The sequence below is a fragment of the Mesocricetus auratus genome, unplaced genomic scaffold (assembly GCF_017639785.1).
Source record: "Mesocricetus auratus isolate SY011 unplaced genomic scaffold, BCM_Maur_2.0 Super-Scaffold_100015, whole genome shotgun sequence".
NCBI classification, from domain to species: Eukaryota; Metazoa; Chordata; class Mammalia; order Rodentia; family Cricetidae; genus Mesocricetus; species Mesocricetus auratus.
The window spans coordinates 24,837,684-24,909,772 of NW_024429198.1; the positions used below are offsets into that span (position 1 = coordinate 24,837,684).

A 72,089-nucleotide genomic window follows, 5' to 3' on the forward strand; every position below is an offset into this window, starting at 1 on the left:
AATTAAGTTTTTTAAAAGATAATTGAATTGTGCTTTGGAATGCCTTTGTTAAATCTTTGTATTTGAGAAGTTTTATACCTGCAGTTTTGCATTTAGGTGTGTGGTCCACTTTGGTTTAATTTTTGTTTATAGAGTGAGGTGTGGATTAAAATGTCTTTGCTGCTGACTTCTTTCTCAACTGAGTTACTATAATCCTACCTGAGTTGAAACCAACTGACCAGGCTGGGTGTGCTGGTGCATGGTACCTTTGGGAGGGCAGAGGCCGGAGGATTGCCACAAGTCTTAGGTTAACCGAAATTGTTTTCTTCAGTGTTTTATGGTTTCAGCAGACTAATCTTGCACGTATCAGGTTCATTTTTGGACGTCTCAGGAATTTCTTTAGTCACAGGGGAAAGCTTCCCATTGCCAACAATAAATGCAGTCTTATCTGTAGGCCTTATACAGTTTTTATCCAGGTAAGGAAGCTCTCCTCTTGTCCTCGTTTGTTGAATGTTGCTTTCATAAAATAGTGTCAGATACTATCAAATACTCTGTGTGTGTGTGTGTGTGTGTGACTGTGCTGTAGTACTTTGGTAGATTTTCATGTATTGGATCAGTCTTGTGCTCCTAGGATCGGTCCCACTCAGTTATGGTGAGTCATTTTTACATGTTCCTGTATCCTAGTATTTAGCTGAGGCTTTGTGACTGCAGTCATTAAGGATGTTGCTATGGTGTTGTTTTTTCTCATGATGATGTGGTCTGCTTTTGATATTAGGGTAAGGACAGACTCAAGTGTGCTTGGAAAGGCTTCCTCCTTCTTGATATACTTTTGTTTGATGAACCAGGGTTTCATTCTACAACCCGTATGTCCCTGGAACTCAGTATGTAGTCAGGCAGGCCTTGACTTTTCAGTAGTTCTGTTGCCTTCCGTCTCCAAAGGATTGTAGGCCACCCCACTGAACTTTTGATGTTGATTTTGTAGAATTTTTAAGGTATTCAACTTAATTACCCTTTATACATTTTGTGAAATTTACTAGTGAAGCCATTCACATGTACTTTCAATGATGTTTAAGTATGCATCATGCTAATAATCATGTTTTAATTTGCTTCTCCCTTTAATACTTTGCTTACTTACATATTTAAAGAAACAACTCGAATCCTGAAAGATGAACTTTGTTAATGATTGACTACCTGCAAAACTTTTAGCTTTGTCAGGTCAAGGAGTTATTTTTGATGGGCTCAGTTCTTTTGATCTGATTAAATCCATTAATTGAAGAGACCCACTCATTTAGTAGACAGTTATTGTGCATCTATTATGGGTTAGATTTAGGAGGGAGATTTTGACATAAGGTAATATTCTCATTTGTTGCTGCTGTAAAGATGTTAACTGAAGTATCTTTGTATTATCCATCTATCTGTATGCCTATCTATCATCTATCTATCTATCTGTCCATCTAGTTATATGATGGTAAAATAAAAGTTCTAGTCAAATGTTGATTTGCTCAATGATGATTTATTTTGTAGATGTGATTTTAATTTGTTCAACTCTTTTTCTTGTAATCTGGTGTTGAATTATTTGTTCTTTTTGGAAAATTTGACTATTTCTACTTAATAGTCTTATTATTTGATAATATCCAAGAAATTGTGTGTTCTTTTAGAGCTTGTTACAGCCGACATTTATTCTTTCAATATTAATTAATATTAATTAAATTGTGAGGATTTGACCTCAGTATTCTAATTAGTAGGTATTTATTCTTGGGATAATTATTATCACCATGGAGCAAGGAAAATTAGCAGAAAATAAGAAGCAAAGAACCTTTGGTTACTGATAACATGGAAATTTCCTTCCATACATAGAATTAACCAAATCCAGTGACAAAAAGATTATTCTTAGGTCAGTAAATGAAGCCCTTTCCTATGTTAAAAACAATTTAGCTGATGCCTGAACAGTTAATCGCACTGTTCCTCACTTCAGAGAACTCTGAAGTACTTAGTCTGAGTGAAGAGAGAAGGGACATTCTGCCACTGCAAAGCAAATGAAAGTCTTCAAGTGAGAAATCTGCAGCAGGACGAATCGTTAATCACTCTTCAAGGTCCAATTCTTCTCATTGAATTTCTTTCTTTTGGCCAGGTGACACATTCAGCGAAGGATCGTGATTCTATACAATTAATTCCACAACTGTAAGTACCGAGAGAAGAGAGGTTATAAAAACCCAGGAGACTCCTGTGTTCCAGTAAAACCATTAAGAAGGAACTAATGTGATAATAAAGTGAAAAGCAATTCAAAACTTATCAGCCTAATAAAGAGTATAACCAAATATCTTATAGCAATAAAAAACCTTTGGAAATGAAACCAAGGGAAAAAGATCTTTCTACTCAGACTAACAATATTAGCATGGGTTTGGCCTTCATTAAACCAGCACTGTCTTGAAGAGGATATTAATTATCAGGTGATTTGTAACCATACACAATGGAGAGTTATGGGGACAGTATTTGATGTCCCTTCTCCACATGCAAAGTCCAGCCACAGCACTGTCACCTGCCTTTTCTGTGATTCAGTCAGAAGCAATTCGTCCCACAGCGTGGGAGTGAGTTATACGTGCGCATTGAAATAACACCATGCTGCCAAGAAGCACAAAATATTTCATCTATATGAAGGGAGTCGGTGTCAAGAAATGCTTTGTGGCAGATGGCAATAGGCATAGGCCTCTCATCTTCCATTTTTACAGTCCTGAGGGGAAGAGAAGAGTAGGTGTTCAGCACCAGGCATCTAACTGGTTCCTACAGACAGCCGCCTTTCCTTGAAGTGGCTGGTGCCCATTCTGTCTCCAGCCTGTGCAGGAGGTACAGAGCATGCAGAACTTCCAAGTCACAGCCACCAGAAGCCATTAAGGAACCGTCACTCTTGATCAGAGTCACAGAGATGCCAGGCTAGCTCCTGCTGTGGGCTTCCTCCCCTTAAACACCCGTAGCTTCTTTTGGGCATCTTTGAATTTCTTATATTTCTCTTCTTCCTCTTTCTCCTTGTCTTCATTTACTTCCTCCCCCTCCTCCTTTTACTTTTCTTTTGTGAGACAGTGTAAACACAGTTTCTGTTTTGCCTGGTCCTATGGCCATTTAGCCCCAAATAAACACACAGAGACTTTTATTAAATATAAACTGTTTAGCCAATGGCTTAGGCTTCTTACTGGCTAGCTCTCTCTTAATTATTAAACCATTTCTATTAAACTATGTATTGCCACGAGACTACGGCTTACCCATAATCTGACATGTTACTCCTTTGGCAGCATGGCATCTTCCCTGGCGACTTCTCTCTGCCCCTTCTCCCCAGACTTCTCTTGATCTGGTAGCTCCACCTATATTTCCTGCCTGGCTACTTGTATTCAGCAACCAATAAGAGAGACATATATACAGAAGGACATCCCGCATCAAGACAGGGTCTTACTATGCAGCCCTGGCTGATCTAGAACTTTTTAAGTAGACTAGCCTGGCTTCAAATTCATAGAGATCTGTCTGGCTCTGTCTCCAGAGTGCTGGGATTAGTGGCTCTATTCTAGCTTTTGTTCCTTTCCTCCTTCTCTCCTTTGTCAGGTCTTTTGTCCTCTTATGACTAACCTTTGGTTTCTTCTGGATCCCAGCATATTATGACATTGGGGCCCCTCTCCCACAAAAACAATACTGATAAGAGGTGGGTTTTTCCATATGGATCGCCAACAATTATAGATTAGAATAAGTTTTAAGAAAATTTGATCCAATTTCTCCATGTTAAATAACCAGACAACTGAAAAAAAGTGTTCAAGGTCATAGAAACTTGTTGTGTTGGCTCAAGAAAGTCTGTGGTCCCAGTGTTTGCTTCATATCTGCCTGGCTGGTTACAGCCAATGCCAGTGCATGGTCAAGCCTCCAAATTGCTTGGTGGAGGCCTATAAAGCCAGAGAATGAAAGTCATGGTCCATTTACCTAGAGCCTCAACTGGAACGGCTTTGGGGCAGAGAGGACATGTGGCAGCTAGTTAGTTGTAGCCTCTCAGCTCCTTTCCTACCCTCTGCTCAGGCTAATGCAGCCTACTCTGAGACCACAAGCACATTGATCCTTTGCTAGATGTTTCCCCATTGATCCTGCCAAGATGTGTGTTGGACAGGGGCTGCAAGTCTCAAGGTGTGTGCTGGGTAGGAGCTGCAAGCCTGGTGTGGGAAGGAGGATCCACCTTCTCATTTCCTCTTGCTGATCCTGGATTCCATTGACTCCACTGACTCCTGGAGTCCTGTTTTGGAAACAATGCTTACTTTCATGTTGCAGTTTCTCCAATTATGTAGAACTATGTTGGCTACTGACCTCCCAGTAACACCAGCAGAGACCTCTGTAACAGCTCTTTTCTCGGTTTTGGGTATTTCATAAGTCTAAATTCTTTGGCTGCCCAAGGCTGATGTCTTAGTTACTATCTGCATTACAAAGGCAATCAATATTTGACTGTCATCTTCTCATATTAAATTCTTGGTTAAACAATGGGCACACTTGGTTTCTGATCTGGGTAGCAGGTGTCCCCAGTGATAGAAACACCAGTCAGCATTCCCCATCTTAATTAGGATAACCCTAATTATCTGCTGAGCATGCATAAAATTTATTACAAATGAAAAAGAGCAAGAATGGAAAGGAGCTGCAGACATCTTGGTAGAGCTTCCCACTTCCCTGTGGGCATTGCCAGCAGCTGCTGTTAGGGGCACTGCAGTGGGAAGGCTTGAGAGAACAGGCTCCAAGGCTTGTTCCTGGAGGCTTTGAGGCAAGGCTGGAAACTGTCTGGGCCTTTGTTTAAGGAGATGGAGAGGTTACTTTGGCTGGGAGGATAATTTTTTAGTTAAAAATTTATTACATCTTATTTGGTGTGTGTGTGTGTGTGTGTGTGTGTGTGTGTGTGTGTGTGTGTGTGCTTGCATACACACAAGTGCCCCTGAGTACCACAGTATGCATGTGGATGCCAGGGAACTTGTGGGAGTTGATTTTCTCCTGCCACCATGTGGGTCCCAGGAATTGAGCTGAGGTTATTCAGGTTGTTGGCCAGTGCTTCTACCCACTGAGCCATCTCACCAGTCAGGGAGGACTATTTAAAAATTGTTTTCTTTATTCTTGAGAATTTTATCCATGCATGCAATGGAGTATAATCATATCTACCTCCATTTCCCCACTACAACTCCTCCCATATTCCCTTCAACATTCCTTTTCCAAACTTAAAGAAATATTTACTTATGCATTTTATGTATGAGTGTTCTATCTGCATGTATGTCTGCATGCCAGAAGAGGGCATCAGACCCCATTATAGATGGTTGCGAGCTGCTATGTGGTTGCTGGGAATTGCTCAGGACTTTGGAAGAGCAGGCAGTGCTCTCAGCTGCCAAGCCATCTGTCTAGCACTGATTCTCAACTATTATTTAATGTTACTTTTTTATTACCCACTAAGTCCAGTTAGTGCTGTCCATACGTGCATGGGTGTGAGACCATCTACTGGGACATAAGAAGCCAACCAGTGGCCACATTCTCAAAAATAAATAAGCCATTCTTCCTTCCCCAGCAACTATCAGTTGCCCATGTCTCTTCAGGAAAGGGTGAGTCACGCCTGGAGATTATCTACCCCACCCATGCTGGGATCTTTGGCTGGCTTGATCTTGTGTGGGTCTTGGGCAGGCAACTCTGCTTTTGTGAGTTCATGATGGTGACAGCCGTGTTATGTCCAGGAGACAGCACTCCTCCCATCTTCCTGCTCTCACTCTTTCTGCTGCCTCTTCTGAGATGTTACCCCGCCTTTGGTGTGTGTGAGGGTTAACCCAGAGCACTGAGCCCTTTGACCAGCCTTGCGCTTCTGTCTCTATTGACTGCTGCCCATTGCAAGATGTTTCTGTGAAAAAAGTTGTGAGTAGCACAGGTCTATGGTATAAGCACAAATGTTTGGAAGGTACTGTTACAGCACGATCATTTAGCAAAATAACAATATTAGGTTCTATCCTAAGGCCTGTGACTAGAAGGGTAATTTTTAGCAGCTCTAACTTCCACTATGAATAAGTCAGATTGTGTTTTGGAAGATTAAACAAATATGTGACTTTAAACAGCTGATAACTAATCATTAGAATATTGCTATGGGTTGGTAGCAGAAATCTGTCTTCTTGGACTTGATAAAATTTGAACAGAGAGCCCCTGACCAAGCTGAGTTGCCTACCCCATATGGCCTGAGTGGTTCATGCATGAATCAGAGCTTTAACCAGCCCTTGGAGATGGCAGAAGTCACAAACTGTGACTCGAGCCAGAACTAAACTAGCAGCTGCGGTTCATTCTGTTCACTGAGCAGTGCAGCTTCTGTCTCACACTGGAATACCCATATGCGTGTGCTCGGCAGGCTGGCTGAGTCTTGTTTGCAACTCCCAGAGAAGACATAACCATGGAGCATGATCCTTCTTGAGTGTGTGCCCAATGTTTTTGAGTAAGGCAAGAGTAAATAGGGCAAGAGCACAGAGAGGAAAGTTGTTCTTGATAATACAACAAGCATTCAGTTTTCACAATGCACTTAGCAACAGAGTTGAGACTGTCTCATACTTCTTATGTCCTGAATGCCATATTAACTCAGGTACAAGTGTGTATAGGGCTTCCTGCACTCCACAGGGAAAACCAGGACACAGCATATATACCAACAAGGGCTCCATTAACAGTATCTGGAAATATAACACTTATCAAGATAGGCTCCATTGGTTGAGTTTGGGCCCCACCCTGGGTGATAAGGAATATAGGTGTTATGTTCTGTTGTTAAATGAGTAAAATCACCTCCATGCAGACTACAAAGGTGATATTTGGGAGAAACGATTTCATGAAAACTCTTAGCATTGTGCAGAAGAGAAAAAGAGCAACTGCACATCACTGACTGACATGAGTCAAATGGAGAGCGAAGAGAGCCATGGTGGGATAGTTATCTACATGAAAACATCAGGCATTTTTGTACCACCTGAAAACTGCCTCCCTTCATAAAAGAAACACAGAACCGATTCTTTGGTATGCCGAAGCAGAGCAGACCTCTCCAGATACTGATAACTCTGTAGACTCTATAGTCTATATCTTACAAAATAACCAAGTTAAGAATGATTTCTTGAGAGATAAAAGCTAACACAATCCAAAACGAATAAACTTACCAAAGCACAGTTTTAAAAATGAAAGCCATGTTCCCCACACAGTATGTTTCATACTATATGGCTAGCCACAAAAGATGCTTCACTACAGAGTGTAGAGAACAATTCTGCCTCAAAGCCATCTTTGTCAATATAGTCACAACACACATTTGTTTCTACACATGGCATCTCTTAAAATCCAGTGGGACTTGCTTGTTGAGATCATGCTGGTAAATGGCCTGAGGTATTCTCACACATGTAGAAGCATGGATGAAGATAGGTGTGCTTTATAAATTCTAGGCTTGTGGCAAGTTTGTTTGGAGCTTATCCCAAAGCACCCTGTCTAACACAAATCACCAGAAAGAATGCCAGACACATGGGCTGTTTATTACTATCCTGATACTATAATTTCAAGGGAAAAGGTAAGGTTGGAATTTCCTATCACAAATTAGACATAGTCATGTGACTTGAGTTGGCCAATAAAGTGTCATCAGAAGCCTGAAAGATCTAATGCACCAATTACAGTCTCATTTTCTGGCCATAACCATTCCGATGGCTGGGATCTTGTCAGATGGTACCCCTAAGTGAAGATGACCAGGAGCCATATGCTCCCCCCCTCCAGCTAATTCATAATGAGGATGTCAGTTGAGAAAGAAATCATTATTTTTCCCAGAATTTACTTTTATTCTGACCAGTTCCTAAATTGCTAGCAGGAGCAGGCCAGCGACGTAACTAGAGAAACATGATTTGTCTTTGGTTTGAAGGATAAGTTACAGGCTGTGGAGGGAGCATTGCAAAGTCTTGGAGGATGACAAGTGACCTAGCAGCCTTGGTTAAACTGCTGCCCCCAGTGACTCAGCAGGCAGATTATATATGAATTGATAGCTATAGGGAAAGAGGCGGGGAATGCAATAGTAGTAATGTGTTTTGGTTTCTATTGGTTGACTTTGGCAAGGTGTTTGCAAGAAACAAGGTCACAAAAGAGTTATCTGGGTTCCAAGCAGAAATTAATGGAAAGTGTGAAGCTACACAGTGTCAGAAAGTCTGACTGATTTCAGGTGCCAAACAGTAGGGGATAAAATTGGGAGAGCCTCCTGGCAATAAAAATATATTAAAGCCAAGCCTTGCAGCAAAGGGCATGACCTGTACATCTACCTTCAAAAGCCACTCACCTGATTATATTTCATTTGCCATCACATCATTATCAAAGCCCATGAAGGGAGTAAAGTGTACCAGAGTAAAGGCCAAGGAAGTCTTTGAAGAAAATTGTATATGTGGTTGTTAGCACACAAACTGTCACCAGGCAGATACAAAGCAAATGAAGCCATTGCAAGAGGTGTGCTACAAAGGAACCACCAGACAGAATGAAGAAAAAAATAAGAGACTTAAAATGACCTAAGGACCAGAAACAATTTAGAGGAGGAAGTGAAATGAGAAAGCCAGGCAGCCTTCAAGCTAAGGGTGTTCTCAGATGCCTAATTTACAGTGCCATGAAGTGTAACAGGAAAACAAGCCAGAGACAGCAGAGTACAGGAGATGAAGCTTACTTCACCGAGCACAATTAAGGGCCGATGGCCTTCCCTAGGTGGACCTCACACTGTTTGATCAGGGACTTTCAGAGATCCTTACAGCCAGTGTTGCTGTCCACCCCCCCTTCCCTCTTCTTAGATAGAAATGCTTCTTGGGGGCTTATGTTTCCTATTTCACCTTTGTGAATAGGGTGTATAGACTTAGGTAACTTGCTGTTTTAGTTCATGGTCTCCAGAACAATAGGTCCAGGCCCAGTTCAGTTACCCTATTACCTCTTGCTATGGACTACAATGCATCCTTCAGAATTTATGTTGAAGCCTTAGCCCCCAATGGGATTAGATTTAGAAACAGTGACCTCAAAAGGATAGTTAGGGTTATATGAGGTCATAAGAGTTGGTCTTAGTCCAATAAAATGGGTGGCTTTATGAGAAGATAAAAGTAACAGAGGAAAGGCTACATGTCACGTGAGAACACTACTGTGGAATAATCTTTTTTGTACACTGTGTCAAGATTGGTTTTATAAAGAGCTAACTGACCAATAGCCAGGCAGGAGAGAATAGGTGGGACTTCTGGGGATATAAAGGAACTCAGAGGGTTAGAATTTAGGCATGCAGGAGATGCCAGCAAGACTGAAGGACGTGCAGTAACTGAGCCAAATGGAAGAATGTAGATTAATAGAGACAGGTTAATTAAGTTATAAGAGCTGATTGGGAAAAGCCTAAGCTAAAGGCCAGGCTTTCATAATTAATAAGTCTCCATGTTTTTATTTGTGAGCTGGTGGCCCAAAGAAAAGTTTGACTATATTTGGCACCCAACATGGGGTACTATCACACAGAAGAAGTCACACAAGTTAGTGCTACCACAGTCGCCGCCTGACCTGTAGTCAGCTTTTTTTTTTTTTTTGGCTCTCTGGTGGTCCTGCCACCCAGCTCCCAAATAAATCACATGGGGCCCAGCCTTAGCTTGACTTATTTCTAGCCAGCTTTTCTTAATGTAAATATCCAGTGTAGGAGTGAGCTATCTGCCCAACAGGGCGTGGTCAAGGTAGAGATAAAAGGAAGTGAAAGGAACAATTAGCACTCACCTCAGGATGCCGATATCAGGTGGTTTCCAAGGCATGGGCTGTAATTCCAAGTCACTTCTGACACCAAATATAGAGGCTATATAGGGAAAACAATATATTTATTTATCAGAGAGAGAGAGAGAGTCGCACTGACCAGGAGTCAGAAGCGTGGCTGGCTTCCAGGAGAAAAAAGGGAAGGCCCTTTTCCTTTCGCTTCCTTTTATCTCTACCTTGACCACGCCCTGTTGGGCGGATAGCTCACTCCTACAATCCAGACTATCTTTTGCTTCTGTGAGTTTATCTTTCTCTATTTCTGTATATCTTTTCTTTCTTTCTTATTCCATGTCCAGCTGTGTGGGTGGGTGGCTGGATCCCAGCATCCTCCTCTCCTTTTTTTTTGCTCCTCGATTCTCTCTTCCCAGATTTCTTCTCATATTTATTCTCTCTGCCTGCCAGCCCCACCTATCTTTTCTTCTGCCTTGCTACTGGCCATTCAGCTCTTTATTAGATGAATCAGGTGTTTTTGACAGGCAAAGTAACACAGCTTCACAGAGTTAAACAAATACAGCATAAAATAATGCAACACATCTTTGCATCATTAAACAAATATCCCACAGCATAAACAAATGCTATACACATTAAAACAATATTCCACAACACTGGGCCTCTCTGAAAGCACTCACAACAGTTGGCTACTACTGTTGAGAACTCTGGAAAGTGTGCTCAACAACTTCCCAGAGCTGGGATGGTTAGGAGGAGCTGGGATGGTTAGGAGGAGCTGGGATGGTTAGGAGGAGCTGGGATGGTTAGGAGGAGCTGGGATGGTTAGGAGGAGCTGGGATGGTTAGGAGGAGCTGGGATGGTTACATGCAGCTACTACCTATGCCTGCAGCCCTGAAGGGGGCAGAACCAACTGCTAGCACCATGTGCTAAGGAGAGCCATGCAGCAGGTAGCCTTGCTGCCACCTACCAGTTTAAGGTTTGTCTCCCATGGACAGAGAATGCTGCAAATGTGTGACTGCAGGCATGCAAAAAGTCATGTCCAGACTGAAAAAAGCCTCTAAACATATGCAATATGTTTAGAAATGTGCTTTGGTGCTAAAGAAAAGAAAATGAGTACAGAGAGTCATAAAAGTAGTTTAAAAGCAATAAAATAAAGTCTACTCAATTGGCAGAACATGGGACTATTAATCCCAGAATTGTGGGTTCAAGACCCACATTGGGAGTCATTTGTAGTAGTACTTTTTATCAAGACCACCAGCCTGCAAATAACATGGAGACTTACTATTAATTATGAAACTTTAGTCTTTAGCTTAGGCTTTTCCCCAACTAATCTCGTAACTTAAATTAACCTGTCTCTATTAATCTACGCTCTGTCATGTGGCTTTTACCTTTTTTTCATTCTGTATGTCTGACTTGTTCTGCATCTTGCTGGCATCTCTGTCTCTCTTCCTCCCAGAGTCCTCTCTCTTCCTGGAAGTCCTGCCTATTCTCTCATGGCTAGCTAGTGTCCATTCACCTCTTTATTAAACCAATCATAAGGCACCTTAGACAGAGACACATCTTTACAGTGTACAAAAAGATTACCCCACAACAGAGCTCAGTGAGAAGATGGCCATGTGCAAGCTAAGGAGACAGGTCACACGAGAAATGAAACCCAAGAGGCCTTGATCCTGGACTTATAGTTTCCTGCATTGTGTGACACTTTTCTCCCTTTTAAGCCACCCCGTCTGTGGTATTTTGTTACAGAGGCTGTAGCAAACAATGAACAATGGAGATATGAAGGGCATCACCCAGAGGTTCTGAACCTATGACTTGGTGGGGATTTTGAAGTCCTTTTCTTGGGGATAGAATAAGTGAAAACAGCTTATACAGCTGGGTGACCAGATGGTAGGTTGCAGTCATTGTTAGGGCTTTGTGTTGGTATTCCATCATGGCAGGTTTTTTTTTTCCAGACCCTCTTGGTATGCTCACATGGCTTTGGCCATGTGAGCAGAGGTGATGGATGTTTCTGTTGCATAGAATCTCTTTGTTTCATTTTGTTTTGAGATGGGTCTCATGCATACCAGGCTAGACATGAGCTCTTGATCTTCCTCTGTCTCTGTCTCCCAAGTGCTGGGATTACAGGTATCTACCGCTCGCAGGTGTACTGCCTTATCTTCTGAAGCTCCATTTGCTGATTTTCATTCCCCTCATAACTGCAATCTGTGATATCCAGATGGCAAAGTGTCTGTTAGGCTGTGTTTCCAGCTAATCCACAGTAGTCACGGATATAGGTAAGATGCAATATTTAAAGCCACTCTACTTGTGGGGACGGTTTATGACAGTGACACAAACAAATCTGTCTTGGCTGATCAAATCAATAAAGAAGGTAGAGGAAATTTCTTAGATTCTCATAGAAAATGACTGTATATGATCAAGTTAATTCAATATATTAGTGTTTTGTTCTTCATTAATTACTTCTGTTGAACTAAATCTGGAGGATGCCCGTCAACCACTGTGCTATGCTTTTGCATTCGGATAATGCTATTGAATCCTGGTTGGAGGAACATGTTTTAAGTTAGGTTGTTAGTAGTGATGATGGATTGATTCTCTTAAAACCGCTCACAGTCCTCTGCTCACTGGCTTCTATATAGCCAGGCAAGGGCTGCATGTAATCACCAATCCAAGCTAAGCCTGGGCCTCGTTCCCATAGCATTAGTTTCACTTGCTTTGGGCTGCAGTGACACTAGAGGAATTGACTCCGAGCTCCCAAAATTCTCTGGACTGTGTCAAGGTTAAACATGAACCACAAGCCAGGAACAGGGTCAGATTATACAGACTCTCAACAGCTGTCAAAGGAGAGCATGGTGACCCCACTAAGTACTGTATATTTTTATGAATGATGAGGTCTATAAGGAATTTAACACATACTCTGTGATGTTGTTAGAATATGGATTAAGACTAGCTTGAAACATGCTATAGACTAGAACATGTGGTCCAGAAAACAGACTCTCAAGGAAAGAAATGAGGGTTAGGGATGGAAACAGGCTTGTGAGGACTCCTGGGGAAGACTGCATGTGAGGGAGAGGGTAAAATTGAACTTCAAATCAAAGCATTGCCCTTTCTGGAAGCTTCCAGATGTCTTCTTCCACATCTACTTGAGAAGTCATTTTGTACAACATTCCCTGTCTTCCCTTCCTACAACTGATTGGCCCACTGGGGATTTTAATTCACATGTGGGTGCTTTCCCAGGAGTTTGGACTTAAGGTCTGGTGAATTGAAATACAACCCCCCTCTAGTGGCAGAGATTGTAATTGCCCAAGCCAGAAGTTGTTGACAGAGCTGTCTTGCTCCTTTGGAAGGCCTATTGAGGGGAATGGAAGAATAAAACAGGTGCGTACAGGAGTGGAATCTCAAGGAAAAGAAGGGCCTGCTAAGTAAACCTCTTCGTCAAATGCCAGTCATAGGCATTTTGTTACAGCAACAGGAAGCCAAGAATCTTCTTTAGTTAATTCTTTTTCAATTAGCAGGAGGATGTAAGAGCAGCCAAATCAATCTTGAGAATTTATCAACCAAGTCAGTAGGCACTTTAGCTCTGTAACATAAAACATACGGATCTGAAGCTTGAGTAATCCTGTATGAGAAGACAAAGAAGCGCCTGGAGCCCGGTGCAGTTCCTGCCTTATCCTTTGAGGCATCGGCTTTAAGCATTAATGTGTGTGGGAAGTGAATCTACAAAGGGGCCAACAGACATTATCCCCAAATAATTTTGCAAGAATGTCTTCCTACTTCTAGCTCATCTTAAATTTCGCAAGGACATAAAAACAGAAGGAGAAAAGAGAGCACATATTTTCTCTCTTGGCATTGCCCTTACTGATATTTCATAGTGATGTGTAATCCCACTAGCTTACTAGCGGTTTCTTTTACATTTATTTTGAAACAGAATTATGCACAGTTATGGGCTAGCATATTAAGTTTTAGTACTTGTACATAGCATGTAATGTTAAAGATAAGCCAACATGCTCTGTAAAGAGTGATCCTTAGTTAAAAAAATCATTGCTTCTAGCTTTTTTGAAATATGTTATTTATTATTATCTGTCACCATGCTACTGTACAAAAGACCAGAATTTATTTTTCTTAACCAACAAGAACTTGGTACCCACAGTCCAACCCTCCCCTCGTCCTCTCCATCTTCCCAGTCTCTGGGACTCACCATTTTGTCCTCAACTTCTATGGCAGATACTTTGCACATACAAGTGAAACCACTGAATGCTTGTCATTTTACACCTGCGTCATTTCCCTTGACATAATGACCTCTGATTTCAAGGGATTTTATTCTTTTCATGGCTGAATGATATTCTATGGTGTAAGTACAGTTTTTAAAAAACATATTCACGTGATAGCATGCTCAAGAGCCAAAAAGCCTCAGTACTTTATCCTTCATTACTTCACCCTGGTTCTGTTTACTGGTTTTCTAATTTTCCTTCCAAGGCATGCTCTAATGATATGATCAGCCTAGGGTTGGCCAGGAAACAGTAGCCTCTCTACATAGTTCTGATGTTAACCATTTCAGTAAAGGCTTACATGACTGTGGGGTCATCTGGGGGACTGAGGTCAGAGGATGTGACACTGGGACCTCAGCCAGAACACGGGAGTAGGTGGTTTGCATGACTCGTGGGAACTGCCGTAGTTCTCAAGAGTCCCCAGGCAGCTTGCTCCTTGTATCTCGTGGTGTAGTGCAGGGCGGGTGGTTCTCCAGAGTTTGCTCGGAGCTCCCACCTCACATTTGCTGGCACCTGACTCCAGTTGCTGCTAGAAGGCAATGCAAGCTCCCTTTGGATATGGAGGTTTCTGTCCCGCCTCATCCCACAGCCGTTTCGCCCCAAATAAGCACACAGAGACTTACATTAATTTTTAAACTGTTGGCCAATAGTTAGTGCTTCTTATTGGCTAGTTCTGTCTTAATTATTAACCCATTTCTATTAATCTATATATTGCCACATGGCTGTGGCTTACCTGTAATCCAGCATGTTAGCCCTTTGGCAGCATGGCATCTTCTCGTGGCCTCCCTCTGCCTTCCTCTCCTAAGCCTTCTCTTCGTCTGGTGTCCCTGCCTATGCTTCCTACCTGGCTATTGACCAATCAGTGTTTTATTCATCAACCAGTAAGAGAAACATATATACAGAAGGACAGTCCCCATCATCCTTTCTTCTGCCTCTCATTTCCTATAGGGCCTCTTGGCAGAGGACTCAACTCAGAACCATGCTGGGGCGAGGGTGCTGAGGATTGAAGCTCCCTCCTCCTCTGCTGGATGAAGGGTGTTAGAAGGAGGTGGTGGTGCCAAGGTGTTAGTTACAGCCGATCATTTGGAGGAAATGGATAGAGTGGTGAGCTTTCTGTTGTGCTTTGAAAGGCTTCCTCTTTTAAGAAGAGAACTTGCCCATGTTTTCTAAGCTGGGGGTGCACTCGATTTATTTCCACCACCCAGCATTTCCCTAGCTCTGAGTAGTCTCTGGTCATCTCCCTGCCCAGTCTGACCTGGTAGCACAGATATTGAAACTGAGTCTAGAGTCTTAAACTTTTAGAAAGCATTAGAAATAACAAAATTAATGTATTTCCACAGCACTCATCATTCCAGAATATATTATCAGTAGGTTAAAGGCAGAATGTTTTTAAAATTAATTAATATTTTAGTTGTACATATTTACTGGGCAAAAATTTGATACATGTGTACAATATAATAATAAAGTAAAGGCAATTAGCCTTTCCTGACCCTTAGACACTTTTAAATACTTTTGTATTAATACATAATAACTACATATTTACAAGGTACAGAGTGATATTGAATACATGCACACAGTATATACTGATCAAATTCAATTAGATAATGTTTCCTTGACATTACCTTATGCTTGGAGTTCTTTGTGGGAAAACTAAGCCTCAGTGGGCCTGACAGCTGGCCTAGACTGATAGTAAGAGTATGTGCAGTAGATATTTCCTGACAGCCAGCCTGAGTCTGCCAAACGGCCTTGACGACAGTGGCTGAGAGATGATGTGGACCTATGAACATTGACCATGTCACCCAAGCCGATACCAGCTCAGTGGATCTCCTTGCCTGGGACACGATTGAGGGGCATATAAGGCTTACCACTTCCTGGAGTAAACTGAGCTTGTGGTTTCAACTTGTTCCTGATGCCTGAGTCACTGGTGCCTACTTTCCCCCACCCCCAAGGGACACCTGTCGGGTCCTGCAATAGTTCTTCTCAGTTATTTTTAAATATGTAATAGGTTATTATGAACTGCATTATAGAACACTTTGCTTCTTGTCGATGTCCAACCTCCCTTTATCCTGCCCCACCCGTCCCCCTTACCAGGTAAGCACCATGTGGACCTTCTGGAAAACCTGGGTAGCCTGACTGCATCTGTCAGCTCCAGAGAGGAGTCTTAATAGTTTCCTCTCCTTAGTGATGAGGTAAAGGACTAACTTTCTGTGTTCATGTGTGAACTGTTGTGTTACAGCAAAAGATGTGCCAAGAAGATGGGATTTCCCAACTGTGATTCTGAGCTGTTGATACATCTGGTTTAAGCAGTTAACTACATAGACACCAGGATTTTTGGAAGTTTCTTGGGACAAGCCTTCGCTGCCTCCCAGGTAGCTGTTTCTGCACTTCACAGACACTTGGCGGTTCCTTTCCGAGACTAAATGCTTTTGTTTGAGATGCGGCTGAACACACTGGGGCTGCTGTTCTGTCACATTGCCCCACACATTCTCAGCTGGGCCGCTGCTGGGAAGATTTGATGATTGTTTTCTGGAAACTCTCACAGGAGAAAAGGTGACTCCCCTTCGTATTCAACAGGAAAAAGGCAAATTGCAGGATCGCCCATGCTTCTGTGAAAGGACGTCTCCATGGCTGGACTCAACTTGGTGGTTAAGTGCACATGCTGCTCTTGCAGAGGACTTGAGCTTGCTTCCCTGCACCCATGTTGAGTGATAGAACCACCTTGAACTCTAGCCCTGGGGGCTCTGATGCTCTCTTCTGGCCTTCACAGCTACTGGCACTCATGTGTGCGTGCATGCAGACAAACAGATACATGTACATATGCACAATTAAAAAAAACAGAATTGAAAACGAGTTGTTAAGAAAAATGTCTTGGGGCTGGAGAGATGACTCAGCAGTTAAGAGCACTGACTGCTCTTCCAGAGGTCCTGAGTTCAATTCCCAGCAACCACATGGTGGGATCTTGTGCCCTCTTCTGGCATGCAGGTATACATAAAGAATACTTATACATAAAACTAAAAAAGAAAAGAAAAATGTCTTAGGGTTACTATCACTATGATCAAACACCATGACCAAGAGCGACTTGGGGTTGCTTACGATTCCATACTGTAGTCTGTCACTGAAGGAAGTCAGGACAGGAACTCAGACAGGGCAGGAACCTGGAGGCAGGAGCTGATGCAGGGGCCATGGATGGGTGCTGACTGCTCCTCCTAGCTTGCTAAGCTTGCTTTCTTATAGAAGTCAGGCCACCAGCCCAGGAGTGTCTCCCACAATGGGCTTGGGCCTTCCTCCATCAATCACCAATTAGCAGCAGAGACAGCTGATTCGAACAGGGGAGAGCTCTTGGACCCCAGACCGACAGCTGGGAGGCCAGCATGGGACCGATCCAGACCCCCTGAATGTGAGAGTCAATGAGGAGGCCTGGGCTACCTATGGGGTCCTGAGCAGTGGATCAGTGTTTATCCCTCGAATACTAGCAGACATCGTGTGTCCATAACACAAAGAGGGTTGCTCTCTCTGCCTGGACTCTTAGGGAAGTGCCGGGACCCTACCCTGAATGAAATGATAGACTCTAGATATCTCCTATGTGGAAGGTATTGGCAATAGGGTGGGAAGATGGGGGGATGGTGGGGGGGTGCGGGAGGAGGGGAGGGAGAGGGAACTGGGATTGACATGTAAAACAAACTATTTAAAATAAAAAATAAATTAATTAATTAAAAAAAAAAGAAAAAAATGTCCTACAGGTTTGCCTACAGCCCCATCTTATGGAGGCATTTTCTCAATTGGAATTCCCTCCTCCCAGATGACAAAACTAGCCAGCCCCCAAAAGTCAGGTGAATCCCTAAAGCACATATGTACATATAAATGTATAAATGAATATAGCACACATACATGCATATGTACACATACAAATGCACATACAAGTGTATAGAATGCAAACTCATACTAATGCAAATACCACTCACATTCATACATAAGTACAAATGCATATCCCCTGCCCCAACACATACAAAATCATATAACACACACATACACATAAACACGCATTAACTAAGAGTGAGTCTCTGAGACTTTTCTACCACACCAACACTCACCCTCCACTATATCGTGCTTCCTTCTCGTCACCTGGAAATCAGGCTGGCTCTGCAGGCATGCCACCTGCCTCAGGGAACACCCTGTGCTTGATTTAATGCTCGACTATTGTTGCCTATAATTCTTAGGTTTTGAACAAGGGACCATGCATTTCATTTCGCACTGGGTTCTTGCAAACGAACATTGCCTGAAGCAATGTGGAGAGAGGTTCAGGGAGACTCGGAATGTTACTCCACGGGCCTCTGGCTGTGTCCCTTCATCCTCAGCTCAGGTGATGAAATGTCTGAAGTCCTGGTCCAAGGAGCCAGTTTAGATAAATTCTTCATAGGTTGTCAGACCCCATCTTTCTGCAAAGCCTCCTCTAACCTTTGTGCATCCCACATCATAACGACCCACAGATCACAATTAAAGCAACAGAGCCATTACCGAGAGGAATGGGAGAACCAGGGGCATGGCAGGACATTTGTTCCAAATTAGTGCTTGCTTATTTCCTGACAGTCTGTAAGCCTGTGCCCTTGGGGCGCTTGGTGTCTTGTCATATCAAATGCCTGTCCTTTAACATAGGAGGGGTCCTCAGATGGCCTCTGTTCTCGTCCCTTTCTCCCCATGTCTCTGTATGACATCTTACTCTGTCTTTTCTTTTATACACTTCTGCAGTGCAATATATTCTTTTGTAATAAGTTCTTAAAATGAATCTGTATTTTATGTGGGTGACTGTTTGCCTCAGTGTGTGTGTGCACACCTTGTGTGTGCCTGGTGCCTTTGAGGTCAGAAGAAGGCACTGGATCTCCTGAAACTAGAGTTAGAAATAGTTGTGAACCTTCGTGTGGGCGCTGGGAACTGGGCCTGGGTCCTCTGTAAGAGCAGCCAGTGTTCTTAACCAGTGAGCTATTTCTCCACCCAAACTGTGGTTTGTTGTACAGCCATTTCCTCAGAAGTGAAATGTTGCTGGAGTTTCTTTCCAGCCTGGTCCCACAGCCACTTCAGCCCCAAATAAACACATAGAATCATATCAATTATAAAAATTTTGGCCGATGCTAGGGCTAGAGTAGCTCTCTCTTAATTACTAACCCATAACTACTACTCTATGTATTTCTACATGGCCTTATCTTACCAGAGAACGCCTGGTGCATCCTATCTTCCCCGTCTCTACTTGGCGTCTCTTTGCCACTGCCTCTTTCTCCTCTCTACCCAGCATTCTCCTCACCTCCTAGCCCTGCCTATCTTCCTGCCTCTATTGGCCAATCAGTGTTTTATTTATCAACCAATAAGAGAAACATATATACAGAAGGACATTCCCCCATCAGTGAAATATCCCTTCTTGAAAGATGAGAGAGGCACAAGTGACACAGGAATCTCAGAAGGCGGCAGCACTCAGAGCCACTAATGTTTATATAACCTGTGACCTGTTGCTTCAGGGAGACTCTTCTGTGCAACTGCCTACAAATTGCTGGCAGGGAAGCTCTGGGGTCAGTTTTCCCAGACCATCATCACTTAGGTAGGTGCCGGGTGGGCTTCTTAGTGATGGAGAGGACTGAGATTCACTTGCGTTCCTGTAAGTAGCCCTTCACCCACTCTCCTGCCAGTAAACCTGATCAAGTAATTTGTTTGCCCAGCTAGACTTGGGTGAAAGAGTGCCTATCTGGTGCGGGCAGATATTTGTTTATGTCTCTTTAGGAAAATAAAATGTACCATTTCCACTATTTTTTAAGTGTACAATGGGTGTCATCAGTTACATTGTATTGTTGCGAGTCATCATCAACCCTCATCTCCAGGACCAGTTTCCTCCTGTAAAGCTGAAACTCTGTGCCATTAAAAGATAATGCTCACCCATCTGCCCACAACTCCTGGCAGCCACCAACCCCCCAGGGATGCGATGACTTAAACACCTCCTTTACACGGTGCTTCCCATATTTCCTTCCCATCCTTTTCCGTTCTTTACTTGGTTTCGAAGGACCTACAGCATTACAGTTGCAGGCAAGCTCTCTAGCTTTGCCCCAGTCCAAACTCCATTTTGTACTTTGTCTTCTTGGCTTGAGAGACTGTTTCCTTCCCACACGTGTTAATACTTTCACAGACTGTTGAAAGGCCTGTAAATAATACATGGCACTGCTGAAATACTCATCACATTTAAAAATTCAAACGAATGACATCATACAGCTTCACCTCCAACTCGCTTTCCTGACTCAACGCCACATTTGAGATTTATATGTTGGCACTTAAATGACAGGTTCATTTCTTTTATCTATCTTGAAGAATTTTATTATAGGTAAACTGAATTTAAGAAAATCTAGTCTCCTGTGGATGAAAAATTTATGTTGCTCTCCCCCTTCTCTGTTTCTGACAAAGTTGCCAAGAACACTCTTGTTTGTAATTCTGGTCCACACAGACAAGTGTTTTCTAGGTGTGTCTTAGGGGAGGAGCTGCCAGACCTCGGAGTATAACCTGCAGTTTCTTTAACACCTACTTGGAAATTGCTCTCCCAATGAGATGAGTCTGTCTGTACTGATGGATGTGTGTTCAGTTTTGTCAGTCTGTTGAATACAAAATGGCATTCCATTGTGATTTAAATTTTTTATTGTTTAACAGTTTTATACATTTAATTAGGTTTAGCTGTTTTGGATTCCTAGTTCCCTCTTTCCTTCCTCTCCTTCTCATATACAAATTCAACAATCAGCAAGTATGACCTCGTGGATTTAAAAAGCTTATGTTCTGAAAAGGAAACTATGAACTGTGTGGAAATGCAGCCTGCAGAATGGGAGAAAATCTTGTCCAGTTATATACCTGACAGAGGATTAGGGTCTAGAATATGCAAAGAGCATAAAAAAACTACATACTAAGAAAACAAACAATTGGATTCAAAGTGGTCTACAGGTGTGAACAGTAAACTCCCAAATGAAGGGACACAAATGGTTAATAAGTACCTAAAAGAATGCTCAATACTCTTAGCCCTGGCTGTCCTGGAACTCACTAAATAGACCAGGCTGGCTTGTACCTCCCAGAGTTCCACCTGCCTTTGCCTCTGAGTGCTGGGATTAAAAGGTGTGTGCCACCACACTTGGCTCTCTGTTCAACACTCTTTCCTAGCATTTTTTCTAGTAGGTAAGTTAAACCATTTGAAATATGAGGGTCATGCTGCTGTCCTTGACATCTCGACTTCAGAGAAAAGTCTTGCTGCTACTGACTGGATACCATGAAATGTTAGGATTTAGTTTGTTGTATGTGATGGCTGTTCTAGGTTGTCATCTTAACTACATGTGGGATTAACTAAAACCGAAATGGCTGGGCACACCTGTGAGGGAATTTTTTTCTTAGTTAATTCTTTTGCAGGGTAAAGACCCACTTCTGATCCGGATCTTGGAGGTGGGAAAGTGCAATTTTGGTCCAGATATTTTGATGTGGGATGGTCCATCTTTAATCTGGAGCACACCTTCTGCTGGCAGCCTGTGTAAAGGACATGGAAGAAGGAAACTTGCTTTCTCTCTCTTTGCCTGCTTGCTCTTGCTAGCAAGTCCATTCCCTCACCGGCATAAGAGCCTACTTCTTTAGGATTCTGGTGTCTTCTGAAGACCAGCTGAGACAGCCTCAGAGACTGGACAACTACTGGATGCTTGGACCTTCCACTGGTGGACAGTGTTGTTGGAGTAGCTGGACCACAGCCTGTAAGCACCCTATTCTCTCTCTCTCTAGATCCATCCTATAAGCTCTGTTCCTCTAAAGAGTCCTGACCAACACATCATATGACCATACGGTTCCCATATGGAAGCCTTGCCCTTGTCACAGCTTTAAAAGGCATCTCATATACTTCTAAAGTCAGGAAAGGTGCCTCTCTCAGCTCACTGTGTGGTTTCATCTCAGTAAACTCTAAGTGAGTTTAAAATACTGTTACATCAACATGTTTGCTCTCTCTCACCCACTGCTCATTACGGCTGAGTCACAGCATGGGCCCTAGAATGTGGTTGCTTCCTGTCATGATGGTGTGCAGCTGGCTAATGATCCCACCACAAGAGACCGTCACACTGGATATTGCTAGTGCAGGAAAGGATCCAAAAAAATCCGAAGCAAAGTTGCTACTGTTTTTGCACTATCTCTCACCTTCTTGGAGTAAGTAGCCCAGGCAGGCCTGGAACTTGTAATCCTCCTGCCTCAGACATTGCAGCTATGTACTACAATGTCTTGTCTTTACTACTTCTTTCTTTTACTTTATCTTTCCTTATTTTTGTTCAGCACTGAGGATTGCACCTCGGGTGTCATGCAGGCAAGAACTGAACGGGGTCCTTTCGGTGCTTTTTACTTTGAAACAGGGTCTCACTAAATGGCTCAGGCTTAAACCAAGTAGGACTTGAACTTGAAATCTTCCAGCTTCAGCTTCTTGGTTGGATTACCAGCCAACCCTCCTCGACTCAGTTCATCATCTGTTTTTGGTACGTGCATATAATTTTTTGCACTATCATAAACCTAAAAAAACATTAATTCCAAACATTGCAAATCACAGACTGTCCACTCTGGGTTTCCGGGGATAAAAGGATATTTCAGGTGCATTTGTGAATCAGATGTGGACTGTACACTTAAGAGAGTCCTGTGGGATGTTTTAGATACTGGCTAAGAGGTCAAGTTGAGGGAAAATTGTCTCTAAGAAGAGAGAAGATGAACACCTTACTTCAACCCTGGAGACAAAGCAGGGGGTGAGTGACCCACATTTACCTAGTGGTCCACAGGGATCAGTCACATGGGGACAGCTGTGGTTGAACCAAGAGCACTGGAGTTGCCCACCTCCCGCAGGCCCTTCAGTAAGGCTTCCCTCCCTTTCCTGTGGGCCTGGAGGGATTGGAAGCCTTGCTTTAGAGAGGAAGAGAAACAACACAGGGCTAGTGAGAAAAGCGGCCTAGGCATCTCCTCCCACCTGCCGGGACTCCTGCTTGCAACAGCCTGATTAGAGCAGGAAATAAAGACTTGAGTTAACAGCTTACAATTTGATGCTCACTGCACGTTTTAAAGTGTGAAATTATTTTGGGATTTATGTATTTACATTTGAAAAATTGACAGTCGCCAGAAAATTCACCATGCTGGGTTTTTATCCAGCGGTAAGAGTGGTCTGTCTGCTTTAAAGGGGGAATTGTGAGTCTCTCAGGGGCGCATGCTCAGTAAGGGCTCGCTGTACCATTCCAGCATCAGAGCTTCAGGTTAAGCCGTTTCATGGTGAAAGTCCTTCCTTCATAGGCGCATGGCAGCTTGAGCTAAAACAGAATTGCTGTAACTTACAAAATCAAACACTCGAGTGCTTGCATTGTCTGGTTGTCTACAAAAACTTTGGCAGGCCCGATATTCCCAGAAGGCGTAAACATCTGCAGCAGGGCTTGAGCTTCAGAGTCCTGGGGACAGGCGGCAGATGAGCAGGTCAGCTCCCTCTGGACCCTGCCTATGGCTTCTAGCATCATCAGCACTCTGCAGTGTCAACAAGCTGCAGAGTGGAGAGTGCTGTGGAGGCATGTTTCTGGGCACCACAAGATGCCCGGGCATAGGCCGCCTGCCACGGTGCTCTTGGCATTGCTGGAAAGGCCATCATTGTCCGAGCAACCATTAAACAGTGTTGAAGCCAGCTGATGTCTGTAAGACTCTGAGCTGCTGGAGCTCGGCGGAGACTGAGCTGGTGAGTGCGTGGAAAGGACTGTTGGATACAGTGAGAGCACTGGGACCATTGGGAGCTGAGTCAGCTGCAGAAGGCAGTATAGCCAAGTTCTGCAACTGCATTGCTTTTTACCTTCTCAATGACCGGTGGCTACTCGGGGTTACGGGGCTCCTAGGGGAGGCGGTATGCTGGGGTGATAAATGATGGAGTCCAAGGATATTCAGACCGACAGTGCTTCCCCACCATGCCACGCTGATTTGTCTCATCTGCTGCTGGAGCTGCTGGGACGTTCTCATCTGTTCTAATCCCTCTGTGAACCATCACAATTTACTACTACAGGGATAAGTAACCCTCCGTGGCTTAGTGCTTAGCCTTGAAAGCTGTCTATAGCACCGCTTGGTGTGACGGTCATAAATGCATATCCTTGGAGCAGGCTGTCAGGTTCCGGTGACACCCAGGATTCTTCAGTGTGTCCAAGCAAAGCGAGCATGGTTCGGCTGTCATTTTCAGCGCATTCTTGGACTCACTGGTTATACCATTCATGACTGATTATACCATTGATTGTATCATTCATTATACCAGTAACCAGCTTCTTTGTGTGTCCTCCCCATTCCAGCCACAGGCAGCAGGTTTCTTTTGTATAGCATGATGCATCCCTGGGAGGACCTCCCTGGTATGAAGAGATGCTGTTCCCGGTGTAAAAATGTAACAGAATCTCACCTTTCACTCTGGAGGTGCTGTTCCGGTTTCATTTCTGTGGTTTTAATAAAGTACCCTGGCAAAAAGCAACTTGGGGAAGGAAGGGTTTATTTGGCTTACACTTCTAGGTTATACTTCATCATTGAGGGAAGTTCAACATCTGGTCACATCACATCTACAGTCAAGAGCAGAGAGAAAATAAATGCATCATTGCTAGCCTGTGCTTGCTAGGCTGCAGGGCCCAGCCCATGTAATGATGCCACCCAGTTCAGGTCGGATCTCCCCACCTCCATTAACAATCAAGACAACTCCCTGTAGACATACACAAGTCAACCTTATGCAGATAATTTCCTCAGTTGAGATTCTAGGTTGTGGCAAGCTGACGGGGGTGGAGGAGTTGACTCCCTTTCTTTAAGGTTCTGCTTTCATAGACAGCATCATATAGTTCAAAGACATATCATTCTTTTTTATTTTTAATTTTTCAAGATATGGTTTCTCAGTGTAGCCTTATCTGTCCTGGAATTCGCTCTGTAGACCAGGCTGTCCTCAGACTCACAGAGATCCACCTGCCTCTGCCTTCCACGTGCTAGGATTAAAGGCATGCACCATCACTGCCTGGCTGATTTAAATCATTCTGGTTTTTTTTTGAAGATTTATTTATTATGTCTAGTATGCCTGCAGGCCAGAAGAGGGCACCAGATCTCATTACAGATGGTTGTGAGTCATCATGTGGCTGCTGGAAATTGAACTCAGGACCTCTGGAAAACTACCTAGTATTCTAACTACTGAGCTATCTCTCCAGCCCCAGGACTTAAATCATTCTTAAACGAGATCTTGGAATGTGGACCACAAACATTGATAGCACCATCATTTAGATGGTCTGGTGGCCCAAGATGCTGTTCCTGTTCTCTGAGCAGTAGTTGCTCCTGTGCCTGCTGCTATAGCTGCTGTCATGTGCCTCTGAAGGAGCTGCCACCATCATGTCCTGGGGGAGTCTCTGCATCCATCACTGATGCTGCTTCAGCAACTATAACTGCAGGGCAGAACCTTGGTCCTGATGCCCAGGGCATGGGATTCTAGGCCACTGTCCATCACTTGAATGCTATTGATCCATTATCTTAATGACATCTATTGATCTTGAAGAGAAACCGTGTCTCTGTCATGACCATTTCTATTCATGAACATCTTACAGAAGGGACAGGGCAGCTGTCCTTGGCTTAGGGATGTCATTTCAGGATGTCTGTATAGCAAGCAACCTTGGAACATAAGGACCTTATCTCCCCCAGAATAGGTGGGGGTTTGTTTAGAACCTCAGAAGTTAGAGGTGGTGTTTCCCATGTATCTGGAGAATTTTGAGCCCACCTTTGTATTCCGCTTTGTTTCGTGCTTTTGTCCTGTAGCAGGAAGACTATTCTCTGTGTCAGAAGCTTAAAACATTTAAATAATCAGTTTAATGAACTTTGCCCCTGCCACACAACTTCTAAGTGGGGTTGTAAGCAGTTCTGAAGATGCGGTTCTTGTCAGGGCAGTTTCTATCAGTAATTCTTGCTTACCAAAGATTGTTTTTTCTTTCTTTTTCTTTTCTTTTCCTTTTTTTTTGTGGTGTGGTACTAGGATCAAACTCAGGTCCCTGTCCATGGGAGACAAACTCTCTCATGGGTTACACTCTTTGCCACCAGTGCCAAGGCTGTGCGTGTGTAGCTGGGAACCACACTCATGCTACACTGAGGCTAATTTTAATTTTAGCAAACATTTTGTTTTTCTCCTTGGTGCTTACTTCAGAGTCCCCATCTTATTTCTTGTTTTTCTAAATTTAACTCGCTCAGTTCTTCCTCTTGCAACTCTCTATTCAGCGGCTAAGCCATGGCTATAGCGATGCCAGTGCTGTTTTGTGCTCCACACCCTCCCCTCCTCCCTGTTCTTGCTCGATGTGTTACAGCTTCTATTTTATGACTTTTCACTTCTTCAAACTGCCCTTTATTGCTGAGAGTTCCACACTGTAATTTGAAAAGTAGGACACTAAAACATCCATTTTGAGTGATCTGCTAACTATTGGGCTGTAATTGTATCCAAGATTGATATTTAGCTAAAACTTTTTAACTATTTTATTCAACTTGAGAGGTGTTTTTGTACCTAATTATTTCCACTTATGACTTTGCTTTGAGCTTTTATTTTACAGTTTTATGTATATATTTTCTATACGGCATTAGATGTTTTCCCATCTATTTTCAGGAATCTAGATAAAAATGTTAATAAAGACATAAAAGTCATACGTTAAACCAGGACCATCATCTTGCTTTTATTCCCCCTGAGATTTATCACTGTGGATAAGATTCCACCCAAGAATAATGTCTCCCACAATTCTCAGACACCTAATATTATGAAACTAAAGCCTCCTTTATATGTTTACTGGGAGCAGCAGGGAAATGATGTTCAGGTGAATCACCTGTGACAGGAAGAGGAATGCCAGCCATACAGTGAACTGTCTTGCTGTGTGCCTTCGCTTGGTGTGGCCGTGTCTTCACTTTGGTCCTTCCTCCTTAGTGATTTCCAGTTATTCACTTTCCCCAAGGAGAAGCAATGGGAGGAAGGCAGAGACCTCTGCACTGAAGAACAGAGACTTCCTTCCTGGGCTCGAGGGGCCCCAGGGACTCACAGAAAGCTTGTTTACAGAGGGGTGTCCTAGGATGGATTGAGTAGTCTGTAAGCTTCAGGTATTCATTTCTCAGGGTTCTGGATGCTGAACCCTCCACCAAAATCAAGGCAGCAGCAGGGTTGGTATGTGGTGAGTTGACCTTGTGTTGTCCCCCAAAGCTACTCCAGAAGCTAGAGGGACTTTCCAGATGGTCCTAGAACCATCATATGCATACCTTAAGTCTGTCATGTTTGGAGTATGTGTCTAGGTGGTGTGTATTGGGGCCAGAGAAAACTCTGTGTTGGTCCTTGCATGCCACCCTGAGACAGCATCTCTGTGTGACCTCTCCCTGGCTGTACAAGCATTGGGGTGACAGACATGACCTGCCACATCTGACATTGCACGGGATTTTAACCAAGGTCCCCCTCTCACATTTGCAGGACTTCCTTTACCCACCAAGCAATCCCCTCAAGCCACTCTCTGCAGTTCTGAGTCCTGGGGGCTGTCCTTACCCAGACAGCTACATTTGCTCACGGAACTGTGAGCATCATTGCTGACATCAACCAGAAGTCATACCACAATAGGGTAGCACTCAGTAGTAGCTTACCCCAGAACTCTGACCCCTTTAGGAGCTGGGTCAGCTTAATCTCCATCATTTGATTATTTTATGTTTGGAAGCATGGGAACAGGGAGGCCTTTGGTCAACATGGAGGTAGAAGAGCAAAAGCTATGTCTAAAATACTAGAAGCCAGACATCATTGTTAAAAACCTACCCACTCATGTAGTAAGTTGGGGAGGGCAAATATATCATATAAAAATTTTAATTAATAATTAACAACAAACAAACAAAAACTCTACCCACCCATGGGTGCTTAGTAATAGCCACTTTGCATCTTTAACGTGTTAAAAGTCACGTTACTTCTGGAACATTGAGACACAAGGATGGTTTTGTGAAGTGACTGATTAGACTATAACAGACAGACCTCTATGGTTAGCTAGCGGATAGCTCTGGCCTCTGATCTTCCGGTATGCTTTATATTTGTACAAACAAGATATCACCACAACCAAGCACATCCTTGTCTATTGGCCAAGCACTGCTGGTACTCTGCCATTTGCTTCAGTCACTTGTGGGCACTCAGGGGAGATTGTCCTTGCTGTGACAATTACTGGAAACTCACTGCTGGCCTTGGAGCTATTTACTGCACACCTCTGTTGGATGGGCCCCAGTGAGATAATAACAGGGAAATGAGACCTGGAGGAACCAGAAAGAGGAAGTTGACCTTCTTTCTGCTATGGTAGGAATTCAAGGCAAAATTTGTCTTCCTTGGGGTGAGGGGATCATGACTATGACTGGCCTCTGACACCTGAGAGGCAGGTAGTGCTGGCTGAGACTTCCTGAAATGAAGGGACTTTTCTGACAGGTTGGAAAGGGGTTATGTCCTGGGATCTGAAGATTTCCTTTTTTTAAACTTCTATATTTTTAAAATTTAAATTAGAAACAATCTTGTTTTAATGTCATTCCCAGTTCCCTCTCCCTCTCCCTTCCATCTTCCCCTGCCCCACACCGACCCCCTATCCCATGCCCTTTCTGCTCCCCAGGGAAGGTGAGGACTTCCATGGGGGGATATTCAAAGTCTTTCACATCATTTGGAGCAGGGCCTAGGCCCTCCCCCATGTGTCTAGGCTGGGAGAGTATCCCTCTAAGTAGAATGGGCTCCAAAAGTCCATTCCTATACTAGGTATAAATACTGATCCACTACCAGAGGCCCCATAGACTGCCCAGGCCTCCTAACTGATGCCCACGTTCAGAGGGTCTGGATAAGTCCTATGCTGGTTTCCTGCCATTAGTCTGCGGTCCATGAGCTCCCCATTGTTCAGGTCAGTTGTTTCTGTGGGTTTCTCCAGCTTGGTCTTGACCCCTTTGCCCATCACTCCTCCCTCTCTGCAACTGGATTCCAGGAATTCGGCTCAGTGTTTAGCTGTGAGTGTCTGTTTCTGCTTCCATCAGCTATTGGATGAAGGCTCTGGATGGCATATAAGGTGGTCATGATTCTTATTATAGGGGTAAGGCATTTAAGGTAGCCTCTCCACTAGTCCTTAGATTCTTTTTTTTTTATTACTTAAATTAGAAACAAGCTTACTTCATATGTCAATCCCAGCTCCCTCTCCCTTCCTCCTCCCCTGCCCACCCCACCAGGTCCCCCAACCCCCTACCCAATCCCCACTCCAATCCCCAGGGAGGGTGAGACCCTCCATGGAGGATCTCCAGAGTCTGTCATTTCATTCCAAGAGTCCAGGCTGATAGAGCATCCTTCAATGTGAGATGGGCAGCCAAGTCCATTTGTATGCCTTGGATAAATACTACCCAAGGCCCCATAAATTGCCTAGGCCTCCTCACTGACACCCACATTCAGGGGTCTGGATCAGTCTCATGCTGATTTCCCATCCATCAGTCTGTGGTCCGTGAGCTCCTCCTTGTTCAGGTCAGCTGTTTCTGAGGGTTAAACTGGTCTGGTCTTGACCCTTTGCTCATCAGTCCTCCCTTTCTGTCACTGGATTCCAGGAGTTCAGTTCAGTGTTTAGCTGCCGGTGTCTGCCTCTGCTTCCATCAGTCACTGGATGAAGGTTCTAGGATGGCATATAAGGCAGTCATGAATTTCACTATAGGGGGGAAAGCATTTAAGGTAGCCTCTCCACTAGTGCTTAGATTCTTAGTTGGGGTCATCTTTGTAGATCTTTGGACATTTTCCTAGTGCCAGATTTCTCCTTAAACCTATAATGGCTCCCTCTATTATGGCATCTCTTTTCTTTCTCTCCTCTTTTCTTCCCCTGACTCGATCTTCCTGCTCTTGCATGTACTCCTCCCTCTTCTTCTCCCCTTCTCTTTCTTCTAACTGCCTCTCCACTCCCCCCATGCTTGTATTTGCTCAGGAGATCTTGTCCCTTTTCCCTTCTCTGGGGGACTATGTATGTCTCCCTTAGGGTACTCCTTGTTTCCTAGCTTCTCTGGCAGTGTGGATTATAGGCTGGTAATCCTTTGCTCTATATCTAATATTCGTATATGAGTGAGTACATACCATGTTTGTCTTTTTGTGACTGAGTTATCTCACTTAGGATGGTTTCTTCTAGTTTCATCTATTTGCCTTCGAATTTCAAGACTCCATTATTTTTTCCCCCACTGAGTAGTACTCCATTGTGTAAACGTGCCATATTTTCTTTATCCATTCTTCAGTTGAGGGGCATCTAGGTTGCTTCTAGGTTCTGGCTATTACAAATAATGCTGCTACAAACATAGTTGAATAGATGTCCTGGTTGTATGAATGTGCATCTTTTGGGTATATGCCTAAGAGTGGAATTCCTGGATCTTGTGGTAGACTGATTCCCATTTTCCTAAGGAATCGCCATACTGATTTCCAAAGTGGCTGTAGGAGTTGGCACCCCCACCGGCAGTGGAGGAGTGTTCTTCTTTCTCCACATCCTCTCCAGCATAAACTGTCATTGATGTTTTTGATTTTAGCAATTCTCATAGGAGCAAGATGGTACCTCAGAGTTGTTTTGATTTGCATTTCCATGATGGCTAAGGATGTTGAGCACCTTCTTAAGTGTCTTTCAGCCATTTTAGATTACTCTATAAATAATTCTCTATTTAGTTCTGAACCCCACTTTTTAATTGGATTATTTGGTGTTTTGGTGACTAGCTTCCTGAGTTCTTTGAATATTTTGGAAATCAGCCCTCTGTCAGATATGTTGGTGAATATCTTTTCCCATTCTGTGGGCTGCCTTTTTGTCTCGTTGACTGTGTCCTTTGCCTTACAGACGTTCCTCAGTTTCAGGAGGTCCCATTTATTAATTGGTAATCTCAGTGTCTGTGCTACTGGTGTTATGTTCAAGAAGCAGTGTCCTGTACCAATTCCTTCAAGGGTACCTCCCACTTTCTTTTCTAAGAGATTCAGTGTGGGTGGATTTGTGTTGAGGTCTTTGATCCATTTGGACTTAAGTTTTGTGCATGGTGATAGATATGGATCTATCTGCAGTCTTCTACATGCAAAAGTCAAAGACTTTTTCAGCATCTAGTGAGATGATCATGTGTTCTTTCTTTTTCAGTATCCAGTTATGCCAAAATGATTTGTTGAAGATGCTTTCTTTTTTCCATTGTATAATTTTGCTTCTTTATCAAAAATCAGGTGTTTGCAGGTGTGTGGGTTAATATCTGGATCTTCAATTAGATTCCATTGATCTACCTGTCTATTTTTGTGCCAATACCAAGCTCTTTCCAGGACTATATCTCTATAACAGAGCTTGAAGTCAGGGAGGGTGATGCCTCCAGGAGTTCCTTTATTGTACAGGATCGTTTAGTGATCCTGGGTCTTTTGTTTTTCTATATAAAGTTGAGTATTGTTCTTTAAAGGTCTGTGACAAATTATGCTGGGATTTTGATGGGGATTGCTTTTGGCAAGATTGCCATTTTTATTATGTTGATGCTACCTATGCAAGATCATAGAAGACCTTTCCATTTTCTGGTATCTTCTTCAATTTCTTTCCTTAAAGACTCAAAGTTCTTGTTATACAGGTCTTTCACTTGTTTGGTTAGAGTTACCCCAAGATATTTTATGTTGTTTGTTGCTATTGTAAATAGTGATGTTTCTCTGATTTCTTTCTTAGTCTGTTTATCATCTGTATATAGTAGGGCTACTGATTTTTTTGAGTTAATCTTATATCCTGTCACATTTCTGAAGGTGTTCTTCAACTGTATGAGTTCCCTGGTAGAGTTTTTTGGGTCACTTATGTAAACTGTCATATCATTTGCAAATAGTGAAATTTTGACTTCTTCCTTTCCAATTTGTATCCCCTTGATCTTTTTTTTTTGTCTTATTGCTCTAGCTAGAGCTTCAAGTACAATATTGAAGAGATAAGGAGAGAGTGGAAAGCTTTTTCTTGTTCCTGATTTTAGAGGAATCGCCTTGAGTTTCTCTCCATTTAGTCTGATATTGTTTGTTGGTTTACTGTATATTGCTTTTGTTATGTTTAGGTATGCTCCTGTTATCCCTGGTCTCTCTAAGACCTGTATCATGAAGGGGTTTTGGATTTTGTCAAAGACTTTTTCTGCATCTAGTGAGATGATCATGTGTTCTTTCTTTTTCAGTATGTTTATATGGTGGATTACATTGATGGACTTTCGTATGTTGAACCATCCCTGTATCCCTGGGATGAAGCCTAGTTGATCACGATGGATGATTTTTCTGATGTGTTCTTGGGTTTGATTTGCCAGCATTTTGTTGAGTATTTTTGCAACAATATTCATGAGGGATATTGTTCTGTAGTTCCCTTTCTTAGTTGTGTCTTTGTGTGTCTTTGGTACCAAGGTAATTGTAGCCTAGTAAAAAGAATTTGGCAATGACCCTTCTGCTTCTATTGTGTGGGTCACTTTGAGGAGTATTGGTATTAGCTGATCTTTTAATTTCTGGTAGAATTCTGCACTGAAACCATCTGGGCCTGGGCTTTTTTTGGTTGGGAGACTTTTGATGACTGCTTCTATTTCATTAGGGCTTAAATTGCTGATCTATTCTTGATTTAATATTGGTAAGTGATATCTATCCAGAAAATTGTCCATTTCCTTTAAATTTTCCAATTTTGTCTAGTAGAGGTTTTCAAAGTATGACCTGAAGATTCTCTGGATTTCTCCAGTGTCCGTTCTTATTTCCCCCATTTCTGATTTTGTTAATTTGCATGTTTTCTCCTGGCCTTTTGAGTAGTTTGGATAAAGGTTTGTCTATCTTGTTGATTTTGAAGAACCAACTCTTTATTACATTGATTCTTTGTATTGTTTTGTTTGTTTCTATTTTATTGGTTTCAGCCCTCAATAAGCCTCTGGTTTGCTGAGTTTTTTGGGTCACTTATGTAAACTATCATATCTGGGCTTGGGATTTTTTGGTTGGGAGACTTTTGATGACTACTTCTATTTCATTAAGGGTTATAGGTCTGTTTACATTGTTTATCTGTTCTTGATTTAGTTTTGGCAAGTGGTATATATCCAGAAAATTGTCCATTTCCTTTAAATTTTCGAAGTATGCCCTGATCATTCTCTGGATTTCCTCAGTGTCTGTTGGTATGTCCACCTTTTCATTTCTGATTTTTGTTAATTAGCATGTTCTCTCTTTGTCTTTTGGTTAGTTTGGACAAAGGTTTGTCTATCTTGTTGATTTTCTCAAAGAACCAACTCTTTGTTTCATTGATTCTTTGCATTGTTTTCCTTATTTCTACTTGATTGATTTCAGCTCTCAAATTGATTATTTCCTGGCATCTACTCCTCCTGGGTGAGTTTGCTTCTTTTTGTTCTAGAGCATTCAGCTGTGCTATTAATTCTCTAGTGTGACTGTTCTCCAGTTTCTTCATGTGGGCACTTAGTGCTATGGATTTTCCTCTCAGCACTGCTTTCAGAGTATCCCATAAGTTTGGGTATGTTGTGTCTTCATTCTCATTGAATTCCAGGAAGTCTTTAATTTCTTTTTTTATTTCTTCCTTTACCCAGGGATGGTGCAATTGTGCATTGTTCAGTTTTCATGAGTTTGTAGGGTTTCTGCGATTTGTGTTATTGTTGAATTCTGATTTTAATGCATGGTGGTCTGATAAGATACAGGGGGTTATTCCAGTTTTTTGCATCTGTGGAGGTTTGCTATGCTTCCTATTATGTGGTCAATTTTAGAGAGGGTTCCATATGGCACCGAGAAGAAGGTATATCCCTTTGTGTTTGGGTGGAATGTTCTATAGATGTCTGTTAAACCCAGTTGGGTCATAACTTCTATTAGTTCTTTTGTTTCTGTGTTAATTTTCTGTCTGGAGGTCCTGTCTAGTGATGAGAGCTGAGTGTTGAAGTCTCATACTACTAGTGTGTGAGATTTTTTGTGTGATTTGAGCTTTAGAAATGCTTATTTCACGAATGTGGGTGCCTTTGTATTTGGGGCATAGATGTTCAAAATTGAGACTTCATCTTGATGGACTTTTCCTTTGATGAATATGAAACGTCCTTCTTCATCTCTTTTTATTGATTTTAATTTGAAGTCTAATTTGTTAGATATTAGGATTGCTATACCAGCTTGTTTCTTGGGTCTGTTTGATTGGAAAATCTTTTCCCAACCCTTTACTCTGAGGTAACATCTGTCTTTGATGTTGAGATGTGTTTCTTGTATGCAGCAGAAGGATGGGTTCTGTCTTTGTATCCATTCTGCTAGTCTGTGTCTTTTTATAGGCAAGTTGAGACCATTGACATTGAGGAATATTAGTGACCATTGATTGATGATTACTGTTTGTGCTTGATTTATTGGTAGTGGAGTTATTGTGTGTAGGTTCTCCTCCCTTTTTCTTTTGGTGTTTGGTAAAGTGGGATTATCTATTGCCTATGTCTTTGTGAGTGTAGTTATCTTCGTTGGGTCTAGGTTTTCCTTCCAGCACTTTCTGTAGAGGTGGATTCATGGACACATAATGTTTAAATCTGGCTTTGTCATGGAATATTTTGTTTTCTCCGTCTATGGTAGTTGAAAGCTTTGCTGGATATAGTAGTCTGGGCTAGCATCCTTTTTCCATTAGCATTTGTAGGACATCTGTCCTGGATCTTCAGGCTTTCATAGTTTCCACTGCGAAGTTGGGTGCAATTCGGATAGGTCTGCTTTTACATGTTACTTGGCCTTTTTCTTTAGTTGCTCTTAATATTTTCTCTTTATTCTGTAGGTTTGATGTTTTGATTATTATATGGCGAGGTGACTTCTTTTTCTGGTCCAGCCTATTTGGTGTTCTGTAACATTCTTGTATTTTCATAGGCATACCCTTCTTTAGGATAGGGAAGTTTTCTTCTATGATTTTGTTGAATATGTTTTCTGTACCTTTGAGCTGTATTTCTTCGCCTTCTTCTATACCTATTATTCTCATGTTTGGCTTCTTCACAATGTTCCATATTTCCTGGATATTTTGTGTTAGGGATTTTTTGGTTTTGAGATTTTCTTTGGTTGATGACTGTATATCCTCTAATGAGTTTTCGACACCTGAGATTCTCTCTTCTATCTCTTGTATTCTATTGGTGATACTTGCATCTCCAGTTTATGATCGTTTACCCAGCTTTTCTATTTCCAGCATCCCTTCATTCTGTGTTTTCTTTCTTTATCGTTTCTATTTCAGCTTTCAATCCTTCAACTGTTTGAGCTGTTTCCTTCATTTGTTTGGTTGTTTTTTCTTGGTACCCTTTAGATTCTTTAAGAGATTTGTTTATTTCTTGAATTTTTTGCTTCGTCTTTTCCTCCATTTCATGTATTTTTTTGTTTGTTTTTTTCTGCTATTTCTTTAAGGGATTTCCTCATTTCCTCTTTGAGGGTCTCTGTCATCTTCATAAAATAATTTTTAAGATCTGTCTCTTCTGCTTCATCTATGTAGTACTTTTCAGGTCTTGCTAGTGTTGGGTCTCTAGATTCTGGTGGAGTCATGTTGGTCTTTTTATTGCTGAGTGAGCTCTTATTCTGTCTTCTTTCCATCTCTTCTTCCAGTGGGTGCAGGTGGGGTCTTTTTGTCTCCACTGGTCTCCTTTTTTCCTGAAGCTGAAGCTGGGGATGCTAGAGGGTGGGGTCTGAAGCTGGGGATGCTGGAGGGTGTGTTCTGGAAAGACTGAGGCCTTTCCTGTGTGGTGGATCCTTTGGATGCCAGGAGCAGGCCCCCCCCCAAGATTGAGGGAGTGGGTGATGGGTGGGGGAGTGTTCCCAGGGTGGGTCCTCCAGATGCCAGGAGTGGCCCCTGGAAGATTGAGGGATTGGGTGATGGGTGGAGGGGGGTGGTCCCAGGGGGACCCAAACTCACCTGAAGCTGGGGATGCCAGAGGGTGGGGTCTGGAAGGACTGATGCCTTTCCTATGTGGGCGGGTCCTCTGAGTGACAGGTGTGGGGCCCCTGGAAGACTGAGGGAGTGGATGATGGGCAGGAGGTGGGGTGGTCTCAGGGGGACCCAAGCTCATTTGAAGTTGGGGATGGCGGAGGGTGGGGTCTGGAAAGACTGATGCCTTTCCTGTGTGGGTGGGTCCTTGCATGCCAGGAGTGGGCCCCCAGAAGATTGAGGGAATGGGTGATGGGCGGGGAGGGGCTGTTGACTATTAAGTCAGCTACTGTAGAGCCCTAATCATTTATATATACAAAGACCTTCTTTCTTTTTTATTATTATTTTAAATAGCTTGGTTTACATGTCAATCCCAGCTCCCTCTCCCTCCCCTCCTCCTGCCCCCCCCACCCCACAGCCTCCCACCCTATTGCCACTTCCTTCCACATAGGGGATATCTAGAGTCTGTCATTTCACTCAGGGCAGGGTCCAGGCACTCCCCTAAGAGTCCAGGTTAAAAGAGCATCCCTCTTTGTGTTATGGACACAAGAAGTCCGTTTGTATGCCAGGGATAAACACTGAGGCCTGGGCAACCTATGGGGCCCTGGGCAGTGGATCAGTGTTTATCCCTGGCATACAAGACCTTATTTCTAAATAAATCTTCACTGTAGATTGTGAGGTGGACATGAATTTGTTGGGTTTACTGTTTGATCCACTGTGGAGTGGTCGGTAGAGAGAGGACAGGGATGATGTGATAGTGTTTTCATATTAGGCATTGCAACTGATGTCACCTTGGTCATTGAAGCTTTCAGATGGTAGATGTCATTGGGATATAAGAAACTTGATCCTGATAAATAGTGTGGCTCCCATGACACATTACCACAAAATTTTAGTTGGTGTAAGGTCCTCAGAATGTCCTTTTGGAAGTTAATTTTATGGAGAGAGATCTTACTAGAAAACTGGAAGAAACCATCTTTATGTAAGGCCAGATTACTACAACTTCACAGATGAGGCTCACATACTCTCACAGGCCAGGTTATGATAACCTCACCAGTAAGTCTACATAATTTACTTGTTCCAGTGAGTATACAGCATAATATCATGATGGACAAATTGTGTTTGGGGTCATTACACATCCTAGCAGGCAGTACCCATTTGTGTCACTGGGTGTGATTAGATATAGTAAGGTCACCAGAGTTGCCCATCATCATCCTCACAAAGGAGTGGACTATGGTTGCCCATGGCCAGGCCAACTGAGATTCCACTTTGTAGGATATGGTATGTGGGGCAGTAGCAATGGCTGTAGTTTCCTTATATGGTAGTGGTCAACTGACCTCACATGATAAAGTGATCACCTCTGGGCTCTTTGTCCTGGTGGGCTGCTAACTCTAATATACCACTGATGACTGAACAATGCCAGAGCAGTCTCTTTGAGTACACAGAAGTCTAGGTTTGTATATGTATTTTGAAAATTACATTTTAAAATTTTGTCTGTCCACCTGTGTATGTATATGTGTATGTGTGTTCTCACATGCCACAACACATATGTGAAAGTCAGAAGACAACTTGCATGAGTTGGTTCTCTCCTTCCACAGTGTGGGTCCTGGACTGAACTCAGGTTATTAGGCTTGGCAATGGGAGCCTCTCCCTGCTCAGCCCTTTCACCAGCACTATGATTTTATCACAGAATACCCTCTGCACTGTTTGCTATCTTAACAGTATGTTGACTGAATTTAAGCCTTTAATTCAACTCAGTATTAATGACCTGGGCATCTCTGGTCGGTTGTAACTCTCCAGGCCATCTTCAGGCAATGTTCATGGCTGGGGAGATGTCTCTGTTATGGTCTGTTCCATGTGCAATTAGACCTAAACCTCAGTGAGAGTAGAGTGAGGGACCTCAGTGTCACTCAGCCACAATTGAACAGAGGGAGTGGTGGTATGTAAAGACTTTTGGGCGTTTATGCTGTAAAGGAGGTTGTATGCCACTCAGGGAAGAAGCAGTAAAGCACTGTATTTGCTAGGGTTATGATTGCTTGGTGGACACCATGACCAAAGAAACCTGGGGAGGAAAGGCCTTATTCAGCTTGTACTTCCATATCACTGTTCATTAATGAAGGAGGTCAGTCTGGGAACTCAAACAGGGTAGGATCCTGAAGGCAGGAGCTGATGCAGAGGCCATGGAGGGGTGCTGCTCACTGGCTTACTCCTCATGGTTGTCTCAGCCTGTTTTTCTATAGAACTCAGGACCACCAGTCCAGGGATGACACTACCCACCATGGGCTAGATCCTCCCCCATCAATCACTAATTAAGAAAATGCCCTACAGGTGGATCTTATGGAGGTATTTTCTCAAATGAGGCTCCCTTCTTTCAAACCACTCTAGCTTGTGTCAAGGTGACATGAAACCAAGCAGGTCAAGCACTGATATTTTGTAGGTTGTGTGTCACCTGTGGACAAAGTTTGCAGATCTCAGCATTTTCATTTGTTCATGGTCTTTTTCTTTGAAACAGAAGGTGTAAATTCTGGGTTTTCTTTTTCTCACTGCTGGGGGAAATCCTGGAGACCTCTGCTCCATTGATGTTACATTGTGTGGGTCATAATCATGCTCACTTGTAGGCAGAGGATACAAGATGGGACAGCCCAAGTCAGCTAGGGTAGACTAGCTTCTGCAACAAAGGGACAGGAGAGCTGCTGAATCAGAGGGCTTGTCACAGTTCTGAGGGGATTTTTGGCTGTCAGTGGCTCTGCAATTTCCAACACAACACAGTTACCCAGGCATCAGGAAGGGGAGAAAGAATGTGTTTTACCGGGAGGGGATTTCTTCAGGTTCTAGGAACTCAGCCTGGAGGCAGTATTCCTCACCTTCCCTCCTTTACTCTGGGTGTTGTTCTTTCTTCTCAGGCTCTGCTGGGCCTGGCAGGGAGGAACAGTCTACGAACAACTGGCTGGGAGGAACTGGTTTTCAACTTTAGCCTGTACATAACACCATAGCCAGAAGAGCTGGTCCACAGACAAGACTCTATCATGGAAACACAAAGTATCCTGAAAACACAGGACAAATCATATTCAAATATCATTTGCTTCATGTGTCCGTTTCTAGTTGACTATTCATGGTTACTAGTGATGTTAAATGTATTTGATTTCTTGTAGTTCCTGGCCATTCTTAGCCTGTATTCCTTAGAGGAATAAGTGTGTATTGAGATATATTGAAGAATTACAGTGCCCCTCTTCTGAAATTGACTATCACACATTCATGTAAAGTGACATCATTATTTTTATTCCATAGGAAAGGACATTGAGACCCCTAAAGTTTAGGGCTCTTCATCAAGATTGTGTATCAATCAACACAGCCTACTTATAAAGCCAGTCTGGCTGTTTATCAATAAATGAATGGATAAAGAAAATGTGATTTGTATATGCAATGGACTATCACACCACAGAGAGGAATGAATTACACCATTTGTAGGAAAATGAGTAGAGCTGGAAATCACATTGTTAAGCAAACTAAACTAGACCCAGAAAGATAATTTCATGTTTTCCCTCATATATGGGTCCTAGATTATAGGATGAATATTTAGATGTATGACATGGAAGCTTAAGGGAGCTCTTGGGAGAAATAGAGGGGACTAATGGGAAGGGAACAAGAGATAGTAATTAGGGAGCTGGTGAATAGTCAAGGTACATGGCAGTGCTAGGTAGTTTCATGTCAACTTGACATGAAAAGAGGGTACTTCAATTGAGAAAATGCCCGCACCTTTGGGCCAGCCTGTAGTGCGTTTTCTTGATTGATGATTGATGTGGGAGAGCTCAGCTCACAGTGGGTGGTGCCACCTGTAGAGTAGTGGTCTTGGGTTCTATAAGAAGGTGGGCTGAGGAAGCCAAGAGGAGCAAGCCAATGAGCAGTGTTCCTCTTGATCAGTGGTCCTCAACTTTCCTAATGCTGCAACCCTTTAATATAGTTCCTCATATTTTGGTGACTCCAATCATAAAACTATTTCTATTACTTTATAAATGTAATTTTGCTACTGTTATGAATCGTCATATAAATATCTGATATGCAGGATATCTGATTTGCAACCCTAGAGGGGTTACAACCCACAAGGTCCATGGCTTCTGCTTCAGTTCCTGCCTCCAGGTTCCTACCTTGAGTTCCTGCCCTGACTTCTCTGGATGGTAGACTGCAAGTTTTAAGTTGAAGTAAACCCTTTTCTTACCAGCTTGTCCTTGGTCATGGTGTTTTATCAAAGCAATAGAAACCCAAATGAAGACAATGATTTACTTGAATGGAAATGTCTTCATGAGACTCAACACTGCACAGTGACTATACACTAATAAAAGGAAACTTGTGCGTTTATCACAGAGCAGAAGACAATAAGAATTTAAAGATTGTACAGGACTGCAATGGATGAGGTTTCACAGCGATAAGAAGCTGATTTGGGGCCGGAGGCTCCCAGGGACAAAGCAGGGTGTTAGGTCTTGTTAGTTGATGTATTAAGCAAGACTCTCAGACTTAGACGTGCTCTCTCACTCACGTGACAGTCCTGTTGCTTGATTTTCTCTTGTCCCACTAGGTCCTGCCACTTCAGCCCCAAATGAACACACGGAGATGCTATATTAATTATAAAACTCTTGACCAAATGGCTAGGGCTTCTTATTGGCTAGCCCTGTCTTAATTATTAACCCATTTCTATAAATCTATGTATTTCCATGTGGTCTTGGCTTACCGGAGAATTCCCAGACTCCTTTGGTGGCTACATGGCGTCTCTTCCCCTCTTCGCGCTCCTCTCTCTGCCTACCTTTCCCAGAATTCTCCTTGTCTCCTAGTCCTGCCTATCTTCCTGCCTCTATTGGCCAAACAGTGTTTTATTCATCAACCAATAAGAGAAACATATATACAGAAGGACATTCACCATCACAGCCCAGTTGGAATTGCCCTAGCTGGTGGGTGGCTTCTGATGCTGGGCCATGTCTATCTTGTGGACAGGAAGCCCCTGGCTCCAAGTGGCTTTGAACCTGGCCATGGCCTTTTCATGAGTTCAAAGTCCCATCCTTGTCTTGGCATAAACAGCTGCAGACCTGCTTGCCTGTGTTGATCTGTCTGTTTTTGTGAATCCTTAGTGCACTGGGACATTACACAGTATTTTTTTTTAAATCAGTGCTTATAAAGGTTGGTGTAGGGCCTTTGGTTCCCAATTTCGACTTCAAAGAAGTAACAGAGAAACAGTGTATTTTCAACTCTACTTGAAGTATTAGCCTTCTATTTTCCCTTAGCCTTTTTGTTTTCAGTAAAACTGAAATTCCTGACAGCATCCTCCTTGCTATACCTCTCCCCTGCCCCTCCTTCTCCAGAGCCAGCTTCTGCAGGTTTTTTGACAGATGCCTGACTCCAGCTGGAGCCCATGGAGAGTGGATGTTCTGGTAGTTCATGTTCCTGCTCAGGCTATTAACAGCTTCTTAGAAGGGCTCACCAAGACTCAGCTCAGCCCCAGCTGACCTTTCCAAGTCTGCCTGGGGTGGGGATGTTGCTGGCACTTTCCAAATCTCTTGGAACTGTTTTCTCTGTTTAGCTACATGTTATGAAAGTCCCACCCTGGGTAAGAAAGAAAGCCGACCTGGCCCATGAATCAAGGCAATGAAGAGAAACTTTTAGGGTTGATCATTACTGATTCTTTTTTAGTGAGTCCCCTTGGGACCCAAGAGAAGAGAGCTCAAACTGAAAAGCAGGGCAAGATGACTGAAGCAGAGTGTGGATATAAACTCACTGTGTGCTGAGTCCAGAGGGTGGCTATAGCCCCACTGTGTGCTGAGTCCAGAGGGTGGTTATAACTTCACTGTGTGCTAAGTGCAGAGAGTGGCTATAACCCCACTGTGTGCTGAATGCAGAGGGTGGATATAGCCCCACTGTGTGCTGAGTCCACAGGGTGGCTATAATCCTAATGTGTGCTGAATGCAGAGGGTGGCTATAACTCCACTGCGTGCAGAGTAATCTGAGGTGAATTACCTACATCTAAGGACTGGGCCATGGCAGTACTAGCTTCTCAGCCACTTGCTTCTAAGACATACACCATCTCAACGGGCACTCTTGGAACTCAGCTGCTATTGTTTTCTACAGCCCCAGAGGGAATGATGCGACCATCAGGAGTCTCAACGCTTCCCATTGGCTATTTGGCTGCCTGCATCAGCAACAGAAGTCATGGGGGCTGGGGCCACAGCTTTCTTAAAATTGGGGTCACGTGAATCTGCTGTTGAGCTCAGGAGTGTTTAGCTTTAGAGTGTTCCTAAGACTCAGAGGCTGACCACTTTCTGTCTAGGGACAGCCTGACTGCTGTCTTGCCTTTTATGGGCTCCAATAAGGAGCAGGCCTGATGGGAAGGCTTATTTCCCAGCCCCTGCCCCGCCCTGCCCCGCCCCGCCCCGCCCCTACCCGCAGTCTGGAACCACGGGGTGCCCAGCTGATGGGATGTGAGCAGAAGACCATGGGCCTGTGTAGGAAGCCGAGCTTAGCCTCTCAGCACTGCGTTTTATTTTATGGAAAACGCACTTTAAATCATGGCAATTATTGAGTTTCCTTGATTCTAAGATGTTACTGATTGTAAAACACATTATCTATTTAATGACAGTAGGGAGGGGGGGGGGGAGAAAGAAATACTGCTGAAAATATGCAATGTGACTACAAAGCACACTTCAGATTTTTGAAATGATAAACGTGGTAAAATGGGAAAATGTTTTAGCTGAGCAATTGTGTTAGCAGAGAAGATTTACTGCTCCAGTTTAGCGCTCAGCCAGCTTCTTGGGCAGCAGAGGAGGCTTTTTTTTTTTTTCTTCTGCAGGTTAGTTATCCCTTTTCCTGGCAGTGGTTTTGGGTCTGCAATTACCGGAGTGGGCAAAGGCCAGCAGCTCCCGCACTGCTCCTGAGGGGCGATTTGTGGCTGTAATTTCTCGCTGTTGTCTCTTCTGCCGCCCACCTAGCTAGCGCTGAAATCCCACTGGTGGGCCAGCGTCTACCCCTAGAGAGTGAATTTGCAGGAAGATAAATTCCCTGTTCCCTGCCTACATTTGAATGCTATTGTGAGACCGAATAGAATACAGATCACTCCCAAATTGAATTCTGTGTACCTGCTCTGCTAAGTAGAAAATTGCATATCAAATAACGGTTCGTCAACTCGGCTCCTCTCGACACAGAACTTCGCCTTTTCAGTGTTCTCTGTCATTCGGGCACACGGACCCTCTGGCACCCTCACCTCAGTACCTCGAGCACCCTTTTCCCCGTAGTGTTCTTAAAAACACTGTTTGTCTATCACAGTGTGCACCTTTTGATGGAGAGGCTGGATTGGGGAGGGGATGCCGGTGCGCGCGCTCTCTCTCCCTCCTCCCTCCTCCCTCCTCCCTCCTCCCTCCTCCCTCCTCCCTCCTCCCTCCTCCCTCCTCCCTCCTCCCTCCTCCCTCCTCCCTCCTCCCTCCTCCCTCCTCTCTCTCTCTCTCTCTCTCTCTCTCTCTCTCTCTCTCTCTCTCTCTCTCTCTCTCTCTCTCTCTTTCCCCAACCCCCGTGTTTAGCATTACTACCAGCAAACAGCAGGCGCTCAATAAATGTATATTGAAAATTGGGACTTTGTGAATGCAGGGAGAACTGGCTGGTGTAAGAACCTCTAAAGCCTTTTCATTGTGTAGCCTCTGTCCTGGAAGGGAGCCGGAGGCCCCTGCTTTTATTTGTATGACGTGTGGTTAATGTGCTAATTAGTGTGTGATTGGCACTTGAATACTGCTTTCTCCATGACACAATTCCTCATTAGACCTCTTGTCTCTTTTTCCTCTAACTACTAGTAAGTGTTGTGGCCTGGGGACACCTGGGGAGACTGCAGGAGCCAGTGCGTTTGTGGCAGTCCCGTTCAGTCTGCAGGCAGCTGCATGATCCAGAAAAGCAGGAGGGAGATGCCAGACACTAAGTGAAGAGCTTTGAGCATCGGTTCTCAGCCTAGGAGCAGTGCCCAGAGTACCCAGCATGAGCATTGTCCAGGTACCAGAGTATTCCGAGTTAATGGGAAGTCCTGGCGTTTCCTCCAAAGCTCCAAAAGCACTTGGTCTTTAGTACCAGAGCCCCATTCCTTTGAGTCCGAAACTTCTTTTCTTGTGTAAATTAACCCATTTATCAGAGGCTAGGCAGGTCTCAAGCAGTAGCACTGCCACTGGTCCTTCAGTTCCTTCAGTGTTCTGATGGCAGCAGAAGTAGTGTTGTAGGTCCCGGCCCGAAAGGCCACTGTTTTCATGCAGGATCCACAGTGTCAGATGCCGACAGCTCGGCTCTTCATCTTGGTCTTGCCATGGAAGGAGCAAGTGTACTTGGTGTGCTGGCTGATTTCAATTTTCTTCAACATTTTCCCGAGGGAGGCACCATAGCGGGTCCCGTATTTCCCGACGATCTGGGATCTTCTTGGTGTGTGTAGCCATGTCGCTGGAACCTAAGCCCAAGCCCGGAGAGGTGAGCCTGAAACTTCTGTTTTGAGGTTTAATTACCATCAGTGCCTCATTCCTTGGAGCCTGAAACTTCCATTTTGAGTCTTAAGTAAAATAAAACTTGACAGCTATGTGCAGTGATGCACACTTCTAGTTCCAGCACTTGGAAGGCAGAGGTAGGCAGATCTCTGAGTTTGAGGTCAGCCTGATCTGCATAGGAGTTTAAGATAGCTAGAGCTACAACAGAACACCCTGTCTCAACAACAACAACAATAACAACAGAACAAAACAAAACTTGTTGATCTTTAGCAGGAAGAGTGAGTGCGGAGGAGATGAAATGCATATTAAAGAATTCAAACCCAAACCTAAATTCTGTTCTGGGATGGTTTGCTAAGAGCAGCTCTCTGGACCTAATATGGCAAGACTCAGTAACATGACGTGGCAGAAATCTCCCCAGCAGAGGTCTGGACAGGGTCTGAGCTATTTGATGGACAGGGGCATTGCAAAAGAACTGCTCCACCCACTGATGCTCTCTCTTACCGGCAACTTTCTCTGCTCCCTCCAGGACACTGTTCTTTAGGGAGGGGCATCTTAAGTTGTGACAATGACAAAGGGGCTCTTCCAGCTTTCTGTGAACATAGGTTGGGATTATCATAGCCTACACTGAGAAAGGCTGATCCATTTTCCCTCCTGCTTTTCTTTGTGGCTTCCATGCTCTTGAAGGTTCTAAGGATAGTGGCAACCTCTGGGCGCTGTGTTTCCTGGTCATCTCAGCTGAGATATGTATGCACCACACAGATATTTTCCCTCTCTTACGTGCCAAGGCAGTCAGGGCACCATGTACACTGTTTCTAAAGTTATGTTTGCACTAGGTTGTGTGTGTACCATCCTGACCATTTCTGACCACTGTAACCATTTTGAGTGTTCACTTCTAGTGCTCAGTATATCTCACTGCTGCAAGCAGACCTGTAGACTGCCAGCATCTTGTGAGTGTGAAACTCTGCACCTCCACATTCCCAGGCCTCTACCATTCTCCTTTCTGTGAGTCTGACTGTTCTGTGAGTCTTACATCATTGGATTTTAACAGTCTTCATTTTTCTATGCCCGAGAGAATGTCCTTAAGTTCAAGCAGGTTGTATCACAGCACAGGGTTTCCTGTCTGTTTAAGATGGAATAATATTACAGTCTGCACATATTTCTCATTTTGTTTATCGATTGGTTTGTCAGTGAGTGTCGGCTGCTTCTACCTCTTGGCTGCTGTGAACTGTTAGTATGACTATGCAAATATATCATTGAAATCCTGCTTTGAATTCTTCTGGCTATGTACCCAGAAATGAATGGGATTGCTGGATCATATGGCTGTTCTATTTTACATTAAAAAAATGGAACAGATGCTATGCTAGCCATAGTGGTTGCATCTTTGTCATTTCTACCCATAGTGGTTCCAATTTGTCCATGTCCTTTTTGCCAACACTTATTATTTTCTGCACTTTTGATAGTAGCTACTCTAGTGTGTGTTATTTTGGTTTTTCATGAATTATATTTTGAGACACAGTGAAGGGGTAGTGTATTATACAAGGGGACCTTGAGCTTAAAAATGCTGAGAGCAACTGTTCTAAGGTCTCTTTCCATAATTTAACAAGTTATATCAAAACACCATTTTCATATTTTTTTAGTAAACAATTTATCCCTATTTCCTCTCCAGCAAGGACACTTCTCATGCAGCTCACACTGAGGACCAACCTGGCTGAGTGTGATTTTCACAGGCTTCTTTTGTTTTCTATGGAAGTAAGTACTTTACTTTTTTCTTCTGCATGGGTGATGCACGCTCTTCCTATTAAGTAGCAGGACAGAACACCTGTTTTGGAATTATGTCTATGAAAATTACATGTACTAAGTATTAGTGGATAGTATTTCATACTTGGGCAAGAGTGGATTTCCTAGTGGACAATGGTCTTGAGGACACACAGAAGAAACCCTCATCCCTTGAACCTTGATTGGCTTTCAGAGGCTTTACTGGTGTGGACTGTAAGCCTTAGAGGCTGGGACAGCCTAGCATCAGTGGTATGGACTAAATGCTGAAAAGGCGGGGCATTTGGTTTAGAGCCTTGTGTGTAGTCATGTGGACTCTCTGGGCTTGCAGTGTAGTCAGATGCAGAAGTAATCTTGGTTGCCTGCCCCAGTAACTCCATCTTGGGCTACCCATTAAAGCCCATCTGCTTTAACAGGAGGCTTGTCCAGGATTTCTCCAGTACTCATGTCTGGTTGTCTTCTCTGACTAGGGGCCTGGGGATAGACCAGGGGGCTCAGTTGGTAGAGTCCTTGCCTCGCTTGCATTAAGTTCTGTGTTCAGTCCCCAGCATTACAGAAACTGGTCATGGTGGCATCACCTGGCATTCTAGGGTGGTGGGGGTAAGAGAATCAAGAATTCAAGTCCTCCCTCACAACTGATACACCAAATTTGAGGTCAGCCTGGGTTACATGAGCCTCTGTTTCAATAAAAAACCCAGCAAAAAGTACCCCAAAGAAGCTGATGAAGGATGCATTTTACTGCTGGTCTTTTCTTAGCAACCTTCGGTCTCAGTCTCTCAAAAAACTTTCTTCAGTGTGTCAGTGATCAAAAGATGTAGATGAAGGAAAATTGTCACAATATCTCACCTGAGATGGAGCAGATGATGCCAAGAGTCCTCTTCCCTTTTTAGTGTCAGTATTTGTGGCTGTTCAATTAAACAGCCACCCAACAATAGCGAGCCCACCACTATTTCTAAATGTTCCATCCTGGTGTTTGTAGCTCTCCATATGTTTGAAGTATGACATAACCCTTATGGAACACATTCAATTCGTTGCTTCCCAACTTCAATAGAGGCAGTTCAGTCTGTCTCCTTTCAGACAAATGGTTAATGAAAAGGTAGCTGAACAATCATTTTCTTGTAATATGCAATTCTGTCTCCTTAAACACAGGAGCTTGACAGAGCCATTCAGCAGTTAGTGCTTTCTCTATACAACTGAACTCTCTCTGACCCCCAGAAACCAACAACTGGAGAAAAAAAAGAGGGAGAGGGGGGAAGTCAGCTAAAAATAAATGCTCACCTGTAATGCATATCAGCCTGAGAATTGAGTAGAAGGTATATTTTACTTGATTTTTTTCAGACAATGTATGAATAACTGCTTCTGCTGCCAAATTTAGTTTTATTAATTTTGAAGCATTTCATGATGTTGGTGCAGTGTTTGGAAACTGACGGGTTTGTCTGAAGGATTCAGAATTTAGAGTCCCTGGCTTTCTCTCTGTCAGCCGTGTGTCAGTGAGATAGGCCATGGCCAGGATGCACAATGACACCTTCTTCCTGCAACTGAGGAGGAGAAGTTTGTTCATATACCCCAAGACATGGAATTTAGTTTTATTCTATAGTTTCCAATGTCCTCAAGAGTTTCTTGAATAGAACCAAGTAAAATTGGCCTTATCTTCCACCAACTGGCATCTTCAGGGTGGGTCCTAGAATAAATATTGGCAATTATTGTCTGCCATGTACCAATTCTGTACCTAGGCTATCTGTATACATTGCCCATGAAGAATGGATGGGTTATGTCAATCACCTCCATTTAACAGATGAAGAAAGTGGGTCAGGGAAGCTAATGAACTCTGCCAAGTTCACCCAGGAGAATTGTGGCAGAGCCAACATTTACATTTGTGACTTTCAACTCTCGCACAGCAGCATGGCTCCTGAAGAGCCCACTATAGGAACATCTCCCCAGTTCTGATTGTCTCTGAGACTTAGGGGAAGAGTAGCCTGAATAGGATAGAAAATTTGAAAGGAAACATAACCCTGTACCTCCAATGCAAATTAAGTTGGGGGTGTGCAAATTTGGCACTAGTCTAGACAATATTATTTACTATGTGTTCAAAACAACTTTGTTTTTCCTTTCTGGGACTCATCCAGGGCCTCACACAGAGTGGGAGAGCACTGTACTGCCGAGCTACATGCACGGTTCAAATGTCTGTGCTTTAGAATGTGTCTTGGGGCTGGAGGCAGGTATAGCTCAGTGATTTAGAGCATGTACTGTCTTTCTAAAGGTCCCATGTTAAGATCCCCTCACCACACCAGCCAGTACCAGACATCATTTTCTGGACCACCCCCATATATACAACTGAAATATAAAAATAAAACTTAATCCCTCATAATGTATCTTTTCCTACATTATTCTACTCTACTTTTTTCATAGAACCAATGTGAATTTTTCACATACTGATGTCTTATTTAGGGTTCCTATTGCTGTGAGGAAACTCCATAAGCAAAAAGCAAGTTGGTTACTACCAACATATGAGTGCCACTATTGTACCTCTAGGGGTATCATGGCATGATGGTCATTGTTGTGTTCACAGGCATCAAACTTGATTGGTCTGTTGATTATTTGTCTCCTGTGGCAGCTTGCATAGGACTCTTTGATACCGTGGGCGTTAGACCAGAGGAAGGAGGCTTTCAGGTTAGATCGAGTTCAAATCATCCAAGTTCTATGCCCTAAGAATATGGTGTTTTCAGAAACAGGGATTTATTTTAAACCTCTGAGAGGAAACCAAAGGCAACAACCATGGCTTGTGTTATTTTGGACCAACTGCTAGAATGTATGCTTCTCAGGTCTAGTTTTTTTTTTTTGTAGTCTATGGCTCTGGTGGGAACATTGTAAGTTCAGGAGGCATAACTTTATTTAAGATATATATATATATGATACATATTTTGTATATTTTTAGATAAATATAAATAACAATTCCCTGAGACTGTATCAATCAACCTTGGTGATATTTGCCTCTCTTCCCTTCTCCTGTGTTGACTTCCCTTCTTCATCTTCTGTTGGAGTCTCTTCCCCATTTGTCCCATTTCCTCCTGCATATCACCCCATCCTACTATTTCCCTCTAATGTCCCACATCTACAGTCCTTTTCTACTTACTTCGTTTCTCTGTCTACTCCAGGTTCTATATCTGAGTGAAGATTAAGAGCTAGGAACTGTAGATGACAGAGAACATGTGATGGTTGACTTTCTGGGTCCTGATTACCCCACTAAAGATATCTTTTCTAGTTCCTTTCATTTACCTACAAATTTTATTTTTATGATGGCCGAATAGTATTTCATTGTCTATTTATTCCATTATCTACTCATCTGCTGAAGGGCATTTAGGTTGTTTTCATTGTTGGATTTTAAAGTGTCGATAGCTTTCACCTGTTGATTCATGATGGAAACAGTGGTGATTTCACTCTTTGCTTGTTCATAGCACTCACCCTGACACCGAGCGTGTGAAAACCAGCTTCTTTCCCATCACTCGGAGCCAGCCTTGGATCTCTGTTCCACTGTTCCTCTCCCCAACTCAGACCACGGTGTTCGTGCTTCCGCTGGTCTCTTCGCTCCTGTTCTTTGTCTCTTGTTCACCATGGCCACCATCTTGTACACTCATCTGCTCTCCTACTCAATGCAAAACACAGCAGTAACAAAAGCTCAAAAATGGAGTCAATGAAACCTGGGTGTCCCCTGCTGCCTGGATGCATCTCCCAGGCTTAATACTCAGGGCTGTTTATCATCCAACTTTTCCTCTCCAGCACCCCCTGTCTCATTGTTCAGCCACAATGTTCATCATGTCTTAGCCTGAGAAGGCATTTTTTTTATGCTCACATCTGCACTTTGATCACTGCTGAGCGTGTCATCCCTCAGCCCTAATCCTGTTATTTGCTTGTTGAACTCATACTGGTGAGGCCTTCATCCAAGTGGGTGGCAGCAGATGGCTCCTTCGGTGTTCCTGGTGATTGCCAGGCGCCTTGTTCACACTGCTTTATGTTTTCAGTTGTCCCAGCTGACTTGAGCTTCTGGAAGCTGGGTCTTGCATGCGCTGGCATCTAGTGCTGTCCAAGGTTCAGAGTAGCCATTACTGACTGTGTGAGCACCAAGGGCAGAATGAAAGGAGGCAAGGGGTAGTGTCAAGGCTTGGGGCATGGAGTGGGCGGCAGTGCGCTGCGGATGGTGATGTGCAGACATTTAAAGAGCAGCTGCCTCTAGTGAGCTGTAGTGGCTCAGAACTTGTGATAGCCTTTTATGTTCCACAGAGCCTGGCCCTGTTGCCAACATTTTTTAGAAAAGCCCCAGCCCTAATGCTTAAACACATTGCTGTAATTCCACCCTCCATAAAGTGATCTTTAAATTGTGTTTCGAGGCTGGGAAGTGCACATCAGTGACATGCTTAACTGTATAGCCTCCGCAAAAACAGGAATCTAGACCCATCTGTATGCAAATATGATGCTTCAAGTTCATTATTGTTATTAGGAAATGGAAATACAGCCAGAGCAGAAATCACAGTGTATTTCCCTCTGTCTAGGCTGTGCTTTCATCAATAGAGCCTCTGAAGGACTTCATGCATTTAGTGACCCATTACAACGAATGATTTTATATCCTAATGTAAAATTAAAGGAATCCAAGGATCTGCCTAGAAGATACAGTTGCTTAAACCTCAACTGGTGTCTCTGTTGGCTATGCCAGCTGTGTCAGTGGAAGACTATTGGAAAAGAAAAGGTCCAGGCCAGGTGAATGCTTTCTAAATTCCAATGTATTTATTTTTCTGAACAGGTATTGAGCTGAGTTTCTTGCCTCACAAAAGCAACTGGAAAAACTACTCTTAGAGGTGAAAAACCATCAACACCTTGCTTTTATTTTTTTTAAACCTATTCTCTCCTCCGCTTCCCCTCCTGATGAGCATTCATGGCTTCTGGCTTTCATGTCTGTCTTAGTTAGGGTTTCTATTGCTGTGAAAAGACACCATGGCCATGGTAATTCTTTTTTTTTTTTTTTTTTTTTTTGGTTTTTTTCGAGACAGGGTTTCTCTGTGGCTTTGGAAGCTGTCCTGGAACTCATTTTGTAGACCAGGCTGGCCTCGAATTCATAGAGATCTGCCTGCCTCTGCCTCCTGAGTGCTGGGATTAAAGGCATGTGCCACCAACGCCCAGCCGGTAATTCTTATAAAGGAAAACATTTAAGTCGAAGCTGGCTTACAGTTCAGAGCTTCAGTACATTATCGTCATGGCGGGAAGGATGGCAGCAGGCAGGCAGACATGGTGCTGGAGAGGTAGCTGAGGTCATCAGGCAGCAGGAAGAGAGAGACACTGGGCTTGGACTGAGTACCTGAGACGTCAGAGCTCACCTCCAAGGACACGCTTCCTCCAACAAAGCCACACCTCCTAGTAGTGCCACTCTCCATGTGCCCATAGGCTTGTGCCCACCAAGGCATCCTCCAGGTTGTGTGGCATCCTGTGAAAATATTCTTTCATGTGTCTTTCGTTCATGAGAGCATTTCAACTGTAGACCATGTCACCAGGGAAATGAAGTGTGACCTTGGACTTCTCACGGATGCTCAAGCATTAGAGACATAGACAACAGGGAGAGGGGAGATATTTACTTAAAAAGTTCATTATTTTTATTTAAGTAATGTTTTATCTAATATTCATACTCGCACATTGTGTGTTTGGGTCAAATCCACCATCCATTCCCTCCCTTCCCACCTCTCCCTCCTCCCCCACTAGTTTCCCTCCTGGCTTTGTGTGCGTGCTCTCTCTGTTGCTTTCTGTCTAAATACCCAGAGTCCACTCAGTGCTGCCTGATTGTGTAAGGGTGTAGAACCATCTACTGGAGCATGGGTGGCCTCTTAGGGCCCTCATCAGGGGGAGGATACATCACTCTCAGAAGCATCTTCCAGAGAAAAGCCTTTCTGAGACCACAAGGCTTGTGAACAAGGCCTGCTTGTCCCCTCAAGGCTGAGGAAAGCCTGCATCCCTGTGTCTCTCTCTGAAACACTTTTCTCCATCACGAGGTACATGCTGAGGTCCCCCTCCCACACTTGGAAACTGCTTTGCCTCTGTCTGTCAACCTGTCTAACCATCAGCGCTCAGAGCTGTGTCGTACAGCTTTCCATGTTGTGCACAAATGGTGCCTATTCCCGGTGCCTGCATGTGGGAACCACTCTCATCAAAGATACTGCAGACTTGAGTATTCACTTTTCCAGTAGGTGGCAGTAAACTGACTTGTTCCGACTAAGGTCAGGCTTAGGATAGAGGGATGTTTTAAGTAAGACATCCCTTTTTAATAACTTGCAGGAAAGGGCTATATGGGCTAGTGAGGTCTTGAACTGCCCCTAACCATCAGGGACTTAACGCTGCGATGTCTATGCTGTTCATCTTGAAAAGTACTCCCATTCATTCCTTGCTGGCTTCATCAAAAGTGTTTTTGAATGCTTGCTATGTGCTGAAGTCCATACAATTTCGAGGGTCTCATAAAATAGCTTTACTCATGTGAGTTTGTCTAATTAAAACTTCTGGGTCTCTTCCCACTCTGCTTGGTGTTTCAGGCAACCCTTTGTGTTTCAGGCAACAGAGTATGAAGAGGAAGGGCAGTGTTATCTCTATGGCGAGCACCGAGTCCCACTGATTCTCCCAGGAGCCACTGGGGTTCACTCAGTCCAGTGAGGAGGGGGTGCTTTTGGTGGAGATGTAATAGCGGGTGCTCTGTAGCTAATGGTCCTTCTCTGGCCCTTAACTTTGGGAGTCGTCTGTGATTGAGTAGTCCTGATTAGTGTTGTAGATGTAAGCATGGCTTGTCTTCAAATGGACCTTGGTTCAAGCTCCAGTGTGGTTCCTTATTAGCTTGGTGACCTTTGTCTTCAACTTGACAGCTCAATTTCTTGGTCTGTAAAGATAATTATGACCATCTCTCCTGGTGGGCACGAGGATGGAGACCACCTGCAGAGTGAGAGAGCCATGCTTGATACATGCATAGTACTCGGTGAACCTTGTGTCACTCCCAGGACTGTGTGGCAGTGCAGAGAGCACAGCTGTTGGCGGGAGAATAGGTTTCCTGATCCCATCTATGTGAGCCTCTGGATATTATGAACTGTCTTCTTGGGAGCTGGTTTACTCATTTGCTATGTGGGGACAACAGTCTCTTCCTCATAGGAGTGTTGTGAGGGTGAGATTAAAGGACAAGATCTGTAGAACACAAAGCAGAGATCAAATTGTGGCCTCCAGAAAGTTAAGCCTGCACTCTTAGCCCTGGAACTTGGGAAGGTGGCCTTATGTGGGAAAAGAGTCGTTGTGGCTATAATCAGGATAAAGACAATGACGAGACAATCTCATCTTGGATTTTCCAGCTGGATTCTCAAAACAGGGATAGGCACCCTTGGAACGGAGGATGGAAACGTGTGGATGATGCAGATCTGGAGTGATGCATCCAGGAGATGAGAAATGTTAGGAGCCCGGTGTGCTGCGGCAATGAGACAGCGGATCTGTTCTGTCCAGGAGCAGACTGACTTTGCCTTAGGTGGCATTTGCTGAGGGTGGATATGAAGTGGGTCAGTCCGGGAATGGTTTGTCACTGTCTGTCATGTTTACAAAACGGAGAGTGGTTGGAAACCACAGCTGGAGTAATTTTACAGCTGTCAAAACCAGTGTCAAAATGTGCAGGTGTCTCTTTTGCATGACTTTCCCCCTTCACTATTCTAGTAACTTTTGATTACTAATTTTCCACAAATGTGTCGGTCTGTGGCTGATTAGAAGTAAAGGCCTCGTCTTTACTCACAGGTAGTTTGAGATTTCAGATGGGTTCATTATCATGGAAGAAGGTTGCTATGGATGCGCGTTAGTTAAGCTCCCTTGTCTCTCCTGCCTGCCTTGTTTTATGAGGCTGCAGAAAGGCCAGTATCTGAACCCTGCGTACACCGGTGGCATGCCCTGGGACTTCCCAGTCTCTACAACTGCTCAGTAAACCATGTGGCATTTTCTTACAGTAACAGGAAGTAGGCTAAGATATGCAACCATGGGGGCATTAGGACGATGCTTGAGACTTTAAAGCAGCAGCCCTGGACCCAAGGATGGGGCATACATGAGGCACAGTGTTGGGTTTGCAACTTCAAATAAAACTAGGATGCCAGTTTAATCAAGGAGAAGGTGGGTTGGGCAGAGATCCCTCCAGACCTGGAAGATGAATCACGGCAGCACAGTAAAGGACAGTGGCGTTGGGCAAGTAAGGAAGGCTGGACGCCTTTTCTATCAGATCTTCTAGTGTATGTACCTAGACTCTTGGGGGTAACCATGGCTTCTGAACCAAATAAAACCTTGTGTGTCCACGGCTTGACCCTGTAGAAGCTGACTTGTACCTCTGGTAAAAGCTGCATTGGGATGTTCCATTTGGTGACTTAGGGACCCGGGCTCATTCCCCAGGGAAGAGGGGGGCATCTCTGCATTAAATCTGGGAGTACCAGAACAAGAATGGTGAAGGTGACAGCTTAGCCCTATTATTTATATTCCCATGTGGCTGGTGAGAACAGACCCCTGCCTTTTCACCAGTTTCACCAGAGCTATTGAGGGGCCACAGGGACCCAGCAGCAGCTGTGCTTTCTAGGTCATCAAGACTGGGATGAGACTGGGCTGGGTGATTGCTCAGGAGGAGACCAGGTTCCGTGAGAGGGGCAGCTTGGGCACTCCGCTCAGAGACACATCTAGAGCAGGCCCAGGACAAAGGGGTCTTCATAGAGAGTGGGAGGTGTTAAATCCAGGTGTCAGCACACAGATATTTTTTCGCAGATGGCACAGCTGTATACCAGTGGGGACTTCGTGCTGCTAGGGGACACACCAGAATGACACGGGGACAGGCTCAATTCTCTTGGAAGTTTGAGGAGTGTGCCTGCAGGACTCTGTGAAGCACACTGTGGGCATGGAACCCAGCAGCCAGAACTCTGCTCCCTTGAGACAGACACCTGTGAGCTCTTGCCCAGTTCTATCTCTCACTGAGAGTTGCTGGAGTCTGAACAACTGTCCATTTTGAGATTCAAGTGACCCCCCTTTCCCAGTGTGGACAATGGGTGTCACAGCTGGGCCCCACACCGACCCTGAGAGAGGGGTCGAGGATGACAGGTGGGCATAAGAGCTCGTTCTTGCCTCTCAGAGAAGCTTCCTTTTCTTCTTGTCCCTTCCTCATCTTCTGTATCATAGAGGGTCCCCATCTGGCGGATGCTGTGTTCTTACCCATTCCCTCTGCACCCAGTATGAGTCATTGCCAACAGATTTTCCCTCTCGGCACCTCTGAATTCACCAGCATCCTATCACCTTCACATGAGTGTGGAAACCAGGGCGTGGAATGACGCGGACTCCCATTTGGGGCAAGTTCCAGAGCGTGCAGGGCCAGGAGTCTTCTGGTGTATGTCTTCCCTCTGGAATGGCACTGCCTGTGCCCTCTGCCCTCTGCCTTGCAGGATGGTGCTCATTTCGGGCAGGCAGAGGAAGTCAGGCCGTATTCTATGAGAGCAGGACTTCTGCTTGTCTGATGTGGTGGTGGTAAGCAAACCTCTAGTAAACAAATAGTTGGGTTCCCAGTGAAATTGCCTATGCTGGGATTTCTGTCTTTAGAAAAAACATGAATAATGACCAGGACAGAACATCCTTTTATTCGAACCCAGATAATTTCAGCTGCGATTGTAGCAAAGTGTGAAAGGCCCAGCCAAGTGTATTCTCTGGGCCATAAATTCCTTTTCTCCCTAATGCCCTGGCCTTATCTGGAGACTCTTGGCTGTGCACTCTCCTTTCACTTCTGTCTTCCTTATTCACTGAGCTCCTTTCTCAGATTTTACTTGCTCAGCAGCTGCAGCTGAACTGAGCCAAGAACACTTGCTTCGGGTGGCCAAGAAACACGTAGGCTGGGACTGCCTCGCTTTACCTCCCTGGCTGGTTCTCTCTCAGAACACTGGTCCTCTTATGTAACTCTGGCCCTTTCAGAGCCAACTTGGCCACAGCTGGGTTTAAGAAAAAAAATCAGTGGATGACAATTTCAGATGACAGGGCTCCAGTTGGCTTTCATTCGTTGCTTTTAAAACCTCGCACGACTTTTACCCTAGCATGTCCTTTAGCTGTGTCTGTGGAATACTCCAAGCTGTACCGTGATGATGTTTTTAACAAAGGAACAGAGTGACCAGATGCATTCTAACACCGTGAGTTCATTGGATCTATCTTCTTGAGGTAGACTGTAGCTGGTCTCTCCCAAGCCTCAGATCTCACACTTAAAAGACATCCTGCATGCTAGCTGGGGAGAGCGACTGCCTTCTTCACATAACTGAACCTACCCTGGATGTTTTGATTGAACTTGAAGACACCCGAGGCTGCAGCCTTAGCAGTGTAGAGGAGCAAATAGAAGCCAGGCTTAGGGGAGAAAGAGGACAGACACTCAGACAGACCGAGTAAAGCTGAGGAAAGAGGAAAGAAATGCCATGGTGGTAGAAATAAGTCCAAATATATCATCATGACAATGTAAAAGTGAAAATCAGGCTGAAGCAGGATGCGCAGAAACTTGAAAATTTAATAAAAATATAGCAATATTCATATATCCAGATGCATTATAACTCAAGGTGAAAAATATTTAGGGCACAACAGACAGTTCATGCTAATGAGTGAAGACACACCCAGGAAGTGTATTGATTCCCACACTGTGTCACCTCCTATTGTTCTTCCCAGACAGGGAGAATTGACAGGTTGGAAGGGCTTGGCCATGCCCCTTTTCAGTGGGATGAATAGCCACCATGGACACATTTACACGTCTTAATCCTGAGACCTCTAAATACCATCGAGTTTGGGAAAAAGGTAATTGCAGATGGCAATGTCAGTCATAATGTCAAAGGGACAGACATCTTTGTGAGAGTTTAGTCTTGCTGACATGTTGCTTTTGGCTTTCTGGCCTGGCGAATGGATAGATGTCTGTTGATTTAAGTCACAGAGTCTGTGGTCATTTGTCATGGCAGCCATGGTTAAGAGCACTTGCTGGTCTTCCAGAGGACTCGAGTTTGGTTCTTAGCACCCACACCAAGCAGCACACAACTGCCTGTAACTCCAGTTCTATGGTTTGAAACCTTCTACCATCCTCACCTGCCTGCACATACAAGGCACACACAAAGAGATACACACACAAAAACAGATTTCACAAACATAACTTGAAAGCCAGTGTCACTTACTCATTCCTTTAAAATATGTAAGTAAATTTATTAAACAATTAGCCATGTATGCACTAGACATTGAAGACAATCCTGGATGTTTTAAACTCTTCATTCTAGCAGCGGCAAAGCAAAGAAAAAAAGTAACCAATGCTAGATAGCAGAATATTCTACTTACAAGTAGGAATTTAAAAACAGCCCTCTAAATCATGAATGTCTTAGAATCAAAACATGAGTCACAGTATTTAACACTAAAGGACCATAAAAGCCTACAGGGTAAGATATTCAGAGAGGAATGGAGAGTCAGAAATATATTTATTGGGAAACAGGAGATAGCGGGAAGAAATTATCTAAGCTTTTAATGAGAAATCAGTGAAAAGAACAAAACAAACCCAAAGTAGTGGAATAAAGGGAAAAAATTAAAGCAGAACTTCGTAAAATAGCCTAGAAGAGTAGGGGAGTTAATAAATACATGAAATAAACACTCTGAAATAATTAATACAATGGACAAGCTTTTAGAAGTTATAATTAATAAAAATAAATATTGTGAGGAAAATGAAGAAAAGGTCTGTAGATGTTGATTTAATTGACCTTAAATTTATGAATATATCTATCATCTATCATCTTTGTATGTATGTATGTATGTATGTATGTATGTATAAATCCATCAATCAATCAATCTATCTAGATAGTGATGCTGGAGATTCAACCTAGGGCCTTGGACATACTTGGCACATATTCTACCAGTGAGCTATGTCACCAGCCCTAAGAGTTGAATACATTTTTATTGTATACTGCTAGTAGCTAATAAGGGGAGTATCCTCAGATATCATACATAATCACAATTTACCTAAGTCCAGGAATCTGAAAAGAGAGGTAGTAGCCATAAACTAAATGAACATGAAAGACAAAAGACAAGAACCAGAGGCACTAAACCCATCAGGCTTAACAGAGGAGTTCTAGAAGATATCCCAGGACCTGAAAACTCATATATGGTGGAACTGTTGTAGAGTTGAGAAGATGAAAAGCTAATCATGTCATTTTATAAAGTGAATGAAAACCTGTTACCCAAACCAAACCAAGAAGCATGAGAAAATCCCAATGGATTCTATGTAGATAGATTTTTTTTCTGTCCCTCCAGCCAGCTCCCCCCAAAACAACATAGAGACTTCTTGTTAATTATGAAAACTCAGTCAATAGCTTAGGCTTGTTTCTAACTAGCTCTTATAACTTAAATTCACCCATTTCTATTAATTTACTTTTTGCCGCATGGCTTATGGCTTGTTACCTCATCTTCTGCATGTAATATTTCCTCTGCATCTCCTCATGACTCTGCCCTTCTTCTTCCCACCATCCTCTCTGCTCTGGAATCCTGCTTAGCTATTGGCTATTTAGCTTTTTATTAAACCAATACCAGTGACACATCTTCACAGTGTACAGAAAGATTGTTCCACAACACTTCTGCAAAACAGAAAAGGGAAATATTAATAAGTTGAATCCAATAGTTTTATAATAATATGTTTTGAAGCACCATAGTTGGTTCAGCAAGTAATACCTGGCTGTGCAGTCAGCTACTCCAGCTAATCAGATGGAGAAGTTCCATATTTTTTCAGTTAGTGTTGCCTCTTGAGTCTCTTTCCAGTAAACTTCCATTCAAAACAAAAACACCTAGAAAACTAAGGAAAAGGAAATTCATTGAATTGATAAACAGGAAAAAGTATAGAATCCATCAGAGCTAATTATGTGACAAACTTAAAGTCAAGTAAATTCTCCAAAATTATGTCATAACCAAAATCCAATAACAGAAATAGGAATTGGAAAGGAACTGACATAATTATTGTTATTCTCAGATGGTATAATTGTTCAATTTAAAAAATCAGAAGTCTCACTTGGCAAATGATTAGAATCGATAAACTACTGTAGCAAGAGTGTGGAATGAGTCAACTGTGTAAAGATCATTAATTCTGCTAGAATAGGCAAGTCTATAGAAACTGTGGTAGAAAGAACATTCTGGATCATAGCAGTAACAGAATTTTATTGGGTACCTGAAATAGACCTGTGCTCATCAAGCCAGGGACCTAGCCACTCTCCTCTCTTTTCTACTAAAAACCATCATGTTAGGATGGCCACCTTCCTGCCTAAAAACAACCTTTTCTCAGCAGCTACTTCTGGTCATGTTATAAAGGTGCTGGAACATGGGAGAGTTTCTTTGGAAAGGTATTTCTCACCAGATGAGAAGATGGTACTATAAGAAGGTGGCTTCGGCTTTTCCATCTTCTTGTCTGGAGCATAGACAAGACATTAGAAGGCATTTTTCATGGTCACATTGTGAAAACATTTTGCTGAAGATGATGGATGACAAGACAAATGACTCTCCATTCCCAGTGATCTCCTGGACATCTTAACTTAGACTTCTTGTTGATAGACAGGCAAGAAAGGGAGGGAGGAGGAGCCTCGGTCATCGAAGCCATTGATAATTAGTCTCTCACTTACAGTGTAACCCTGAATTAAATAAAAACTTGTGAGAAAGTGTGGAAATCAAATGACAGTCACATGATATATAGTGTGCATAGCCCCAACATGATAATGCCAAATGTTGTCAAGGTTGTAGAGCAACAGGAATGCTCTGTCATTTCTGGTGGGAATATGAAGTGGTTCAGACACCTTGGCAGATTCCTATAAAACTAACCCTTCTTTTACCAGATGCTCATCAACTATGATCCTTGGTGTTTACTCACTAGGTGAAAACCATGTCCACAAACATACCCAGTGAGTGGATATCTACAGCAGCTTTAGTTACTTTCATGACATCCTTCAGTAGGAGAATGGATAGATGAGTTGCCACACACTCTCAGTTCTATTCAGTGCTAAAATGAGCTAGTAATAGAAAATGGGATCATTTTAAATGCTTGCTATTTAGTGAAGGAAGCCAAGATCCCTTACCATGGTCTGCATTGTATGGTTTTAGATACATAAGATCCTAGGAAATGTAAAATGATGGGGACATAGACCTATGATTGCCAGTATCTGTGGGAAGGAAGATTGGACAGGCAGAACATGGAAGACACTTGGGGCTCTGAAGCTCCAATACTGTAAAAGTGGGTGCTTCTTGTTGCACATTTGTCCAAACTCACAGTGTGTAGATACCTAGAAGGAATCCCTCTGTAGATTGTGGATGTGAATAATGTTGACGTGTAGACCAATGAGGGTTCCAGGAGTTTGACAGATATATCATCCTGCTATGGAGTTCCAGTGGTGGGAGAGGCTGTGCGTGTAGGGACCAGGATGTATACCCTGGACTATTGAGTTGATTCAGTGGGTCAAAGAACCTGCCAGCAAGTTTAATGACCTGAGTTTTTTTTCCAGGACCCATATGGTGGAAGGAGAGAACCAACTCTTGTAAGTTGTCCTCTGATCTCAATTTATATGCTGTGGTATATGTGCATGTGAACACACACACACACACACACACACACACACACACACAAAGCACATTGGAACTACAGATGGGAAGAGTCCCTGTGCTACAAAGGTTTCATTTTCTCAAACTAATACCGTCTAAAGCATCTTCTTTTATTGCTTTATTAATAAAAATGATCAGAAGTCAGGTATTAGTAAAACCACAGATCCACAGAGCGATGGAGAAGAGGATCCGCGACCTCTACTCTCCACACTTCTCCACTTGAAAGGCCATGCATCTCCTTTGGCCCCTCCTTCTTCCTTGTGTGTGTCCATCTATTTCCTCTGAGTTGGTCAGGAAACTCTGTGGTCCACTCTGGCCAGACGAATGTAGACCCCGCCCTCTGAACCAAGGCCTGACTTCACTGGCGGTCTCAGAGCAACAGCACAAACAAATCCCCTGCAACAATTGTCCGTGCATTTCTGATGAAAACCTCTCAGAGATGATTCTTGGAAGTTAACAAATTACTTCCAGAATTCATAGGGAAGAAGACCACAGAAAGAAGCTGAGATGACCAGAACCTAGAGAAAGGATGAAATAAGTTTCAGGACATAGAAAAAGCATGAATGGTGAGTGCACACAGCTCAGTAAGGGAGAGAACCCACTTACCTGACTCTTCATGGGTAAGTATTGGTGACAATGAAAGGGGGAAGGACAGCCTGAGCCTGTGGTTTGGAGAATGCTCCCTGCAAATGTCTATCTGCAGAGGACACAATGGCCAGGGTCCTTCCACCACTTCCGAGGCCATGCCTCCTGTCTGGGAGACAGTAGATTCCTCTCATGGGTACCACCAAATGTCCCTCTGGTTCTCCACTCTTCTAGGTCTAGCTTTCACAGAGTACAAATAAGTCTCCCAGCCTTTTTTTGCTTCCTATCTGGGTTTTCAAAAGGTGTTTCTCCCAACAAAATCCTCCATAATGACTCAAAATTACCACATCTGAGAAGCTACTTCTCCCAGAATATGGATAAACATAGAAAAAAAAAGACCCCTTGGTATGGAAATGAATACTTGGTATGGGTATGATTTTTCATTTATTGATACAAAATCAAGGTCAATTTTGTGATGTGTATATTTGTCCTCTTGATCAAGTATTGTGTTCATACTAATCTTTTAAAACATAATGCATAATTAAGTACAGATTATAGATAGTTACTTATAATAGTCAGAACTTATAGTTAGGTTAGTTAGGTTTTCTAGATATTCAGAAATATATTTGAAATAGATAGTCTTCAAACCTTTCAAAGCCCTTCAGAAAATGGCATTTAAAATGGTTTAGGGTTTTTCTTGATAATGAGAAATGTCTGCTCCTGGAAGCACCAATTATGTCCAAGAGGAAGATGGGCATCGAAGAAACTTGTTATGGAGTTTGCTTTCAACATGACAAGATTAGCCATTTGGGCAAGAAACTGCTCTTGCCTAGACTGCTTGACTGTAGCTGTATAAACTGGACATGCAGGACCATCAGGAAAGTGACTGCTGAACTCAAACAGTCCTTCAGGGTTCCTGTTTCTTGGAAGAGTCTACGAGACTTTCTGCAGGACACAGAAAAATGAGTGACAGACTGCCAACACAGATGGACAGTTTGAAATTTCCTGCTTTGCTGAGAAGTCTTCCAGACACATTGTGGCCTATGGGCTGAAGATGGATGCTCCAACATTACAGAGGAACTTCGGGTGACTGTCCAGGCAGTAAGATGTCTCTGTCAATCCTAGTGTTTATATATTATCCTTCTGTGGTCTTTGATAGAGTTGAAGGCAGATAGTTATAATTATAGTTTTCCTTAGTTATGCTAAAAGATAAGCTACATATAAGACTTTAGACTCACACAGATAGGATAGATAATAAAATAATTTCTTTAAATCTTACTAAATGTTAATGAACTAAACATTGTGACTATAGTTCTTACTTGATAACTGTTCTGTTGTATATAATTTGACTATGTTAAAGTTAAAACCTTTCTTTTTATTTAGACAGAAAAGAGGAGATGATGGGGGAAGTCCTGTGTATATGTCAATAAATAAAGCACTGTTGGCCAATGGGGAAGCAAGATAGGTGGGACTAGGAGTCGAGGAGGATTCTGGGAAAGAGAAACACAGGGGTCACAATGTATCCTCCAGAGGAGTAAAAGGTCTGGACCCTTTTCTCCAGTAAGAGAAATACTTAGATTAACAATTATGGGGTATATACTTAAGTCAGAGATAGCCAGTAAGAAACCAAGCAAACAGCCAACAGCTTCATAATTAATACAATGTCTTGTGTGTTATTTGGGGACTGCAACGTGGCAGAACCCAGGCAACTGGCGGGGAAAAACCAAAGCGGCTGGCAAGGAAAAGGCTTCGCCCTACAACCCCTTAAATTAAGTTCTCATAGAAGGAAACTAAATCTTTAGGAATTAAAGACTTAAGCATGAGGGCAAATCTTTAATATCATTTGAGAAAAATGAGACCTTTTTCAAATACCCTACGGGTAACATTAATTTGAATTTCTCACACTGCACACTCTCATTGTCCTCAAACAAGCAGTAAGAACATTCTCTTACAGTTGTTCCGGGTGGAAGTGTGCGATCATAGTGTAGTAGGTCATGCTTGCCTGGAGGCTCTAGGGAGAACAGGTGCCATACTTCTACCTTCTGGGACTTCTATGTGGCTGCAGCATTTGTTGGCTTGAGGTCACATCATTTTATTCACTGCCTCTGTCTTCACATGGCCTTCTCAGTGTGAGGCTGATATCCATATGCCTCACTCCATCATAAGGCTAACGTGATGGTACTAAGATCCAACCGGGGAATCCAGGATGACCATGTGTCAATATCCTGGAATTTATCCCACTCACAAGGATCCCACGTCATAATTGTACAGATTACAGCTTCATTGTGACATTTTAATACATGTATGTAATGAGCTCCTTTACCCTCTGTTGCCCCTTCCCCACATCTTTTCTCTTCCTAGATACTTCTAACCCCTCCACCCAAACCTAGGTTCTGCAAATTAAAAAAAAAGGTAAATTTTGTAAAAATATTCCCTTTCAGCTAAAGAAACAGGTTCTGAAGATTAGACGATGATACATATTTTGGAATTCATTATTAGCTTATTGCGAGCAGATGAGGTCTTAAAGCACAAAATAAAGGACAATATTGGCAAATCTGGTGATGTAAAAACTCAAATATGGTGTAAAAATCTATGCTGCATGGCCCAAGACCCCAAGATGTTGCTGGACGTTCAATGATTATCAAAGACTGACGTGAGACAGAAGCTCCAAGTTTGCTGCCTCCTGTCTGTGTAAATTTAAGACAGACTCTCGTGGGAGTGTGTGAAATGGAGGGAGGCTTTAGTAAGAATTGGTAAAGGAAAAAAAGGAGGTAAGAGAAACTCCAGAGGGAGGGATTCCCAAGAGAGGAAAAGCCACCCAATTCCTTTTCACGGAGGTGTCTACAAGGCCATGGCAGACACTGGACAAAACCTGAGGTGATTTCTCTTGAGACTGGTTAATCCTCTGGGCTCTCAAGGATAGAAACAATAGGGATGTCCACATGCTCTATTCCTGCCTCCTGTCCCCAGCAGGGAGGGATCATGTGCTGTTCAGTTAGGGGTCGTTGAAGCCCCTCTTTGCCCATCTGACTCTAGTTTTGATCTTAACTGTCACTCAGCCACTGTCATGACTGTATAACAACACTGAAGGCATCTCAAGGGATGTCATTTGTACCAAGGTCTTTGTTTTTTCATGGACAGGATCTGCTTGTAGCTTTATCACTCGGAGTATGAGCTCTCTCCCAGACACAATGATTCTTCTCAATTGTTCATGGTCACCTCATAGTTAGTCCAGTCTCTGTGGGTGGTGATCTGGTCTCCTAGGCAGACGATTTTTTGTTGGAAATCATTTTAACTTACAGTTTAGTCTCTTAAAATCAGCTGCATGAAAGCAAGAATATTTGAATAGATGATCGTTTCTGACATATGTCCCTCAAGGACTTCGGGGGCAGGTGTGGGTGGAACAGCTGCCCTTCTATCTCTGGCTCAGAGCCCTGGCTCTTCTTTTATCAGTCTAGTTAATTGTCTCATACCCAGCTACATGCCCTCTTATCCATCTTCCTCAGTGTTCCAGACCTTGGCATGTTAACCCCCAATTTCCCTTTTTGCCTGAGACTCTGTTCTCATTGTAACATAGTCAGGCAATTTGCACTTTTCACCATGGACCATTTTCCCGGGTCATCTACAGGGAGCAGCCCCTGCATGCAAACCTGTGTAGAACAACGCTTATGTCAAGTTCAGAATGATGGCTACTTACCGATAATCAAACACCGTTGTATTGATTTATACACCAAAATACCACACAGCAGCCTAAGTAGCAACTGAGCTTATCATGCAGGCATTGATGGTTTTGGCACTCATGATGAATGCAGAGGCAGACTAAAGAACATTACATGAGGTGGCATGAAATTCTGCACTAAGGAGTATTTTGCTTCTTCAGCTGGGGCATCCTAGTTAGGGTTCTTATTGCTATGATGAAACACTGTGACCAAAAAGCAAGATGGGGAGGAAAGGGTTCATTCCACCCACAGTTCCATCTAACAGTTCATCATCAAAAGCAGGGAGGGCAGGAACTCAAGCAGGGCAAGAACCTGGAGGCAGGAGCTGATGCAGAGACCAGGGAGGAGGGCTGTTTACTGCCTTGACCCTTGTGGCCTGCTTAGTCTGCTTTCTTAAAGAACCCAGGCCCATCAGTCTAGGGATGGTATCACCCACAATGGCCTGGGCCTCCCATGTCAATCACTAAATAAAAAAAAAGCCTCACATGTGGTCCCCCTTTCTCAGATAACTTTAGCTTGTGCAAAGTTGATATAAAACTATCCAGCACACTAGGGTAATCTTAAATTCATTATGTAGCCCAGGCTGCCCTGGAAGTCAAGATCTTCCTGCCTCATCTTCCATGTGCTGGCAATACAGGCATGCAATACCACACTTAGCTGGCCTTGGATAGTTTATGTACTTGTGTGCCTGTAACATACAACAGCTCTGCAGGGAGTTTCTCCCACCCATTTCTGGGAAAACCAGAGGGAAATGCTGTCAGACTGTTCAATTTATTAACCAGGTTAAATGCTACCTTTTAGTTAAGAATTTATTTTAGGATGGAGAAATGAAGGAGACCCAGAGGAAGAGGGAAGGCTTTTAAATGCTGCACTGGTGGCTCAATCTTTGCTCTGAAGTGTTGCTCTTGGCTTGTCTGATCCTGGTGCCAGCCTGAGACTCTTTTCTGCCTTATTGCTTACCCACCATGGGCTGTGGGAATTCTGGGGTCTCTAAGTCTTTCCTGCATCCCCTGTGTTACATTGTGATACTTCCATCCTAACCTGCTGGTGGCCCAAATGGGATCCTCTGGAGAAGATAGTTGTGCAGTGACAGAATTTTGTCTTCCTCCATGTCAGACCCCTTTAGAATTTCTGGGGGTCACAGTCCAGGTCCTATCAGGGAGGAAGGTGATAACCTGAGCTCAGGAACAATTACCTGCATGTAAGCTTCACGCCTGGATCTCTCCTGTGCTGGTCACACTGGCCACCCGGCAGGACACTGGCCCGGGCTTGTTGGCTATTGCAGGTTCCCTGTAACGGGTTGCCTAGTCCTCAGCACAAGGTCAGTCATACAGAGAGGAAATATCTCTACTGACCTGTAGCTCTGTCATTTGTCTTTGGCCTAGCCTTCCAGGTGTGGGCATGCGGTATCAGTTGACTCATTGTTGCTTTCTCTTTTGTGTGGGGCTAAATGTTGTGCCATGTTGAAGTCTTGCAAATATCTGCATCTGCGATGGTTGAGAATGGATGGGTTATTAGCTATTGTTGTCTTCTTCCTGGTACTCACACAAGCATCCTTGTTCCTACTTGATCTTCAATGGCCAATTTTGTAGGTTTGGGTCCACTCTCTTCTCTGTCTGTGCACAAAGTGTGTTTGTATCTTTGGTCACCTGGGCTGTGTCACTTCTATGTGTGGGCCACATCTAGGTCTTCCTTGGTCATGTGGGGGCTTTCCTACTCCTTCCTAAGGTAGCTGGGATCCTGTGGAGCAGTGAAACCTGTAGTTCTGCTGAAAGCTATGTTGCAGTCATGACACTGGTTCCTGTGAGTGTGGCTGGTTTGGAAATAGTCCTTGCTGAGATAACCAATTTAAGATGGGATCAGCTGCACTGTTAAGGTGGGCCTTAACATTAACACAATGATGTCCTTGGAAGAGAAAGTCTGGAACTTGCCGTGAGGCTACTGCTATGTCAAGATGGTATTGGGGTTATGTGTATTTGAGCCAAGGAATATCAAAGAGACCCACAGCTGGAAAGTGAGGACTGAGGTCTGGAGTAGCCTGTGCTGCAGGGGTCTCTCTAGGGACTCAAACTTAGTTTGCATTTCTGGCCTCTTGACTTGTTAGAGACACCCTGTTTGTGACATAAGAAATGCCTAAGGGTGGTGTGTGGGCATGAGTCTTAGGATCAGGACACCCTGTGAACACATCCTAGTTCACCCCAGCCCTGTTGCCCTGTTGCAGGTGTCTCCTCTATCTCAAGGATGCATGCTTTCTGTTCCGACCTCAGGTTTTGGTGTTGGCCACTGCCTTTTCCAGGAAAGGTCACCTCTCTCTCTCTCTCTCTCTCTCTCTCTCTCTCTCTCTCTCTCTCTCTCTCTCTCTTTGGTTTTTCGAGACAGGGTTTCTCTGTATTGTTTTGGAGGCTGTCGGTCCAGCCTGGCCTCGAACTCACAGAGATCCGCCTGCCTCTGCCTCCCGAGTGCTGGGATTAAAGGCATGGGCCACCACCGCCTGGCCTGGTCACTTCTCTTTATGTGGCCCTCAGACTGAATGTCCTTCTCAAGAGACACTGCCCTTGACCACCCAGTCCCCATAGCTGCTGAACTTTCTCTATGCCAAAGCTCTGTGCAGACTTCAATATGAGCATCTTCTGAAGTGTTCTTTGTTAGTTTTCTATCTGTCTCCTACTTAGACACTGCCCAAGTCTCTTCCCCAAATAGGAAATGTCTAACAGTTGCTAACTAGACTAATCTAACTTGAATCTATATTGTTCCTGTCCCTGTCTCATCACGGCTATGTTCATGTCTGTCTAGATTCTACCCTCCCCTTTTTTTGTTGAGTCAGAGTCTTAGCCCAGGATGGCCTCAAGCCCTTGATCTGCCTGTATCTACCTCCCAAATGCTGGGATGGTAGGTGTGTAACACCATGTCCTCACTATTATCTCTTTTGATAATGACGGTCACATTGGGCTGGAAGATACAAATGACTTGGTCTTAAATTGATCACATGTAAAAACTTTTTTCCCCAAATAAGATCCCATTGGTAAGTATGGGCATTAGGACTTCATGTGTGTTTGGTTTCCTTGTTTATTTCTGAGTTAGGGTGTGAACACAAACCCCCAGCAGTACGTGTGTTTAGATGGAAAGCTACTTCTCTGGTTTTAAGTGAATTGGCATGGTTCATCACAGCCAATGCTCTGGTGTTTAGCCATCACGGTCACAGCTTGTTGGCTGTTGCTCAGCTGGCCTGGGAGCTCTGTGTGCCCCTTTCTTCTAGAATGAATGATGGTTCCATTCTGAGTTGCAGGCCAGGAGGTTTACTGCCATCTGCACAAGGGACAATTCCAAATTAGGCTTGAAATACAATGATGTTGGCTGCCAGTTCTATTCTCCGACATTGTGAGGTTCTATTACTGACAAAGACACATGCAAATGAGGGGGAGATAGACTTAGTTGATTTGAGAAATATTAAAAGATTCCTATTTTTTGATGTGTATGTGGGTGTTTTGTGTGTATGTGTCTATGTCTATGTGTCTGTGCCCGTGTGTGTGTGTGTGTGCGTGCGCGTGCGCGCGCGCACACGCGCACGCACACACTCATGCACATGGAAGCCAGAGGACAACCTTGGCCATCCCTCATCCCTCAGGTGCCATTCATCTTACTGTTTGAGGTAGGGTCTTTCCCTTCCTGAACCTTGCCAAGTAGGCCAGACTGCTTGGCCATCATGTCCCAGGGGCCTGCCCGTTTGGCCTGTCTACTTGTATCTGCCTCCCAGTACGGGGATACTGAGTATGTCCTGCCATGCCTGACTTTTATTTAATGTGGGTTCTGGGAAATCAAACTGAGGTCTTATTCTTATCCTTGCAAGGCAAGTATTTTACCAACCAAACTCTTGCCCCAGTCCAAGACTTCTATTGTTTATGAACTGCTGGGACCACACTCATGATAGATAAGAGATTTGCTTCAAAAGGCAATTGCAAATTTATCTAACAGGGATTCTTGAAAATCCCTGTTAAATTTTGTTAAAATCACTCAAAGCATTCAAGTATGTGTGGGGAAGCAATCTGAGGTGAAAAAGTGATCGATTTGACAGAACAAAGAGAAGACGGTGGATGGAGTCAGGCAAGCCAGCCCCCAACAGCATTCTTCCCAGGCTTTGGCCTTCTTAATTCTGTGAAAGCCCCAGGCACAGGTCCTAGTGGGCCCATTAAAAGAAAGTCAGACACTAAAGGAGGCTGGATAACTAAAATACATTTCATCTTGACAGTGCATCAGGGGCTTGAGAGTCTGCACCAGGCCTGGTTGTAGGCAGCAGGTGGAGCATCTGGGTTGCTGCAGTGGCTGATCAATAAGGCTGGAGGCTCTGAAAGTGGGTGAAGGAGGAGATGGACATTAGGGCAATGGTCCTCCTGGCTTTTCTGTGGTTTTCATGGACCATCTTGTGGCTTGTCCACTGTGGGGATCTTGTGGTTGACAAGACACAGCCATTATCCAAAGACTGCCTTTTGAGTTCCAAGACCAATATGATTCAGGGTGATGAGTAGAACAGAGGGCACTATGCAGAGACGCTGGCACTACCCAGAACAGGAGAGGATCTGGGAGGACTTCCCACAGCTGGGAGCAGCTCTACAAGGTTTGCAGGAGAGTGGACAGAGGCCGTGGGGCAGGAGGTGGGGGAAAGGGTCTTCCCAATGGTGCTTTGGAGAGTAATGGAAGGCAACAAGCCCAACCTTTCCCACTGTGAGGTATCTTGTTTGGGACAGCAAGAGCACACAGTGATGAGAATTCCTGCTTGTCTCAGAAACAGCCCAATCCTTCTTTCCCGCATTAAAATACACAGATGGAGTGTGTATTTTTTCAAAAATATTACTAGAAAAGTTGAATAGTTACTTTTTTCTTTTTTGAGTTAAACCAATTTGGAAAATGTGCATTTTAAGTGCAAACAGAATGTAACTAATGGTTTGGTGTTGGGCAACAGCAGTAAGTAGCTTGCCTTGGCAGGCATGTCTCTGTGAGATGGCAGAAGGTATTTGTGGTTACTTGTCTCATTACACGCTGTTATTTAAAATAATATAATCTATGCTTCTTCCTAACTGGGTAGACGAAATTCACAGCACTCCCCAGACCTTAAGGATAACCTTCTAAATAAGGTGTCAGCACACTGTTGTTAATGAGGTCTCCTCCATTGTTTCAGGTGACCATAGGACTATCCATTCTCTTGTTGGGGTGGGGGCCTCAATGTGCATTTGCGTTTCAGATATTGGCTGTGGAGGCATAAGGAAGTTCTTTAGCCTTGGTTTCTGTGTGAAGCGAGGACACTATCCTACCTGGTTAGTCTGCTGAATGGGTAAGGAGTAAGTGGGCAATGGAACCGTTGGGGAAGCAAACACTTCCCACATGCTGGGCCTTCACTACTGTGTAGAGACAGGAAAACACGGCAAGCTCAGTCAGAGGCGGCAAGAGGACAAGAGTTTACAGAGCAGATGCAGTAAGCATTGGGGAAGGAGTTAGGGGCTTTGGTTCTTGGAGGACGTTTGGACTCCTACAGTCTGGGTCTGATACAATGGGTGGATCTTGAAGAGTGACAACTTCTGTGTGGCAGACGCAAAGTCCATGGGGGATTCCTGGTACACAACACAGGCTTTTTTAGTGATGGGGAGAATGCCTTGAGCAGGGAGGGGTTCCTGGGTGTGATAAGGAAGTTAGAGAGTCTGCCTGTCAGCAGAGATTGGAACACCCAGAGGTCCCCAGGAAAGCCTTCTTCTTATCCTTCTGCAGTATCCTTGGGCCTCAGACACTTCAGTTTTCAGCCTTTCTGTACCCACAAGGAAGGAAGTAGTTGACCTTCCTCCCGTCTCTTTTCTTCTTGGGCTGACTGGCCCTTCGGCTGTGTCCTTGGCTAGTCTATTTTGTCCACAGCAGCTTAGCAGACATGGTGACTTAGAAGGGAATGCTGAATGATGGTCTTTAAATTATTAATGATTCCAACCTTTTGTAATTAAAATGCTCATTTTCTCCATGAATTTTAAGCATTCATATATCACAAATACAGATAGAATGTATTTTAATGAATATCATTAAAACACTCAATTCCAAGTAGTGAGGTTACCTCCCTGTCTTGGCTGATAGTCCATATTTGAATCACTCATCTATTTAGTCATCCTCTCACTAAATATTTTTGCCCCCCACCATGGGTAAAAGCATTAATACAGTTTTGCAGATGTAGTTTCAATAAATTATGGTGAAACAAATCTTGCATGCCTGAATAGCTCATAATTGGTCCTGTGGAAGATACTCATCTGACTAGGCATTTCACGTAATTTTCAGATTTCTGCACCTGAAAATACTCAGGTGGGAGAGAAGGCATCTCTGAGGTGTGGTCTGGAGGACAAAGGGAGCAAGGAGCTGAGTTGTGTAATTAAGTAAGCTGCATATTGAGTAGGCGGAGGGACTGAGGAGGATGGACGAGAGGAGAGGTGGTGGGGGATGTGGAACTTATACCATGAGCCTTAATGGTGGCTCCCATCAGCAGGTTGTTCTATCAATAGCTGGAGTCTGCGTCCTCTTTGCCTAGACTCTGGGTAAGCAGCTTTGGTCAGTGGGGTCCAGCAGAAGTGTCACAATGCAACTTCTAAAGATTAAAAGGCCTTGTAACAGTGCCAAGCACTTCTCCCGTGCTTTCTGGTGACTCTTGTTCTTAGAATTGGTGGCCATGTTATGAAGAAGTCTCCATGAGCCCAGGTGAAGGCCTCAGGGAGAGACTACATGTGTAGGTGTAGCATCCTCACAGTCCTCAGGGGTGTGCTGGCTAGTTGTATGTCAACTTGACACAAGTTAGAGTCATTTGGGAAGAGGGAACCTCAATGGAAAAAATGCCTCCGCCATATTGGCTTGTGAGTTAGGCTGCAGAGGTTTTCGTGATTGATGATTGATGTGGAAGGACCCAGGCCATTGTGGGTGGTGCCACCCCTAGGCTGCTGGCCCTGGGTACTTTAAGAAAGCAGGCTG

At 43.7% G+C, this 72,089-nt stretch overlaps 1 long non-coding RNA gene across 1 annotated transcript; it reads right to left on the bottom strand.

The window, feature by feature from the left end:
• Positions 1-1,705: 1,705 nt before the first annotated feature.
• Positions 1,706-9,869, bottom strand: LOC110343660. The gene is made up of 2 exons (XR_002385965.2): positions 9,739-9,869; positions 1,706-2,158 (listed from the first exon to the last, which is right to left on the bottom strand). It is a non-coding gene; the product is annotated as an uncharacterized LOC110343660 (long non-coding RNA).
• Positions 9,870-72,089: the final 62,220 nt, after the last annotated feature.